The sequence below is a fragment of the Gymnodraco acuticeps genome, unplaced genomic scaffold (assembly GCF_902827175.1).
Source record: "Gymnodraco acuticeps unplaced genomic scaffold, fGymAcu1.1, whole genome shotgun sequence".
Lineage (NCBI taxonomy): Eukaryota > Metazoa > Chordata > Actinopteri > Perciformes > Bathydraconidae > Gymnodraco > Gymnodraco acuticeps.
The window spans coordinates 782,958-848,684 of NW_022990021.1; the positions used below are offsets into that span (position 1 = coordinate 782,958).

The 65,727-nt window shown below is 40.8% G+C and overlaps 3 protein-coding genes across 3 annotated transcripts; 1 reads left to right on the plus strand and 2 right to left on the minus strand.

Moving 5' to 3' along the window:
- Nucleotides 1-1,910: 1,910 nt before the first annotated feature.
- sox17 (SRY-box transcription factor 17) lies at nucleotides 1,911-3,970 on the plus strand. Its single transcript, XM_034213941.1, has 2 exons — nucleotides 1,911-2,405; nucleotides 2,753-3,970. The coding sequence occupies exons 1-2, from the start codon at nucleotides 2,105-2,107 to the stop codon at nucleotides 3,625-3,627; spliced, it is 1,176 nt and encodes a 391-aa protein (XP_034069832.1). The 5' UTR covers nucleotides 1,911-2,104; the 3' UTR covers nucleotides 3,628-3,970.
- Nucleotides 3,971-27,335: 23,365 nt separating this feature from the next.
- LOC117544730 (pneumococcal serine-rich repeat protein-like) lies at nucleotides 27,336-40,967 on the minus strand. The gene is made up of 10 exons (XM_034214088.1): nucleotides 40,855-40,967; nucleotides 32,717-40,250; nucleotides 32,542-32,626; nucleotides 31,928-32,006; nucleotides 31,734-31,842; nucleotides 31,445-31,576; nucleotides 30,075-30,164; nucleotides 29,748-29,891; nucleotides 28,818-29,002; nucleotides 27,336-28,726 (listed from the first exon to the last, which is right to left on the minus strand). The coding sequence occupies exons 2-10, from the start codon at nucleotides 40,247-40,249 to the stop codon at nucleotides 28,558-28,560; spliced, it is 8,526 nt and encodes a 2,841-aa protein (XP_034069979.1). The 5' UTR covers nucleotide 40,250; nucleotides 40,855-40,967; the 3' UTR covers nucleotides 27,336-28,557.
- Nucleotides 40,968-41,758: 791 nt separating this feature from the next.
- vps41 (VPS41 subunit of HOPS complex) lies at nucleotides 41,759-59,508 on the minus strand. The gene is made up of 28 exons (XM_034214189.1): nucleotides 59,311-59,508; nucleotides 58,929-58,967; nucleotides 53,306-53,413; nucleotides 51,865-51,942; nucleotides 50,569-50,643; nucleotides 49,596-49,658; nucleotides 49,443-49,508; nucleotides 47,859-47,978; nucleotides 47,634-47,780; nucleotides 47,482-47,548; nucleotides 46,929-47,026; nucleotides 46,716-46,845; nucleotides 46,462-46,577; nucleotides 46,242-46,360; nucleotides 45,641-45,722; nucleotides 45,456-45,548; nucleotides 45,239-45,366; nucleotides 44,742-44,886; nucleotides 44,591-44,632; nucleotides 44,456-44,506; nucleotides 44,235-44,372; nucleotides 44,096-44,150; nucleotides 43,870-44,010; nucleotides 43,642-43,778; nucleotides 42,585-42,684; nucleotides 42,446-42,490; nucleotides 42,279-42,358; nucleotides 41,759-42,095 (listed from the first exon to the last, which is right to left on the minus strand). The coding sequence occupies exons 1-28, from the start codon at nucleotides 59,326-59,328 to the stop codon at nucleotides 42,015-42,017; spliced, it is 2,562 nt and encodes an 853-aa protein (XP_034070080.1). The 5' UTR covers nucleotides 59,329-59,508; the 3' UTR covers nucleotides 41,759-42,014.
- Between the last annotated feature and the right edge of the window lie 6,219 nt (nucleotides 59,509-65,727).

Genomic DNA, 65,727 nt, shown 5'->3' on the forward strand with positions numbered 1-65,727 from the left:
CTGAACCTCACCTTGTAGAGGAAATGTGGCTACGACTCCAGACTTTATGACTTCTCCCATCAAAAGCCAGGATTTCTCCCTCCCACACAGCGAGAGGGAGAGAGAGGTGGCCCGGGCACACTCATACCCACGCCCATGTCAACACACACGCATGTAAACACACACACATACAGTCTCTCTTTCTCCACTCTCTGAGGATCGGAGGGGGAAAAACCTTATCAGGTCATCAGTGGTAAAATAGACGATGACAGTATTATAGTCCAGATCCTGGACCTCCATCCAAAACACCCTCCCACCAACCCCCAGAGGGTCACCCAGCATGCTCTGGAGTCCCCGCTGGTGTCTGCATAGGGCCACAAAAAGGTTGCATAAGCATCTCTCATATTTCTGTCAACCCCTTTAGAGGTGTCACAGGGACCATTACCCACAACGAGATGGGAACGGGCCGAGGAAAGATGGCAGGTTGAGGTCTGCTGGCTCTGATAAGAACCTGCATCAGACTGTGGGTGATGTTTGGGTTTCTGGCCACAAACAGGGCTTCATTCTCTGCCACATAAACATACACGTCTATTTGAGTTGCAACAGGTTGCTTTAACCTTTCCCTCTCATGTCACCGCATGCAACACCAAGAAAACACATTCTAACACGTTTCTGTTGCTTGATCATATCTTTCATAGAGATAACCAAGTTTATATTCTAACTAATGGCGGATTTTACCTACAAATATTGCATGAAATATGAAAAGTCCAAAAGGTTCATCCTAAACTCAAATTGAAATGTCACCTTATGTAGGTTCAGTAAAACATATTTGTTGAGACCAAATGCATTTTTGTAAAGTTAAATACCCTTATTTTAAACTTTTTAACTCAGAAAAAGTTAATAAAGTATAGCCTATACAATAAAGTTAAGTAAGTAAAATAATTTGATTGAAACATACTAGTTTAGATATTTTAGGTGAAATGCACCTTCACGATTTATGTGAGCTGCATAATAGCTGACCACATAAAACGAATTTATGATTGTTTTAAAGGTTTAATCATCACATGGCACTATTCCAACCATGTCCCTGTATTCTCATATTCCTAAAGAGAAAGATTTGTGGGCTTTTTTTCCAGACTGTCTGTTTTCTTCATACATGTGATACTGAAAGGTAATTTAAATCAGTCAACTTAATCAGTCAGCTGTTTGTTTTGTTCATTAGCATCCCAGACTGACGTCTAGTCGGGGAAATACCGTGTATCCAAACTGACAAATGAACGTCACACTCGGAGACGAAAGAGCATCAGTATCGCATCCGTTTTTTCGTCAGAGGCCTCATCACTTAACTATGTAATGGGTGTTTATTTAAGCTTTCTCTCCTCTTATTGATTTGACTCTTAGGTTGTCTTAATCCTCTATTGCCGTCTTTTATCTGCGCCTCTCATTAGACTGAAATCAAAGAACGTCTCCATCGAGTTGCGAATGAGGGGGCCATTAAGTCCACGCGTAAATCAGATATGCAAGATTTTAACACAGTCACCCCACAATACACATACTGACGACCAAGTGGGTTGTTGTCTGAATATTAGTGTCAGTCACGGGGGAGAATTGAAAATGGACCAAATAAAACGTTATTGTGGATTTTATCAGTCACACCTGTTTTTGCTCATGGAGTAAAATCTTGCACTTTTCTTTTTTTTTTAACTATGCACTAAAGCATAGTAATATATAGTTTCGTGCTATAAAAATCATATTAATCGAATTACTTGTATTTCTGGTTTTGCATTTGTTTCAAATCTCACTGCGTCTCTCCTTAAAGGGTCTCTGCGCCTCAGACAAGGGTCGGAGGCGGGCTACTCCAACTTTTTTACACCTTTGTAGTGGGCACTCCCACCCCATGGTGATTGGCTGCCTGTGAGTTTATAGCGCAGCAGCCTTCACATCCAGCGCAGAGAACTCGGTACAGTTCAGTCCATGCGACTCCTGGAAGTGCTTGATGGATGGGACTAATTACTTTCCAACTCAAACGCAAAACAAAAACCCTTGTATAGTTTTTCTGTAGGTTGTTTTCAGTTGTAGTGTGTTGCTGCCCGGTGGCTCTCCAAATCCTCCCATCTGGACAGAGATGAGTAGTCCCGATGCGGGTTACGCCAGCGACGATCAGACCCAGGCAAGGTGTACGATGTCAGTCATGATGCCTGGAATGGGACACTGCCAGTGGGCCGACCCCCACAGTCCTCTCGGGGACACCAAAGTGAAAAGTGAGCCGTGCGCATCCAGCTCCGGGAGCCAGAACCGCGGCGGCAAGACTGAACCGCGGATCCGACGGCCCATGAACGCGTTTATGGTGTGGGCGAAGGATGAGCGCAAGAGACTGGCGCAGCAAAACCCGGACCTGCACAACGCGGAGCTGAGCAAAATGCTGGGTAAGTCACTTTTATTCCATCAATCTCGTGATATGTGCCAGATATCTTCAAGTTGAGTGTTATTATTCCTATTTGCTTTTGTAATTTAGGATTCGTTATTTGAGTTTTATGTCAACTTTTATGGATATTCCACTCAAACAACAATTATTTCTCAATGAGTGCAGTGGTTGTTATGGCAGCAGGTGATGTCCCCATGTTATTAAAAGGGACTGAGTTAAGCTCCACATTTAACCTAAAAAACCTGTCCCTGCCCCCTGAAATGGCAACAAGCTATTTTAGTGTGCATGGCCAGACTGTACAGTATCTGCTGACATATCATTGATGTGCACTCTCCTCTTGACCTGCAGGGAAATCATGGAAAGCCCTTCCTGTGACAGAGAAGCAGCCCTTTGTGGAGGAGGCTGAGCGGCTGAGGGTCCAGCACATGCAGGACCACCCCAACTACAAGTACCGGCCCCGGCGGCGGAAGCAGGTGAAGAGGATTAAGAGGCTGGACTCTGGCTTTCTTGTCCACGGCGTGTCCGATCATCAGGGCCCGTCCATGTCCGGGGACGGCAGGCTGTGCGTGGAGAGTCTGGGCCTGGGCTACCACGAGCACGGCTTCCAGCTTCCCCCGCAGCAGCTCAGCCACTACCGAGATGCTCAGGGTCTTGGGGGCCCCTCTTATGAGAGCTACAGCCTCCCTACGCCTGACACCTCTCCTCTGGACGCTGTGGAGTCAGACCTCATGTTCTTCCCTTCACATTCACAAGAGGACTGCCACATGATGCCTGCGTACGCTTACCACTCCCAGGCGGCAGAGTACCAGTCCCAGGACCCTCACTCTAACCACCATGGCAACCCTAGACACCCCTCCACAGCTCCAGAGCAGCCCCCTTCCTACATGGGATGCCCTAACCCTTTGGCCATGTACTACACCCAGCAATGCAGTTCCAGCCAGGCCAAGCGGCACCCCGGTGGGGCAGGGCAACTCTCCCCCCCTCCTGACTCCCACCCTCACTCAGCAGACAGCGTGGAGCAGATGCAGCACTCCGAGCTGCTGGCCGAGGTGGACCGCAGCGAGTTCGAGCAGTATTTGAGCTCCTCTTCGGCACGCGGGGACATGCCAGGCTTGCCGTACGGGACACACGAGGCCGGCATGCAGGGACCTGAAAGCCTCATATCATCGGTGCTGTCAGACGCCAGCACAGCTGTGTATTACTGTAGCTACAACAACTCTTAACCTCCTGCTGCAAGGACACTCGACCTGACCTCAAATCTCTGTAGCTAAATTTGAACAAATATGTATTTTATTCTACTTGTCACTACTAGCCTGTCCTTCTAGGCCCCCTGACTGATGATTTTTTTAAAATGCCACTTTGGAGAAAGCTGTTGTACTGTATCTGTGTAAGAATAAGCCATAGACCATTTCAAACACTGAACTTTTTTTCTTCCTTTTGCAGGGATATTAATTAATTTTGTGATAATAAGTATTGTACAGTCAATATTTTAAAGTTTATGTATATACTGAAGGTGTTTTTTATACTTTTTTTTGCACTTTTGACAAATAAATTTCGCAAATAGAATCATCCTCTCTTGTATTTATTATTTGAATTGTTTCTACTTTTTGGAAAACATTCAATGACACTTTCTTTCATATGTTTTCATAATTAATTTAGTTTATTTTATGTAGTTTACTTTCTAAATCAAAATCAGCTCAAAGGAAACGATTGGATTTTATATTGAAATTAAAGAACAAATACATTTTCCAGATGTGTTTCCACTCACCACAGTGTTGCAGTTCATTCAGTGTTACCTCTGTTGATTTTTCCCACTTCCACATGGAGCATACATTGGCTCCCGGCAGCACCAGTTGCTCACCTGGAAGCGGGGCATCGGAGGGCTGCAACCCGGCTTCCTGGCCCGGTCAGAGTGGAGGTAATCTCAGGGTCCGTGTTACACATGGCGCCTTGTTTTCGCAGCATGGGAGAGCAGCTTATGCTCCGGACATCCTGTCTGAGAATGATTTAGTCTCTTCTGATTAATGGAAGCGGTCATTAAAATTCACTGTGTTGTACTACACCTCTTTTAACAATGGTGACACTTCATGTGGTGTATTTTCACAGCAACATGACACATAATTAAATCGAGCTATGGCATAGCAATGACATCAGGTCGTTATTTCAGTGCGTATACTAAATGATATAATCATCCACTAACTACAGTCTTTTTATTTGTCATACATCAAATGTATCAAGTGAAAATCTTTAAGAGATCAGATCAAACCTTGACAATAATTCATGGTATTTATAGCTGAGGAAGAGTCCCGTTTTATAAATAGTTTTTCCCTATTCTAAAAGGAAGAAGTTCTTCTCTCAGGGGTCATTCACCCTGACCTCTCGATCAATTTTTAGCACTACAGAGGAAACGTGTTCCAGAGGTGTATATATTCACGCGCTTTGTTCGAGTTTGAAATATTCGCTTATGTAGGCGAATAAGTGGTTCCACCTCAAGGTAAATATCTCTGGCTCTTCTTGTTGAATCTAAATAAATACATATTTATGTCCAAACAGCTAGCGTTTTCTGACTTCCACATACCTTTCTGAGAGTTTTCACCCTTAACACGAGTGAGCTGTTGTTACGTATTTACTTCCCTCGCACACAAACTAGTATCCCTTCAGGCCGTGCTGAGCAATCCGCTGTAATTGGTGTGAATGTGTTTAAATTCAGTCTGCAGTTGAGTGGCAGGTTTATCCTCCCTGTTGTTACGGCTAATGGGTGCATAACAACAGGCTCAGGCCACGATCCCTGAGGCATCAGCAGAGTGGGTGGGGGTCACCTGTGCATACTTAGGGAGAGGCAGACCCCCCATGTTAGCCATGATATTATCTCCCCACGCTAACTGATCAGGGCTAATTGACGAGGAAGAGCTCACTGTTTAAGAAACAGGAAGGTGTTCTTTTAAGTATGTTGGGAATTTTAACATGAGAAGTTTACTGCTGTGGGAGGTAAATTATTAAAAGTACATTTTGTTTCTCTCTTTGAATGGAAGTTGAGTATATAGACACTAAAATTCAGCCAGAGATTTAAGTGCTTAAGGTTTAATTTGACATAAAAACTAAAAATATGTTAAATTAAATGCAGTATGGTTACTCTTATGACAAGAAGGAAATATTAAGATACTAGGTAACGTTAATTTCAAATTACGCAAGCACCACATGCTCAAAATAAATACTAAAATCACAATTTATAAAACACACAAACATCGTATCAACACATACGTGTTTGAAGTTATTTCCACACTGATGAGGAAAATAACAATTCAAATGTGACTGTGATATTTTTATTATTTACATTTGCATTATTTAAGCCGTAGCACTGGGATGTTTCCAAGTAAAAGCAAAGAGTTCAGTCAGACTAGAGACAACAGTGTAATACTCATGAAATTTGGCCTCCCATGGTGTTCCTATTGCTGCCGTATTGTGTGTGTGTGTGTCCCGGGGCCTGGCTGCCAGCAGTCTGCAGAGAGACACCCAGAGATTACAGCAGGACGGCCGGCTACATTAACACTGCAGCACTTAATCAAGGCACTGCCCTAATCTCATCTCAGGTAGCTCACACACACACACACACACACACACACACACACACACACACACACACACACACACACACACACACACACACACACACACACACACACACACACACACACACACACCACACACACACACACACACACACACACACACACACACACACACACACACACACACCACACACACACACACACACACACACACACACACACACACACACACACACACACACACACACACACACACACACACACACACACACACACACCACACACACACACACACACACACACACACACACACACACACACACACACACACACACACACACACACACACACACACACACAGCCTCCAATAAACCACCAATATCAGCTGTATTTGACCAATTTAGAGGCAAGCAAAGTGCCCTCAGAGGGCTTATAAGTATGTATACAGTCATGCTAGCTGTGGTTTTATGTGCTGTTTATCCTAAATAAACACTGATTGTACATCTTCTTTATTCACTTCTTTATTAACTGGACCCAGGTGCAAACAATTATCACTAATTGGTTTCTGTGTCTCCAAATATTAAGCCATTTCAAAAGAATGATTTTTAATTTGGATGCAGTTGAGAAGTGGGTTGTGCTGACTTAGGCAATAACAACAAAAGTGCAGGAAACATTAATCAAATAAATGTTTTTCTCCAGAACTCATTAATAAAATAAATTACTTAACATCTTCTAAAGCATGTATTGATGGCTGACTAGCATGTATAGCTGTATGTATTCTACAATCCTCCCATTAATGGATAGTAACTTATCTAAGGATAAGGCCATTCGTTAAAATCCTTAAAAGAAAGTGGTGCCGTGTTCTCTTAGGAATGCCAAATCTTTTTTTTCTACTTTTTCTTTTTATGATTGCGAGTGTAAAATCAAAAAGGAATTTAAAGTCATCTCATCGGGCTTTGGGAATCTGAACGGTTTATTTGTAACTATATTTTATAGACAATATTAATGATTGAACATTTGTAAAAAAAGTTAATCATTAGTGAATATAGTGGTTCGTTAATGTCAACCGGGAAAAACAGGCAATGTTAGCAAATAAGTCAATAGAACAAGTCTGATAATTCATTCATTCTATGCTGAAAGGTCAACAAAGCTTGACTCAAGTTTCTATTACAACAATGCTCATAATACAACCACAAAATCTGCATCTGTGTTTGGAGCGTGTTTGGTTTCACCATAAATGTCACCCAGTAATGACCAAATAAAAATTGCTCTGTGCAAACTGATCGAGGTGAAGCTTCCTTTGTCCAGTGTCAGAGACAGACACAGGGACACGGGCTGCGAGGGCACAAACTGATTAAGTCATTGATAGTAGATTGCAAATACAGCATGTGAGACAGCTGCAGGAGAGGGTGTGTCTCTTTTCTAAAGCAGGGCTGGTTGCTCATAATCCCAGGCATATGCTGTCCCGCTCTGGCCTGATGGCTTTTATGGTCTCTGCCAGTCACACCATGGTCCAGTTGTGTTCCCACTATATATAGTGGATCCAGTCAATCTCAACTGTGAACTGTCTGTGACTCAATAGTTTATTTTTCTTTTGATTCCAGCCCTGCTTCTGTCACACATTAGGTTATACATAGATGTGTCAGGAGGTGATATATTCAACAGGTACCACCACTTTTTATGGCAAATCCCAGTTGATGTGTTAAATTGACAGGGATTATTCACAAATGGTTTTATTTTGAAGGCATGACTGCTTGGCTCGGTTACTTGAGGTGAAACATTTCTAATTGCATTTTAAATTGAAAAAAAAGTTGTTTATTAATGACTATAGCATCATATATTTAACTTAACTTTGAAGCTACTAAAGGGAGCAAAATAAATAGGTGAAAGGAAATCATTGAACCTCCATTTAATAAATGAGAAGAAACGTGTAAAAGTAGATGCCGATGATAAAAAGGTCACAAATGAGTAGTATAAAAACAAAGAGAGGAGTGATTATAAAAGGGTTTCCTGGTGCCAGTACATTTTTCAAGCTGGCAGGCACATTTGTTCAGTCAGGAATTGACAGCGAGCTGAATCGACTCCATGCCTCTCCTGATCAGCTCAGAGCTCTCCATTCTTTTGTTTGAATCCCCTTGTGGCATTCAGGACAATTTTTAGCTCGTGTCAAGGCGAGTAGTGAGTATAAGATGACTACATCAGCAGTCGGTTTCCTCTCCACTGTGTTTTTCTCTGGGAGGCTGAAAGGTGTTGGCAGAAAGCAGCCCCACTTTGCTCACTAAGTCTTGTGTCCTCTTTGTACAGGATTCCCTGTTGGCTTTGGTCCTTCCCTTCTGAGTAAACGTGTAGCCAAAGGAAAGTGAGCAATGTTGTTTAGCACCAAAGAACACTGTGTACTCTGACTAACTAGACATCCTAAATGACTAACTTAAGTTTGTCACAGCAGTTTTATAAATTGGGGCGGGGGGGAGGGGGGGGGGGGGGAAGCAAACACTTTCAGTGTAAAGATCGTTTTGACTTTAACATAAAATCACAAAATACAAAAATATATTTAAACCATCTCTAAAGCACCACTGAGACCGTCTGAAAAGTAGTTAAGAAGAACAGTTGGAAAAATGTTTGAAATGGATATAACGGACATGCAAAACTGAAATTGCTCAAGTAGCATGAGGGAAACTGGTGAAATAACTAAAAGTAGCATGATAGAAACAGTTGAAATAAATAAACTCTTTGAATAGGTTGAGCTAAAAACAATTTTTTAAATAGATTCTAATACATGATGAATTAGCTAGCTTAAAAACAGATACAAAGTTGAAATAGTTAGCCTAAACTTAAGTATAAAACAGATGAATTAGCTAGCTAAAGTAATGGATAAACACATGGAATTATTAGCTAATGGATATTAGAAATTCAATGATTGAAGACTTGGATTAAGGCAGTGGTTCTCAAACTTTTTCTGTCAGGCCCCCTCTTAGGAGAAAAAGAAAAAAAGTCGGGCCCCCCCAACACAAGTCAGGCTCAGTGGCGGCGCCAGAGATTTATTTTGGGGGTGCTGTGGGGTAGCTTGACGTTTCATAGAGGGTGCTCAAACATTTAGGGTTTCCCATTAATGTCCCGGGCGCTACAGCGGAATTTTCTACTGCAACACTCCACACGCATATACACAACGTACCCGCAACTGTTACAATGAAGGCTCGATAATCAGCTCACGGCATATAGGTGTAAGCAGGGGTCAAGTGCTATTTTTATAGGTGGTGTGTGGACCTCACATAGGGGGGTTCGGGGGCAAGCTCCCCCGGGAAGATTTATTTTTAAATATTGAAGTTAAATGCATCAATCTGGTGCACTTTGAGAGCAAAATGAAGAGATCTATGGATTTTTGAATCAATAATTTTTCAAATTATGATTTATTTATTTTTAAAATCTTTTTTATAAAAATTTTTCCTCCTGGTCTCTCGCGCCCCCCCTGGCATCCCTCTGCGCCTCTCAGGGGGGGAGCGCCCCCCACTTTGAGAACCACTGGATTAAGGTGACAAAGCTAGCAAAAAACTAAATGTAGGCTAATGGGTAGCCTATACTTGAATGAGCTACTCAGCTAAAGAAGCCTAATAGATAAGTGGTTGAACAAATGAATAATTAAATAGTAAGCCTACTGGCTAAAATAATTAATAAACAGCTGAAATATAGTTAGCTAAAATAAATAGATAAATGGTTCAACTATGTTGGTGTGAATAGCTCACACCAACTAACTAGCATGTTAGACAAAAAAGTTTGCAAACAACTGATTTATTTGATAAAGGTTAGGCCCTAGATGACAAAAATAATTAAATTAATGACATTTAATTTGAAGCTCAGCTGATGTGCAGTTCACAAGATAAATATGGACCATTGTCTCTTTATGTCTTTTTTATTTTTGTGGATCTTTGAATCCACAGTGCACCTGTTTTCACTTCCTCGTTCCGATGACTTCTGTTTGCTCCATCCATGAAAGATTGGCTGGGAACATCCTCTGTCCGAGAGGAAACCATGCTCTGTGAAATTCACACCATTTTGAATCACCGGTTGGACTTCCTAAAAAATAAAAATACATAAAAATATGGTCTAAATTAAGGGAGGAGAGGGCAAAGTGTCATGACCCGGGTCAACTACCCTTTGTTGTCTCTTTGTGTGTGTGTGTGCGTGCGTGCGTGTGTGTGAAGCATGGGTTTTGTGTGTGAGCAGCTGATACATTGTTTTCCTCATTAAATGAACTTGACAACTATATTTGCTGTTTTTCAAACTAGTTAATGAAGTTGACCTATTCACCACATTTGCTTGAATTGTTTGCTATTATTTGAATTGAAATTGAATGGTTTTTTTTATATTTTGTTGTTCAGAGTTCTTTCCACCTTTTGTTCAAGATACCATGTTTGATACTGGATCATGGAAGATTTCTAAGACTTATTTGTAGATATGTATTTAATGTACTGTATTTTTGACAAACTTTTGTATTATATGTCTTCTTAATTTAAACTAAAAACTAAAAAAACATAACATTTTAAATTAACCAGATTTACCTGACAGTTTTATGATTATTGATGTGTTTCGGACTCAAAATATGTTTTAACACCCTCTGTTTAAAGCCGGGACAAATGTCTAGACAATGTTTGGTATTTTTCTTTTTTAATAACACAATCAGTCTGAAAGCTGTCTCTTACACAGGAAGTGTATTTGTGCTCATGTTGTTGGATTATGAGCTTCAAACAAATATCAAACAGGTTACCACTGAAATAGCAAACAGTCTACTTCCAGTTCCCCAAAAGCTGACGGTGTGTTCCTCCCACTGCAGCTCCTGTCGCCTCTCTGAAGACCAGTTTGTCCCGTCAGGTCTGTACAACCTGTAACACTCACAAAACATTTTCATTTCTAAAAATGAAATTCTAACGTAATGTCCTTAATTTCAAAGTTGCTGGAATGGTTGTGTTTCCCAGATACAAACCATTGGTTGTGATGTCAGTTGTTACCACCAGGGGTCAGTTGTGCACAGGACTACAGGAAGCTCACTGTGAAGTTCAATCTTTGGGTCTGTAAAAAAAGTCATATTTGAAAAAGTTATGGATTATGTGGTAACTTTAAGAAATACAATAACATTATTTATCTGTTTAAATTGAGATGAAAAGTGTTTTTATCTCTTTACACAATCAATGAAATTACATTTTGTTTTTGTTTGGCAGGTGCAATACATTTAGCAGTTATATTGAATTAAGTATTGAATTATTAGCGTGTAATAGCAAGGTCATTCATGATTTTACATTTTAATTTATTAATTAAATATAGGATTATAATCCGTCACATTTATAATAACTCTGATTCATCAACTACCAAGTTTGAGCAACAGACTTTCTTTCTTGCATTATTACATAACCTCTCCTCATGTAAAACGATGGTTCTTTTCTGGAATGCATTATTGAACTCTGGGAATTTCACATGGCAACCCTTTCACAGTAAAGCCCCTGATTACTTTTGGTTAACCTTCATTTGGGTAGCTATGTGCTGCTTCAGTGTGAGGGAAGGTGAGGCCATGTGATCCTGCTGTGAGGCTGTATGGATCCAGGTGAGGTGATTTGGCTCAGTAATCCCTAACGGAACTCCTGCTGTTGTCAGGCACAGTGGGGTATTTCAAGACATGTCATGAAAACGTTTTGTTTTGGTCCGCTGTAAGTCCTCTCAACCATGTGACAACTATCATAATTACATAATGGGTCATAATATCTCATAATAAAATGTCATAACTGGAAATAATGTAATCAAGTAATCAAATAAGGAACTTTTCAGCACAAAACATAATTCTAATTTAAATATCAATAATTCTTTAGAAAAAAATTACAAGAATAATAATATTTCTAACGCTTCAGATGAATAAGACCTTTTTAAAAACAGCCTAACAAAATAGTCAGGCTTACTTCATAATAAGGGACTATTTTTTCTCTCTTTTGCTTTATAAACTGGGACGTTGAACCCATTACTGATTAAATTACTGTGCAGTAAAAATGATATATTTTCCTATTACATAGTAATTTCTTATTTTTGTTTTTCCTGCAGATATCCTCTCCAGAGTTACTACTTTATTCATGTTATATTCAGAGGGGTGTGTGCATGTGTGTGTTCAGTATCAGGGGGGCATGTGTACTCGGGCTGCTTATAAATTATTATCTGATGACAATTACGGCTTGATCTGCGGTGAGGACGGTAGATAATATTTCTAACTGTTTGAAGCCTGCATTGATTGGGTTTTATACAACTCTTCTTTCTTCAGTCTTACAAAGGGGCTAGTTGATGGAATTGTAGACCCAAGTCCTCTTACAATGTTGTTATTTGACATCATTTAATTTAATTTTAAGGGGCTACAGGCAGATCTTCCTCAGCTGTGACACATATTGTGAATTAGACAGCTCATGTGAAGACAGACAAAATAACTACTAACTTCTTTTTTAGGGAAAGTATAAACAGAGAATTTCCTTAAAACAACTATGACGGGTACTTCCACCCCTGCAGAATTCCCTTCCATTATATCCATACAATAGACTGTATCTCCATTAAAATTGATGAAGGCTCTAACCTGTGTGTGAACCCTGGTCTTTAACAGCCCACAGAGACAAGTCAAACTCACATTCACTACATCCTCTTGTTGTCGGTTTGAGCAGGAGTCAAGGCTAGCTCAATATCTCTTTATCTTGGCTCTGTGTAACGCAGCCAGTATATGAAGAAGAAGACAGAGGGGAAAAAGGACTACGTGCACATTCCTTGTATAAATGCCCACGGGTAAATGTGTGTATATGAATGTTCATTGTAGGCACTCAGTACGGCATGTGTGTAGCGTCTGGAAAGTCAATTTGTGTGCTGGTCAGGATGCCAGTGTCTCACACAGGGAGGCCGTCTGTCTCGCCCTCTCCACTGCACTCATGACTGACCCTTAATCAGAGGAAGGTTGTCTGATGGGAGCACAGACGGATAAATCACTCCTCACCCCGGGCTGCTATCTGGGACGCGCGTAGCCAGGTTGTCCCGTCAGCGGACTGGCCCTCCGCCCGGGGCCCTCCAAAGCTAACAGCCATGCGGTATGGAGCCCTTTGGTGAGGAGGAGGAGGACCCTGCCTGCCACGGCCCTCTGGAGAATAATAGGCCACATTCTGTGCATATTAGTATTTATATTGCTGCTGAGAGGCTTTGCTGTGTAGGCATATACTTTTCTAATCTGCCAATGTGTTTCTTCTTTCTTTCCTTTATGTCGTTTTTTTTCTGTACACAGTGTATTGCTCATGTAGCTTCTCTTGAGAATGTTCTGTGTTTTGTGTTTCTTTTTCTTTAAACTATGTAACAAAAAATGGCAAGATAAAAAGGAGGTACACAGACACTACTCTGGTTGAATAAGGGTAAAAAAACAAACAAAGAAAAACGAAAAAATATATTAACTTACATGTTAGTAACTTAAAGTTGCAATAGCAAAATCTAAAAACCCTCATTTAAGCTTCACATAAAGCATGTGTGAAATTCACTTAAAGTACTTCAGTAAAATATATTCAAAGTATTGAAAAGTAAAATTAGGAATTATGAAAATGTTGGCCTCATTTACTAATTTAAATGGTAATAACAGTTAAGAGCGAACTGTCTAATTGCTTAGAAAATAATGTTCTATAACATTCAAATGATTGAATTAACTTATTTAATTAAAATAAGGGCTAATACATCTTAAAAAACATACAACCTTACAGCCTTGTTGTTTATAAAAAAGGTATACAAAATCAGAATTAAAAAAGTGCAATAAATGTAGCTCTGTGTTTATTGTATCAATCTATCTGTGTTTATCTTTCCAAGATTGCCAAGGGATTGTATGTTTTATGTTTTAAAAAAAGTATGAAGTACCCCCAAAAGGCACTACAAAATGTAGTGCCTTGTCGGCAACATATTTTTTCATGTTTGCAATTGAACAATTAAAGCTGATGCTGATAAGAGAAGAAAAGATAATATGAAAACAATCACCAAGCCTCTGATTGTAATTGTTAAGAATTATGGCAAGTTTGAGCGCAGCCTAATGAAATAATTGTCATATCAGTGAATGAGTGGGAGTGCGGAGTGATTTACTGCACAGAGGAGCGTGCTTATCTCTCCCTCTGTCCCATGCAGGAAACACTGGGATGTCACCAGGCAGATTAAAAGCTTGGCACAGCTGATACGGAGCGCTCAAAATGGATGGGGTGGGGACCTCCTGACTGCTGTGTGAAGGAGTTTTGGAGGGGAGGGGACAGGCGGTGGTGTGACCTTACAGTTTGAGTCCTGTTTGGCAAGGATTCATTCAAAATCTGGGAATTCCAGTGGAAGTTAATGTCACATGAATGGAAATTGGAATAGTAAGCATACCTTTCCCTCAACGTCTGCCAACTTTTTATTAGACTGCCCTCAAAGGGGAAATGGAATCCATCAAACTTATTGTGTGTGTTTAAAAATTCAGAAAGAATAGGAATTTTGATGCCTGTAAAAGAGATAATATTTGCAGGTTCAGCTGCCTGGCTTTTAATTAAAGTGAATGTTTAAAATGGCTGTTGTTCACAGTGCAGCTGTATCACTTCTAATTGAAGTCCTGACAGCTGAAATGCTTGGAATCTTAAGCAGTTAAATGGCTTCAAAAACTAGCTCAACCTTTAATTTCAGACAAGAGGCTAAACGTAGCACATCATCAAAGCAAACTGCTGTATTTTCTTTTTACTACCCATATTTCTGCTCGTAACAGAAGCACTCTTTGCCTCTCAAATTGAAGCAATATATGTAGAGAGGTGTTTGATGGGAACACACGCAGACAGATCTGGAGTAGCAGCTGCATAGAGGACGCTGGGCCAAATATAGAAAGGGGACAAGGGCCAAAACATATCACACATTTTTTCCCATTAACAGCATAGGTTTGAATCTAACTTGGCGCCAATTAGTTGCAGTATAGGCGCATGGACTTAAAAATAGAACATGTGGCAAGGGTGGCAATGCACCCGGAACGTAGAGACATATCTCTGTCATGGCGGCGTGTGATTTCACGTGTAATCATGTGAAGGAAAAATATCAGTATTCATATCACCAGCTGGTTCGTTATAACACCGTGACGTGAAAGGTTATGTGACAAATGGAGCTTCAGACATGCGTTGCTATTACCTGCCCTGCTGCTTTGAGAGCCAGGCTTCAGCCCAAACTATTTTCGGACTGATTCGAGTATGTTTGGCAGGATCTGTGCTGCTGTATCAGTGCGACCAGACTTTTTCACCCGCTTGGTTTCAACATTTGCTTGTCTCTTATCTCTGTGGGCTGGAATGAGGGGCATGCAGGCTTCAGGCTTACCTGTTTACTCTGAGGGCTTCCTCCATTGACACCCCCCCCCCCCCCCAGCTTCCTTTGACGGATTTTTCACATTTTTGTGCTCGTTGTTGTTTTGGGAACAGGTCATGGTCTAGGCACATAGGAGCCTCCTGTGGCATTCCAGAATCCCTGTCTGGTCGGGCTCAGCAGGAATTATTTCCTACAGCACATATTGTCTCTTTCGTACGCACCTGGGGTATTTTTACAACTGTTAACTAAAGTGTCACCACTTTGTCCTTTTATACTGCGCTGAAACACGATCACTTTTATATATTCCTTTGATTCCTTCACTTCAGCCCCAGGTTTATTGTGGAATGAAGTCATCCCTTGTCAGCTAATCCCTTTCCCTACAGAAATAGATTCAGTTCAGTGCAGTTTTGGTGTCTGTTATGCAACTCCTAATAGTTCATGGTTAAGCATATACATGAGCGGATAATGCCCTCAGTAATACACTTCAACCTAATCTACTGGACCCCACTACGCTGCTTAACGTAATTGTATTTCTAGAACTATTTTTTTACATGTGTATTTCTGTATGGACTATAAAAGCTGCCACATGTGTTTGCTAATAAGGGAATGTATTTTTAAATGTGTTATTTCAAACTAACACGCCTTGTACAGATCACACGGGGTCAAAGACAAAAACAATTCCATGATATATCTTCATGATTGATACTGTGTTAAGAGGTAACAAGGTGCATGATTACCCCTTTTATTGGAAAGAAATGCTCTTCCCTTTATGGTCCTGCGAATGGAGAGCTCTTTAATCCTTATTATCTAAAGAAGCCCTCAATGGGATTACTACCCTGCACGAATATTACAACCGGACACCATTTTACCATCTGCTGCCACTGGTGGAGAAAACCCTGTTCTACAAGGACAACAACACTACAATAGGATTTGTTATACTGTATAACTGATATAACTTCATTTAGTTTCACTTGAATTTCTTTTATCTAATTATAAAAGGAACATTACGATATTTTTGTTTTCTTATTGTTTTGTTTGAGCAAAATTAACAATATATTCCCAGGGGAGAGTCTTTATAAAGTTGTGTTTCAGGCCTGTTTAACATATGAAACATAGAATGCATACTTCTCAGGTCCTGACACCACCTCTATTTCCTGCTATGATAGCTCTACATGCACCTGTGTCACACACCTTTCTGAAGAGGATTTACAAGCAATGCACTTGCAGGGGGGGATTAACTTTGCACAAAGATTAAGCAAATTACCCAGGATGGTGTCTCCAGAAATAAACTGTTGCTGTGCAGTTAGCTTAACAGCAGTCAGCATGTAGAACACGGAAAAGCTTTTCATGGATTCTTTCAAAACGGTTAGGAATTTTACAATGCCGGAGTAGGTGAGTGTACTTTTGAATCTATGATTTTTTGGGGTATTTATTTGCTTGTTTACTGCCTCCAGTTAATCTGTATTATGTGTAACCCTTGCAGCAGTAATCTCATGAGCGTAGATCGCAACAAAATAATGTTTCCAATTGATTTTGTCTCCAACAATTTTTCCAATATTGTAATATTGTCCTTCCTGCTTATAAAAAAGAATATTATATCATTCTAGAAAATACAGCATAACTTTTACTGCTCAAACTAAAAATACTAAATAATACATCTGAATGGCCTTTTATTAACTTGTTTACAGTTTGAATTGATATTTGTATATATGCACTTTCTATATTAAAAGTAAAACACTAACATGTGGTTTAAAGAAGAAGCTAGTACAATAATTAGTCTAACGTGTATCGCGTGTTAAAATGCTACGACCCGGGTAATCAAATAATTAAAGATGGCGTTCACGTGGCATGATTCCCAGAATTGGGGTCATTTACCTAATGGCAACTGTGAAGTAAACAACATATGCTAGCAGGAAGTTTCACTTGTTTACGCACATCATTAAAGTTGTGGTGTTATGTTATGTGGGTGCGTGACCGAGGGTCAATCATTTTTTTCATAGATTTCCTGAACTCTTCTGTTATTGGCTGTTGTGATTATTTGTTGTGCATCACTGGAAACTGAACAAAAATAGATATAAAGATATTTGTTTACTCTTTACCACATTACTTAACGTGCAGGAGCAACTTGATAAACCTTTTGCAGTACCTAACTATAGATTCTTGGCAAAAAGCTTTTCTATAAAATCAAATAATTTCCTACAATGAGAAGTGAAAGAAACAGATTCCTTACCTCTATTTCGCTCCCCTTCTAGCTGATCAGCCATTATGAGTGAGATGGGGTTTCCGAGGGTCCCCCCTGAACAGTCATCGGGGAGTGGGCACTCCTTTGGCACCCCACGCCAAGCGAGAGTCATCGACCCCATCCTATCGAAGAGGGTCTGCTTCTACAAAAGTGGAGACCCTCAGTTCAATGGCCTGCGCATGGTCATCAACAACCGCACCTTTAAAACGTTTGACGCTCTTCTGGACAGTCTCTCTAAAAAGGTTCCCCTGCCGTTTGGGGTGAGGAACATCACCACTCCTCGGGGGGTTCATGCAGTCCATACTTTGGATGAACTTGAGGATGGAAAATCCTACATCTGCTCCGATAACCGTAAGGTCAAACCGATCAACCTTGCATTGGCCAGGAAGAAGCCGCCGCCATGGTACAACGCGAGGCCTGTTAGTTCCCGCCGCCGGACCGTCCAGCGGGCCAGGTCTTTCCCCGGGAAGAACCTCCACAAGCACGAGCAAGTGTTTATGCGCACCCCAAAGAAGCTACTGGTTTTTCGCAATGGTGACCCCACTGTTAAACACACAGTGGTGCTTCACAAGAGGACTACACTATCCTTTGAGTCCATCCTGGATTATATTTCAGAGCTGGTCCAGTACCAAGTGGCAAAATTGCACACAGCTGATGGAAGACGAGTGAGTGACTCCTATATGTCCATACAATTCATTTCCAAGGAGAAAATAGCACTATGACAACTTACTAGAAGTACATATAAATATACACATAACATATTTGATTTCCCTTTTATAACAGGCACAGTACCCTCCTCTTGAGAAACCACAACCATATTATTACAAAACTGTTTTTTATCTTAAGGCCTGATTTGAACGGATATGTAAGCAGATATCTTTGTAGCATTTAAATTGAGACATTACAATGCTAATATATACGTTTTATGTTTCGGTGAGTTCATTGCTGCTCCATAGAGAACTGGCTTGAACCTGTTGAACCTGTTATAGCTGTCACAAGGAGAGAAAGTGTTAATCTTCTTTAGCAACTCACCCTAATACGTACTGAAGCATTCTGGGATACTGCACTGTAAGGCTTAAGGTCATGGATGTCATGTCAATTCAGAGCAGGGTGGTATTGCAAGGTGCCATTTGAACAAGCACTACATTTAATTAAGATTTGTCACACATACAATTAGCAATTAAGTCACCCTTTATCAGATCATTCAAGTTTTTCATTCTAGTGCTACAAAAATGTTTTCTTTCTGCAGGTGGATGGTCTTCCAGGCTTGATATTGTGCTCTGGGACTGTAGTGGCTGTAGGCAGGGAGCCATTCAGGCATGCAAACTACAATGAACAGAAATCACAAGGTCCAACAATGCTGCCTACCAAAAGAGTGGGTCCAAGAAGACTAAGGGCTTTAAAACGTAAGTTTAGAATTTTTTTTATTTTCTAAGCAATTGTTTTACTTAGGTTTTTAGAATATTTATTCCATTGATGCAAACATACAGTGTGTCTGCAGTAATCTACTTGCTCTCATTGGATGAAGCCTGAAAGTGCTGAGGCCATGACATTATGTGTAGCACTGTGGATTACTTACATACACTGTCAACTCGGCTATTGCTCTTCATCAGCTGTGAACTGTTGTACTCACTTTTAAATGTTTCTTTTTTTTCTTCTCTTTCTTCTCCTTCATGCTTATTGGCTTCCTCTCCAACTGCCTACCAATCCTCTTCAATCATTGCCCTACATCTTTGGATATTTCACAACATGAACCTTTTTTGTACACATATCGTTTATTTGAATCAAAAGGTAAAAATAAGTCCCTATCACACACTTCAAAATCAAGAAATTTCTCCTCCTCATCCGAGAAGTACATCGTGAATCGGATTCATAACTCCATTGCAGGAAGTTCATACGACCTACCCAGTCACTCATTGGAGTTGGAGTCAAGTCGTATGCTGGAATCAGTACCAGAAACACCTGAAGGGCATGAAAGCGTCCTGCCCTCAGAGGACGACATTGAAAAGTCCTTTCGTGTGAACCAAGATGGTAGCATGACAGTGGAGATGAAAGTGCGCCTGACAATCAAGGAAGAGGAAACCATCCATTGGACGACCACTCTGTCACGCTCAGCTGTAGCCAATCAGCTTAATGAGACCTGTTTGCCCGAGCTTGATGCAGAGCGGGAGATCAGCTCAGCAAAATCAAACTCACAGGAATTACAAAGCACTGCTGCCTCCACCGATACCATCAACAAGGACAGACCTCATGATAACAATGACGATAATCCTCCATCGCTGTGCAATGGAGCTTTCAGTGAGAGTGGCATAGAAGAGGACGATACCAAAGTACACAGGGAGGTGGTGTCCCCTAGGAGTACTTCTACACCAGAGAGGAAGCAAATGAGAAAAAAGCAAGCATCTCTGGAGAGTATACAATTATTGACGTTAGAGGGGATTCAGGAAGATATGGTCGGTTCCTACTCCTACAGAGAGCAGATGGAAAATGGGGCCATGACAGAGCAGTACTGCATGGTCAAACAGAGTAGCAGTAGACCAGTGCCCAAACCTAGAAGAATTAGCTCTTTCGATGGCAACAGCAGAAATGTGTCCACCTTCAAATCAGCAGGTCTGATGTCTGAAATCCTGCAGATTGAATCCAACGAAGAGTATGTATATGAACAGCAGACCTACCAGGAAAGTTTATTTGCAAACCATAGTTCACAGGGAACTGCTTCTGGGGTTCCTCTTTGCAGGCTAGCTACTTCAGATACTGGACAGCTCTCTTCCAATAATGAGTTTGAACTCCAGCTCTGGGGGACATCATCAGCTTCTGAGTCAATAAGCATGTTGAGAAATGAGAGTCAGTCCGTCAATTCTGATTTAACTTCGCCTTCACTCAAGACTGGTGCAACTCAAGCAAGAAATGCTCAACAACGTTTCAAAAAGCCCACGAAAAGCAAGAAGCCCCAACAACGAGAGGCCAATAAAGATAAGAGGGTATCCACAAAACCAAAAGTCATGAAGAAACGTGTTTATAGGCTTATGTCACCAGGGAAAAGACAAAAAAAGAATTCTACAGGAGCAACCGATAAAAGTAATACAGCTAAAACATTTTCTAGTGCTGGATTCCTTAAGAGAATATATGGGAAAAGATCAAAAACACCTAAAAGCATGATAAAGCTCAAAAAGGGACCAAAACAAGATGGAGAAGGGGGTTGTACAAGAAATAGCTCACAACAATCGGAGAACACAATTAAATGTATTCGAGAAGACCAAAACATACCATCTTCATTGAAAAATACTTCTTTGGAGACAGCTGATTTGGAAAAAAGCCACACAAGTGTTTTTACAAATGAAGTCAGCCAAACTAGGGGAATACTGACACGACAGACATCAATGCATCAGGAGAAAAAGAACAAAAACGAGTCATATGATGTCAGCAAACACACATTATTGCCTGCTTTTAACTCATCCAGTTCTATTACTAATGAATATGTGGAAAACTGGCTGGAGAAAGCCCATCTTAACCCCACGGCCTATCCAGAAGAGGACAGTAAAAGCATAGAAGCAGTAACCCCTATACAAACACAAAACAGCAGGGATGAGGAGTTTCAGAATGGGAATGGCTTGACGATTGTGGCGGAGGAGGTTAAGTGTTTGGAAGAAAAAATACAATCATGTCCAACAGTCAAAAATGACATACTGCCTGTGAATGGGTTAAGAGGTTCTGTCAAACAAAGGATCCAGTCTTTTGAAATTAAATCATCGAGCCCATCAATTGAGAAATCCACACAAAATGTCCGTAGTCATACCACCACAAACACAGACAACTGCAACAGTTTAGCTGAGGTTAATAGAGAACTAACAATTCCGCTTTGGAATCATATCTGTTCTGAAAAAAATCCACCAACTAATGAAACATCCAGGGAAATGCCATCAGTGAGCAAACTGGAAAATAAATCAAGTCCAATCCGAATCCCACCTATAAAAGAATCACCTTACAATAGTCTTTCAATGGAGCTACCACCCCCACCAGCTGAAGATACAGAGCTATCAAACACTGAATATTGTGGGATGGATGCATCCTCATTGCCCAGCAGCCCATTCAGGCTCTCATCAGAGAGCAGTCAAATGTCAGAAAATCTAACATTATCCACCAGTCCTACATCTGACAAGACCATATCACCAACCAACCACATCATGGAAATGACAACATCAATTCAGACTGACATTCCTTCAACGGAGAGGAATGCACCATTAACAAGAGCTCCATCCATTAAAAGGGCCCCTTTGGTCAGTAATGTATCTCTTGACAGAAAAATGTCTATCAGAAAGGCTGGTCTAGATAAATATACTTTATGCAGTAATACCACTTCAGAAACAAACACACAATCTTCTCCTGTCCACACAGTGTGCAATGATGTACTGCCAAATGGTATCCTTTTAACAGGGACAGCACAAACAAGGGAATCACCATTAGAAGAGACACACATTTCAAACAACATCTTAAATTGTGAAAGTAGTCAGTCATGGTATACCACTATAACTCCTACTAGTTCAAAATCTGAAGAAAGGATGTCATCGGCCAGTATTTCATCATGTGACACTCCAACACCAAGTGATTTTCCATTGGAAGAGACAATAAAGGAGAAAACCAATTATTTTACCAAAAAAGAGGCATCATCACCAAGCACCTTGGTGAAAAACCGTGTGAAAATTCCATCTCCAGCAAGCAGTCCATCTCTAGAGAGAAACTGCCAAAACAAGAAGTCTCCAAAATTGACATCATTGCAACGCCACAATCCAGATAAAACGATGTCACCAAATATTGGAATGCGAAGACATGGATCACCAAAAGCTAGCCCCTCCACTATCAGAAAGCTTTATACACCTAAATCACAAAAGAGAATGTCTCCATATTCTCAGTCTTTGGACGTTGCGTCACCATCTGTCAGACACAAGTCAAGTGAGAACGTGCTTTCAAGAAATCTCTCCTCAGACAGTGCATCAGAGCCAACAGATAATACACTAAAGCAAACAACACACCACAGAAACCATCTTTCAACAGTAAAATTAACATCTGAAATGGACAAAACACTAACTTGTGACAAACGTAAGCCTTTGGCAGCTGATCAGATAGATGACAATAAGGGGACAAATGACATTACAACATCAGATGAAGAGAAATCCATAACACAAATAATGTCCCCACCATTACACATGGCAAATCAGCCAAACATGAAACCTGTGCTTGAAAAGATTTGCTACTCAATAAAGTCCATTAGACAGATTACACAGAACAACCATCGATCATGTCTGGAAAAGTCCAACAGCCTGCCTGACTTCTCTTCTCATGTAGCCTCAACATTTGGCTCATCCACTAAAGCTCTCCTTGCTTTCTTGTCCGTCATGACCCTAAAGGAAGGCATGGCTAACCTTGATATGGTCGAGCTGAATGCAAACAGCGTAAGCTGTGCAGAAGCTTTAAAAATGATTGATTCTCTCAGAGAAATTGCCAGCATTGAGGACTCCAATGAGTTACAAGTTAGTTTGTCCAATTTACAGCAGTCTGCCTCGAAGCAGCTACTTCAAAGTTGGCAGGGCTTTCAGGAACTCAAATGCAAGAGCCGCAGCGAAACACCGATTTATTCAGAAGACGAACATGCCACCCAGGCTGGTCCAGAAAAAGACTGTGGCATTGATGAAAATGTAATTGATGAGATTGTGGATATTCTTGGCATACCTGATAAGCTCAAGGAGGAATTGGACTCTCTTTCAATAATTGTCAAAAGGGACAATGAAGAAGAGATAGAAGTGGAACCGAAAGACAACATTAAGGCCAAGATATCCCAATTCTCCACAGGCGATGGTGTTGATGTAAGGACTGTTGCTGAAGATGAGAAAGTTAAGGTTGATGTGGGCTCCATTATTAGAAAATTCACAGACATTACCCAGCCAAAACAGTCCAACACAGTCAGGATAACTAAAGAAACCAAAGAAAATGCTAGCCAATATGGGCAGGATGGTGCGGCCAAATGTCCACCAACTGAACCCAATGATAAAGAGATACCAAATGAAAGGCAGCCATCAGTGCTTGTTAAAGATAATTGGGAGCAAGACCACAAGGAAGACAAATCAAACCAAGAAAGGGATCAAACTAATAAAGTAGTCAGCGACCAGCAGAGTTTTGAAGAAGATAGTTGTACATTCGAGCTGGAGGGGCAAGACAAGGTTAATCAGATGAGGATGTACAGTGAAGAGAGTATCCCTGAGAATGAGCTTAGTCATTATGACGAGTCAGGTTCAGATGAGGAAGGGCAGAGCATGTCAAGTGCCATTAAAGATTTAGAGGCGACTGTGAGCTGTGAGCAGAGTGCACCGAGCTCAGAGTCAGCTGAGCAACATAGTTCAGAAGAGGAACAAGAAGTTGAATGTGAGGAGATACTAAATGAAAACTTGAACCCTGAGAGTCATTCTGAGGAGGAAGAGGAGGAGGTGGTGAAGCAACCAAGCCCGGATTACAATGTGGAAGTAAGAGGGGAAGAAATTATTTCCAGTCCAGATAGCCAACACAAGTCCATATCAGAGGAAGAGGAATCGGAGATCGGATGTCAAGCAGGCTCTACAGGACCGAATGTCAGTTTTGATGAAAGCACATGTAACTCAGATGTTGATGATCCATGTTCAGAGGAAGAGGAGCAAGAGGTGGAATGTAAGAAACTACAGGTTATCATTGAGGAAAATGTGTCTGGCAATGAGGCTGAGGAGGAAGAATACCTTGATGATCTTCCAGTTCAGAAGGAGATAAAGGATTTGATTGAAGAGACAGAGGAGGACGAGGTCAGCTCAGACGATGAGGACCAACACGATACACACATATGTGATGAGATTAGTCTAAGAAACTTGATAGAAAATCAGGATTCATATGCCAATAGCAGTTTGATTAATTCTCACACTTTAACAAAGAGTTATGGATTCAATGCAGGTGAAGATAGTGGGAATGACCACAGCAGCTGTGAAGAACATATAGAAGTAGATCAACCAAAGGTCGATGATGGACAGATCAACTGCTTAAATAAATCATTATTAAGCTTCGATGTAAAAGAAGAAAAAGACGCCAATATGGACAGATATAAGGAAGCTCCTGAATTGACAACAACGTTTAAAGTAACAAGTGAAAAGGCCGTGGACAAACTCAAGCATCAATTTGAAGAATTCATATCCCAATCTGTCACAGAGAGAATAATTATTTTGGAAAAGAAAGTTGCTGATGAACAGAAGACAACAGAGAGTTCTGCCATCAAACGTTCCTCACAAAGACATGGCCATCTCGAGTCAGATATGGAGAACTCCCCCTCTGAATCACCTACATCTCAAACAACTCCCATCAACCGATCACCTCCTCAGTCGTCGTTATCGTTCAGCTACGATTCCTGTGGCGTTATAACATCAGAGCCTGAAAGCAACAAGGTACGATTAATAAGGGAAATGTTCCTGGCAAAAAATGCCACAGATGTCCAGCACGGACGTTTCCCAAGCCTGAAAACATCAGATCTGTCCGACATAAGAGCGGAGACCTCAGCTAGTGCCGGGTACCAGTCTCTGACTTCAAGTGACCTGTCCAGCGGCGAAGATGATTCAGCACGGAAATCTATCACTAAAGGCTTTGTGAGAAGAACTATCGAAAGGCTTTATGGCCAAAAAGAAGCAAAACCAGATGAGGAGGTGATTGAAAGGCCCCCATCTGCAACAAAAGAGAAAACGAAAGAACATCCGAGCATTTTCTCGCCTTTCCACATAGCCAAAGCCATGTCTGAGTTGTCTTATTTCAATTCATCTTCTGCTGTGGACACCTTGAGTGAAGCAGCACGTTGCATTACTTTTCATGCACAGGTCAGGCCAGAAGACGCTATTGATCATGAACAATGGCTGTTTAAAGAAAACACGCTGATGAGAAAGTCGATTTCAGACCCGGTTGGAATAAACACAAACTTTACAAAGTCTCTTCAAGGCCAAGGAATGTGTGAGGATACAGAGGAGAAAACCTCACATTCCCGTATCAACACACAGTCTGAAGTGGAGGACAACAAGTCGACATTTACAAGAAAGTGCACCTACTTTTCTCTCCCCCATGCTAGTGACTCAGAACCATGTCAAGAAGACCTGAGCATAGTTAGCAAGAACAGCGCTCATGTTGACGGTATCATAGAGACAAGGGACAGTTTGGAAGACACCAAGATGTGGGCGGAGAGGAACGGCACGCTGCCCGGTGTTGGCGTTACTGACTTTAAGAAGAAGGGTAACAAAGTGCATCCACTGGTAGAGCCTTCACCTGATGCTGAGGTAGTTGTGTTGCAGCCTGGGAAAGGACAGGGAGTCATGAGCAGAAGGGTCGAGGATCCTGATATGTTGGACGTACTTTACAATTTTTGTGGTCAGAATTGTCCTTTCTTGTAAGGACGTCTTAGATTTTTATCAAAACTTGTTCAAAAATAAGTTGTTGAGCTACAGCATGATATATTGTCTTTGGTGCCTACATTTTGATGATGCCATAGCCTTGGCAAAATACACTATCATGTCAACTAATTTGAGCCAAATGCTGAATGTGTTACAAGCCAACGTATTAACCCTTTATTTACCATCTCAGCTAAGAGTTGTGCTCATTATTATGTCAAAATAGCTTTTTTGTTACATGGTGATTGTGTATTTGCCACACTCTGGAGCAGCTCTTTTCTTATTATAGGTTGCATGTCAACAGATCAAGTCCCGAGAGCATTAGTGTAATCTTGTTTTAAAACTCTTAAAGCAGATCAAGTCCCTGCTGATGTCCTCCTGAGTCAATGCGTCACTTTGTTGTTGCAGCTCAGGTATGGGATGAAGTTCAGGTCAACATTTTGCTAAATAAAGTAACTGTATATATACACATGTGTGCAAACTGTAGAGATTGTCAGTTAATATCCTGATTTTTTGTATATTGGCTGTCTAAAGTGTAAATAAGACATTTTCATAGACATTTTCACTTTACCAAACATTTATAATTAGAATACATGGTTTTTTGTTTCAATGTGGCAGCTGTGACAATTGTGTCTCTTAAATTGATGTGAGAATAAAAGTGTGAATTTACAAATGTTGGGTATTCTTTTTTACTGTGAGATAAAACAAAATTCAGACTAAATCCAGTTCAATCTCCATGGACTCTAGATTTAAGATAATGTGCATTCAGTCCCGAGGTGGTCCTAGTGTCAGCGAAAGTCAACAGGCCATGGTGACCACTGTGTTTGAGATACCTTAGGAAGCTCAGCTTGGTTGTTTTTCTCCTGCTGATCAGCATCCGATCTCCGTGGAGGAGCTGTTTTCTCACTCTGCGGCTGAGGAAGTATCCGTGTTGTTCTAAGGTTGTTTTGTTTCTCAGAAGTTGCCATCGAGCTGATCCGTGTTGTGACAGGAGTGTCGAGGAATGCACTAAGAGGGGAGTGTTTACATCTGCAACTACAAAGAGAATACATGACAGCAAGACAATTCCCACAATTGACACCTATCAAACATTAATACAAATTAAAGCCATTTATAGGTGTGATCCATAAATACGTTTCACATTCGAGAGATGATCATTTTAAATCAAAAATAATCCGGTGTCTTTTAACATGCAACAACAATGTCCACTAGATGGCATTAGTGACTAATACTACAATGTGGACTGAAGAGGGTCAGAAGCTTGCTAGCAGTACCTAGTGGAAATGGAAGAGCACATAATTACCTGTTTTTCAAAGAGAACTGAGTAAGAGAAATAGTTTTATATCGTTTATTATTTAAATAAATATTTACATACAGCTTCGTATAAATCAAATATCTTTTTCTCCACGACACATTTTTCTAAAAGCAATTGCTTTAACAAGTAGGAAAAATAAAAGAAGGGATGGAGTACAATGATACTGTAAATCTGTGTAGAGAGGAAGAGATACAACCCCTCATGTTGATCACTGAGCAAATGTTCCTGTTGGTAATCATAAAGGCTGAACCTTAACACATCCATTATTAATGTTGTTATAGTATGCATAACTCTACATGATCATTTGATATACATTTCATTCGATTTCACTTAGGTAAAAGGAGAATGATACTCTACATTAACGCAATAAAAAGCCATAACGTATGGCTAGGAAAAAAACTAATTTGAAGTGACACATTATTCATTCAGGCACAAAGAAAGCAATAGACAGCTTCGGTGAAACTAAAGGACATCACTCATACAGTTTTAGGCTCCAATGCCCTGCTAAACGGTGTACAGTATATGGCTCAGCTGGGAAAACTAAACGGGCAAGGTGATCTAAGGAAATTAGAGAACACAATTAATGCCCTGGCTACAGCTTCAACCCACATCTCTTTAGGATGATCAGTTTGAAATGTTATAATAAAAACATAACAGTGAAATCAGTGGGACTGATGTGGAAAAAATACATATTTAACCGGCCAGTAACATGATCGCTGCTGCTTAAAAGCCAATCTGAGACGACGGCAGCATCACTTTGAGCTGTGAAGAGATGGACATGATAATCCTTTGAAGTACACTACATGATGCAATTAAAAATCATTTCAACTTAATATGGACAAAACTCTAAAATAACATTTAAAATGCACCTGTTTGACCTCGCAGGAATTCAAAGGAAAACATCAATGAAAGGCTCTTTGTTTTCTATTGCTGTCAGGTCATGCATGTAAACTCTATCCTTCTAATAAAACCAATTGTTTACTTAAAAGTGTATGAAGAAAATACTCTCATTTTTCAAAATACCATTCGGGGAGGGATTAAAGGGCGAGTTAATAAAAATGATTAACAACACCTTGTTGTTTTCATCCTGAGATTTAAACCAATGTGTGTCCTCTTCACGGAGTTATTTACAGTTTGTTTTTTACATTTTGCAAATCTGGATCAGACGGTTTAGCGATGATGCGTCCCGTTGCTCGGTGGGCGTCTCGGTTCAATCCATTGTTACCTTTTCCTGGAGACTGTCATACTGCGTCAGTTTTTGGCTGGGATGAGCGCGTTCCACTCACAAAGTTATAAACCAAAAACTGAGAAGTGGAAAAATAATGTGTGGCGAAGAGCTTCCCGTCGGGTGTGGGGTCGGAGAAAGCGATCTCGTCTTTGCTCAGGTACGAACCGTAATCAAAGTTGTTCCTGTGGAGGAAAGAACAAAATGGATGTCATTATGTCGGTTATTTTGAGGCTTTATCATATCAACTATAGGTGGTTTTGAAGATGTTCTGACCTGAGGCACTCCAGCATGCGGGAGGCGATGCCCTTGCGCCTCATCATGTTCACCACCCAGATGCGGCTGATACCACAGATTGCTGGCTCCGGTGTCGTGGAGCAGCACCACGCTCTCTGGCGCTCAAACATTACCTTTTCTCCCTCTGTGCCCTCCGGTCCTGGCTCCTCGATCACCCTGTATCCCTGCGATCATATAAAGGCTCAGTACAGTTTTACATGAGGGTCTAGAAGAGAGGTCTAAGGCATATCTATTAAGAATTGTATTGACAGTAGCCCTGAAGTGCATCGCTATTAAATGGTTGAAACCAGAACCTCCCACCTATAACTGCTGGATTCAGAGAGTTTGGGATATCCACCACATGGAGCAAATAACATATTTATTATGCCTACAGAAAAATACATTTATCAAGCGATGGGCCCCTGTAATGCATCTACTAATACAGTAAGAATGTTAACACTCTTGTATTTCACTTGTATTCTCTCTCCATCATTACTATTTTTGTTTATTTACAAAACATTTCTTTTTAATATGGCTTTTCAAATTGAAATGTTCTAATTTTCGAACTGTTAAACATGGTTTTCTTTCTTTTAATTAATTATTTTGTGTGTTTTGTATTTCTTTGTTTGATCCTGTAAAGCACTCTGAATTGCATTACTGTATGAATTGTGCTATACAAATAAATTGCCTTGCTATTATTTGTTATTTATTTTTCTAAGCTAGGCCATCTTTATTACATTTTGTTTTGCCCTGGAGTGGTACTGAAAATGTGACTGAAAGATATTTTGTACTGCATTATTGTCTGAAACAAAAATAAATAAGGTTAAAAAATAAATAAAATAAAGGCTCAGTATACTTCAAACTCATGCAGTCCGTTCATCCTTAACATGTTTCTGTAATAAACGAGTGTCAAAGATTGTAGTCTCTTACCTCTTGTATGTGCTCCGCTATAAGGCATCCACACACTTTCCTATCATGGGAGATGAAGAGGAAGGTCTTGGTCACAGAGGGACACTTGGTCTCCACCTGCTGGAAGCCCAGGTCATTGTCCACCATCTCCCTGATCTCCTCCACCTGAGAAAACCAAACAGCTAGTGGAAATGAAGATAACAAATGCTGGTGTGGTGTTTTTCTCAAAGTTTTCCATTTGAATAACATCATATGTGTGATTTCATAGCTTGTAATTGCGTCAGTAATGCCCATCATTGTTAAAGAATTCTATGATGACAAAGGTTAATCCCCATTCACACACTGTACCTTCTTCAGAGCATATTTGGGATCGTCAGGCAGGACCAGGATGATCTTGCCATCAGGATACTCTGCCAGGATCCTCTCTTTCTTCCATCCCTGAAAAAGAGAAGGGAAAAATTGATGAATTTACAAGATAAACTCTTAAGCATAATGTTATTGTCCACATGAGGCTTTCTACTTCATTTACTAAATACAGTAACTACCTATGTGGCACAAATAATGCAAATATGCTTGCCTATTATTGATAGTAATGTAGCTGTTCTTTCTTCAAATTTACTTCAGATTATTTGACTATTGTTTTATGATTTCCCTTACAGGTTATTATTATGTTTTATTACATGGCTTAGTTGAATACTCGATTCTGATTGGTCAATTCAGAACACGTGACACGTTGTTAATCCAGTAGTACAGACCGCTGTCAAAGACTTATTGACCGTTGTTAAGGACGCTCACATCTGCACAAAGTCCGTTTGATTGAACTGTATACAGTTTGGCCGAAAAGCAAACTGCATGCAAGAAAACAGCGGAGAAGTAACAGGGCAGAAACCCTCCTTTTTACGCAACGGGCCAGCCATAGACATGAAATGGCAAAACATATTCAGTTTCTTAGTTACTTTGGCATTAAGGAAGGGATATCTAGATACTTCCCAAGGTTTGACATCATGAATTGTGCTACTTTGAAAGCAAGCAACGATGTTTTCAAATCTGTAATCAAAAAGCTCCTCAAAAAACGCTATCGAAGCAGCTCCTGCCGTTGCTAAGGAGGATCAAGAAAGAGAAAGTAAAAGAGGGTAAAAGACGAGCGCTGGACGTCAGATAAATCACCAGAAGAAGGCAGAGAGGAAGTAAACACTAACAGGAACACGGTATGGACTCTGCAGTGTTTAAGGACTTGTTAGTGGATCAGAAACCGTGAACGGAGTTGGACAGAGCTGCCGTAAAGTTGTTGTCGCAGTTCCAGCCGCTGGTGCGCCGTGTCGGGTGTTCTTTTCCCCATAATGACCGCCTTGCTGCACATTATCCCTTACTTACTTGCTCCATCATTTCATAGCTACATACTCTTGCATGCTGCTGTTAGGACACTGTACAATTTAAAGTAATCTAAATAAATTGATGGAAACTTAAAGTGTATTGAACATTAGGAATATCAGCTATAAGTATACTTGGTGGCACCTGTTTGAATCCCAAAAGTGAGCAAGAGTAAAGTTGTATTCACTTAGCGTGCGATCACATAAGATTACCCTCTAACTGTTGGTTATTTATTTGGCAAATAAACTACTCTACACATGCTTGGTGTAATGCACTTATGTCAATACTGTGAGAGAGTAGGCAAGACAAATAATAAAGACATTTCATTTAAAGAATCCTCCTCTCACCACATATTTAACAGCGCTGATGAACTGGTTGTGGAAGAGTAGATGCTGAGATTCATCTTCAGGGTTGGCAGCAGAGTAGAGCATCCCACACACGCTGCAGGCCACCGCTCCAAAATGCTTCTGTCCTGCATCCTGCGAGACACGAAAAACAACAGATCACTAGTACTCATGTAAATGCGTCCTCAAAATATTCCCTTGAATAAGCCCCTAAGGCCTCAACCTTCAATTTCTGATATCCTTTAAAGTTGTCTTCCTATGAAATGAACAATAATAACAGACATATGCTCACAATGATGGTCTGGGTGCTGTCTTTGTCAGCCTCCTTTAGCTTCTTGACTTCTTTTTGCAGGCAGGCGTCAGAGAGAGGAGTCCTGCCATCCCTCGTCTCCGCTGCTCCCCTGTTCACAAACACACATTACATTATTTCAGATTTCTGTTGCTACGAGAGAAAACATGTCAATTTACTCGAGAGGATCTTCTTACTCTTGAGGTTTCCCCGATGTCTTCTCTTCTGTCTTGACTGTTTGTGCCTTATTCTCAGGAGATGGATCCACACCAGTCACTGTCAGAAAAGGTACGATTATTTCAGCGGTGTGATTTTGTATATCAAGAAAATAAAATCTATTATTTTAGCTTTATGTTGTCATGCGATAAGTAACAACTGTGACAACAATGTGAAGTCTTCTTGATAATTCACATCATAATAGGATGTTTAAGATTTCGTGAAATTAAATGAAATACTTAAGAGAACAAATAAGAGTAATTGTTTACTGGAAGATATTTTGTGGACAAGGTCTGAAATGTAAAAGTTCCTAAAGCTTAGAATTAGTAAGAACAAGTTAGAATTAATATTCTTAACTGCCACTTACAATGACATTTAAGACCAATTAAACAGAACTGATTTGACCAATTATTATTAGATTTAAAAAAAACAATAACGATCATAAAATCCTTTTGAAAAAAACTTTTGAAAGACTAATTTTACCATTTAAAGCCTTATTTTTTTTAATTAAAGAATGTGATGCATTATTAGACTTGGTATGTATTCTCTGGGACAGATGTTTAGAAGAAAATACTAGCTACAAATAAATGCATACCTTTAGGCTTTTCTTCACACTTCTGTGCATCAGGCACTTTAGAGCCATCTTTAGTGGGAATGGAAGAGGTGGGATTAGCTGTACCCTAAATAACAAAAAAAGAAAGGGATGAGTATCATAGTTTTTCAAAAATGCTGTTTGTGACACATTATGGCATAATTCATTTGTGAGTTACCTTGCATTTGCCATCTTCTGCTGACGGCTTCTGTGTGGTTTTCTGGGACGTTGAACCAACGATGGTCTTAGGAACAGCTGGCTTTGTCTCAGATGTTGTTGAACCTGCAGACTGAGAAGCTGCTGTCTGCCTGAGCTGAGCTGCACCCCCACTACCAGCAGGCTTCAACTGAGGCGAGGCAGCGGGCCTGGGCTGACCTGGAGCTGAAACAGCCTTTGACTGGGGTGATGTCATGAGAGGAGGCTTTAACTGAGCTTTAACTAAAGGATGTTTTAAAGAAGCTGTGGTAGTAGCTGTGGCAGTAGCCGTGGCAGTAGCCGTGGCAGTAGCTGTGGCAGTAGCCGTGGCAGTAGCTGTGGCAGTAGCCGTGGCAGTAGCTGTGGTCTTTAACTGGGGTGTCGTTGCAACTGCAGGCTTTAACTGTGGATTTGTGGAACCGGCTGGCCTCAACTGACCTGGGATCTGTCCAGCTCTGAGTCTTGCCTGGTTTGCAAGATGTAACGACTGAAGAGTGGGTCTAGATTGCGCTGCAGGGTTGGACTGGACACCCGGCCGTGTCGGCTGTGTCGGCCTTGACTGAAAACCGGGCTTTTTTGTTGGTAACGGGTCGTCATCTAGTTCAAAATCATCAAAGGAATACTTTGGCCTAGGCCTGTATGGCTTGTACTCAACGGGCTTCTGTTTTTGAGCTTTAACTCCATTAGGCATGGGTGGGGGTACTGCTGGGAGGGTCCTCTTTGCTGCTGATCGGGTCACTTTAGGGGTGGGCCCCGGAGAAGGGGTTTCTTTAGGAGTCAGAGCCTTAGTTTGCCTTATAGATTTACGAATTCCAGCGTTAGGAGTCACAGTTTTGGAGGCTTCAGCTTCAGGTTCAGGGGGTTCAGTTTTGGGTGTTTCTATTTTAGTGGGTTCAATCTTACTGGGTTCAGCTTTGGGAGGGTCAGCTTTAGGGACTTCTGCCTTGGGTGTTGCAGGCTTGCTATTGGAGGCGGGGCTTGGGAGAGGTGATACGGATGGAGCGGCTGCAGGTGGAGGAGGAGCTGTGGTCACAGGAGGAACTGAGAATGGGAAGGATGCAGACATGGGTGCTTGCCAATCCATGTCTGAAAACATCTGATTTGCTTGGTCCGACTTAAGCTTCTTCACACGTGCCCAAGACATTTTCTCTCTCTGCAGTTCAACCTGTCTTAGCCTCTGATATCTAGTTAGCTTCTTCTTCTCATGGGCTTTCAGTGGCACTGAAATCTGCGTGACAAAGAAACGCCTCTTTGGAGCTTCTGGAGTGGGCTTCGCGGCGGGCTCTGCAGCAGGCTTTACCTCAGTTGGGGGCTGAGCTTTAGGGGCCTCCTCAGCAGGGGCCACTGAAGCAGAACTCTCCTCTGGTCCCGCAGGAGTTGCGACAACAGCAGTGTCTGCCTCTTGCTTGTTAACAGGTGGACTTTCCTTCTTGCTCGTTTCACTCTTGGATGCGGCTTCTGATGCTGCTGCTAGCTTTTCATCTTCTATCCTCTTTAACAGCATGCTGTCCGTAGCAATGTCCTCTGCAATTTCGTGACACAAAGCTAAGAGGTTCAGCTGCTGTCTGTTTGCAGTTCTCTTCGAGGCCGCAGCCTTTTGCTCAGCCAGAGCTGCCAGACGGGCTTTGGTTCTGGCCTGTGTGTTCATTTCTTGTTTCTTGGGTTTTTCTGCCCCCTGTCCCTTTTTATCATCTTTAGTCTTTTCATTTAGCTTCAAGCTGGTCCCACATGTATCATCTTTAGCTTTTTCCTCAGACTTTTTAGGAGGGTCTGCCTCAGGTGTTTGCTGGAGTTTTTTTATTATTATGATGTCACTATCTTCATCACTCTCTTCCTCTGCTACTACAATCTCACGTCCGATCTCTATATCCTGTAGAATCTGCACTTCTTGTAAATCCAAATCAGCATCGGCGTTTGTTATTATCAGTGCATTGCAGTCTTCATTTGTGACTTGAGCATGGCAGTTTGCCATATCAATCTCTGAGGTATTAACATCCATCAAGTCAGAGGTCGGGTGACTGCTGTGGTCGGAATTTTGAAGAACTTCAACACTTTGGTCTGTCATCTCCTGGTCTACAACCTCACTTGAATTGGTCACTTTGATCTCATCAGCTGTGTGACATTGGTGCACTTCTGCCTGCAGGAAGTCGGCTTGTTGGGAACCATTTAAAATCCTTTCATTCTCCATATCGCCTTCCAAATGACCGTCTGCATTCACCTGCTCTGAAAGAGAGTCCGACAAACCTGATTCAGCCGCTGCTTGAGTGACAATGTCGTAGTGAAATGCACCCGTTTGCATTGGTTCTAAGATAAAAAACTCCTCCGATGTACTATCTGGTATTTCCACTTTAGTGGTGGCTGTAGTTGTCGTCACTGTGACGTCTGCAACCTCCTGCACCTGTTCAGAAACCTCTGTGGCACTGGCACAATCTGCATACCCATTCCTTTCTCTTTGTAGTGTAGCGTCTTCCGACTGGCCATCTGGCATGCTGATGTCATCGCTGGAGCTGATCACTGCGACTTGTTTCACATTCATGTTACTCTCCTCCAAATGTGCAGGAACACAACTCTCTGACACTCTGACGGTTTGTGCTTCCACTTCAACATCTTGGCTGTCTGGGACACACATTTGTTCCTGGAGGTCTTCCTCTTTTTCCAGTTGTTGGCTACAACTGTTGTCTCTACTAGTTGATACATCTCCTTCCATCTCCCGAGTGTTCTGAATGTCCAGTAAAGACGCACCGTCGTGGTTCTCTGATGCTGTGGAAATCTCCCTGTCATCATTACTCTCTGGACTACTAATGGGCTCATACACCATCTGGTTTTCATGAATCTCAACATCTGCCTGATTAACCGTATTAATTGGCTCGTCTGATGCCGGAATTACAATATCAGCGTCATCCGGTTGCCCACAAACAAACACTATTACTTCATTGCTTCCAGTTCCTTCTCCTTCAATATCGCTGACCCTTTCTGTTGATAAACCTACAACATCCATATTCCCTTGGATATTCTCACTCGTCTGTATCTGCATGTTGGCATTATCCTCACTTTCAGGCCAAGGAGGAGGTTGGTTAGTTTCACTCGATAAGGCTATAGTGGGTTCATCGACTTCCACCGTCCTCTGGTTTTGCTCCTCCATGGGCGGTGCTGCATCACAAATATCCTCCGGTGTTTTAGTAGTTTCCATATTTATTTGAACGTCTGTAACATCCATACATTTAGCATTAACCCCATTTGCTTTTTCACAACTTGCAGTCACTAGATCATTTTGAGCTTCGGAGTGGAGTTCTGGGCTCCCCTTGCTTTGCATTTCGTCTGTAAGGGGTTGATTATACATTTCCGGCGCTGCTGTCGGTCGCACATCCATTTCTATATGATTATCAGTGGCATCCACACATACTGTGATAACTGTATCCTTGTTTTCTTCACTTGTTGTGTTTGCCACAATACAATCTTTAGGATCGCTGACCTGTGTTGTGAGTTCTTCCACCTTATGACTTCTCTGATTCTGTGTTTCTGCTTTAGTTGTGGGATCAGAAGTCTCCTCTCGTGTTGTTGTGCTCTGCAAATCAATTTCTCTTTGATTCTCTGTTGCACTGACACACACTGCGGTAACCTTGTTTTCATTTCCATTCCTCTCAGGAGTCTGAAGACCTTTTTGAGAGCTGTCTGTTTCAGGTTCAAAGACTGCCTGGCACACCTGGGCTTGTGTTTCTGCTATGTTAGAAATCTCCATTGATGTTGCTGCAGTCTTGATATTTACTTCATTTTGACTTTGTATTTCCAGTGCATGTGCTTTGTCAGTTATCTCCTCAGATGATGTAGTCTGCATGTCCACTTCTATTATGCTTTCAACTACAGGAGCTGGATTTTCCATATGTTCAGCCTTTTGATCCTCATGCAGTTCAGCAGACATGTCTGTGGTGGGTTCAATGACTTCCTGGCTTTGCATATCCACTGTAGGAGTAGGTGCAATGTTAGACGTCTCTTCTGATGCTGTCGTCGTCTGCATATCCACTGTAGGAGTAGGTGCAATGTTAGACGTCTCTTCTGATGCGGTTGTCGTCTGCATATCCACTGTAGGTGTAGGTGCAATGTTAGACGTCTCTTCTGATGCGGTTGTCGTCTGCATATCCACTGTAGGTGCAATGTTAGACGTCTCTTGTGATGCTGTCGTCGCCTGCATATCCACTGTAGGAGTAGGTGCAATGTTAGACGTCTCTTGTGATGCTGTCGTCGTCTGCATATCCACTGTAGGAGTAGGTGCAATGTTAGACGTCTCTTGTGATGCTGTCGTCGTCTGCATATCCACTGTAGGTGCAATGTTAGACGTCTCTTGTGATGCTGTCGTCGTCTGCATATCCACTGTAGGAGTAGGTGCAATGTTAGACGTCTCTTCTGATGCGGTTGTCGTCTGCATATCCACTGTAGGTGTAGGTGCAATGTTAGACGTCTCTTCTGATGCGGTTGTCGTCTGCATATCCACTGTAGGAGTAGGTGCAATGTTAGACGTCTCTTCTGATGCGGTTGTCCTCTGCATATCCACTGTAGGTGCAATGTTAGACGTCTCTTGTGATGCTGTCGTCGTCTGCATATCCACTGTAGGAGTAGGTGCAATGTTAGACGTCTCTTCTGATGCGGTTGTCGTCTGCATATCCACTGTAGGTGCAATGTTAGACGTCTCTTGTGATGCGGTTGTCGTCTGCATATCCACTGTAGGTGTAGGTGCAATGTTAGACGTCTCTTGTGATGCGGTTGTCGTCTGCATATCCACTGTAGGAGTAGGTGCAATGTTAGACGTCTCTTCTGATGCGGTTGTCGTCTGCATATCCACTGTAGGTGCAATGTTAGACGTCTCTTGTGATGCGGTTGTCGTCTGCATATCCACTGTAGGTGCAATGTTAGACGTCTCTTGTGATGCGGTTGTCGTCTGCATATCCACTGTAGGTGTAGGTGCAATGTTAGACGTCTCTTCTGATGCGGTTGTCGTCTGCATATCCACTGTAGGTGTAGGTGCAATGTTAGACGTCTCTTGTGATGCTGTCGTCGTCTGCATATCCACTGTAGGAGTAGGTGCAATGTTAGACGTCTCTTGTGATGCTGTCGTCGTCTGCATATCCACTGTAGGTGTAGGTGCAATGTTAGACGTCTCTTGTGATGCTGTCGTCGTCTGCATATCCACTGTAGGAGTAGGTGCAATGTTAGACGTCTCTTCTGATGCTGTCGTCGTCTGCATATCCACTGTAGGAGTAGGTGCAATGTTAGACGTCTCTTCTGATGCTGTCGTCGTCTGCATATCCACTGTAGGAGTAGGTGCAATGTTAGACGTCTCTTGTGATGCTGTTGTCGTCTGCATATCCACTGTAGGAGTAGGTGCAATGTTAGACGTCTCTTGTGATGCGGTTGTCGTCTGCATATCCACATCTATTCTATTCAGATTCTCAGCAGCAACTACAGCTTCAGCATCAACCCTGCCTTCAGCTTTCTGGCAATTTGCAAATGGATGTTTCTGTGTTTTATCAGACATTTCTGCGATGGGTTCGTCGTCTCTTGGCCTCTCCTGGATTTGTACTTCCACTGAAGATGCAGGATTAAGAATCTGTGATGGCGTTGTAGTCTGTCTCTCAGGTCCACTAGTGTGTTCAAAGTCCTGGTTGTCGTCATTTTCCATTATTTTAGAATTTGAAACACAATCCTTATTCAATTCTGTAGATATGTCTGCAGTGTGTTCACTTACTTCCTGCCTCTTCTGGAGTTGTATTTCCATTGTGGTGGCTTCATTGGAAATGTCCTCAAAGTGGTTCTCTTGTTCTATCCTTGTCTCTGCAACGTCTTCGACTACAGCTGGTATTTGCATGGTATTGTCATTACCTATGTGGTTCCCCCCGTTTAGTGTATCCTCCTTAGGTGCTGATTTATTCCTGTCCTCTGTCATTTTGGTCTCCAGGTCCGTGTCAATATGCCCCTTCAAGTCTGTGACACACTCAGAGAGCACCTTGTTTTGATTTTGCTCAGGAACAGCCTCACAATTTGATGTCAGTATTTCTGTACAGCTGTCAGTCGTCTTTTCCATCACTTGCATTTCAGCAAAGGACGCAGAAACAGCAACAGTCTGAGTCGACAGGAACTCGACTCCTTTCCTATCACTTTCCTTGCGTTTTTCCTCCGACTTTCGTACTAGTTTGTCCACATCCTCACACGAGTTGGTAATTGCATCTGGCACTTCATGGCTCACTTGATGAATGATGTTAGATTCCTCTTTGAAAGTAACTTGAATTTTGACACTGAGGTCTGTTTGAGTGTCTGGATTGCCAGTGGGCAGTGTTAATTTCTTATTAGTCTGACTCTCAGGATTAACACCTCCTTCCACGTTTGTTTCATTTGATAACGCTTTATCTGCTACATCAATATGGTCTGCGGAGACATTGGCTTCCTGCCCTTCATCCTCACTTTTACATTTTACATCCAATGTCTCCTTAGAAACAGACTCTGTGGTGTCCTTAGTTTCAGTGATGTTAACTGTAGGACTTATAGGAAATGAGTTCATGCTCTCCTCTAACTGTATTTCCACTTCACAGCCTGGATTTGCCTCTCCAGTACTATACAATGTTTCCACTGCAGGTGCAACTGTTTCATTATCTACACACTTTTGGTTATTGAGGTCTTTCTTTTCATTCCCTTCTGCCTCAGATGTGATGCAAGGCGACCCTTCAGCTGTTGCAGTGACAGAGTCTAAGCTCTCTATACATGATGTGGGGGTTTTATTATCATTGAGCTTTTGGCCTTCTACATTTTTCAATTCCTCATGTTTGATTTGACCATCTGGGCACTCAAATTCAATGCTAGCCTTTGCACTTCTGCTTGCAGCAACTAAAGTGTATTTTGACTCTGCTTGTGTTGCATTAACTGACATTACTTGTACCTGTAGTTCAGTGACAGAGTGTGCGGATTCTTTTCTCTCATCCATATCAAGCTCTCCCATACTTGAATCTGAAAATCTACCATAATTGTGGTCCATCTGAACGGGGCCTTCAGGTGCAGACGGTGACCCTTGGCCTGTCTCCTGTGGGTCAGACGTTGGCTCTTCAGCTTTGCGCTTCGCTTTGACTCGATTAGAATATTTTCTGATGCAGCGTGCCTTGTCGCCATCATGCCTCTCTCTAAAAGGGTCAGTCTTACTACTATCACTACTTAATTCATCCTCAGACTCAGTGGAGGCTGTTCGCTTCAGGGAAGCATTGGAGTTAGCTTTCTGTGAGGGAGCTTCTCCGCAGGAGGCACTTGTGGCATTTAGGAGCTTGGATTCTTTGAGAGGGGGTTCAGAAATGGTTTTGTTGGAATCCTTTGCAGGGAAACTCTGTATTGATGACTTGGCTGGTTTATTCCGTGAGTCTGCTGCTGTATTATTTGTAGCTGGTGCAGTTGTGGATTGCATGTCATCCTCATCCTGATCCAACTTCCTTATCTTGCGCTGAGAATCATCAGGAGATGACCCTCTCTTTGGGGCATGCATTCTGTCAAAATACGTGACAAAAATATAGGTATTACAAAAAGGCAGGAAAACAGCACAAATTGAACAAACTCTTTAATTAGAATTGTATTAAATAAGCTATAAGTAACACTTTCAGGCACCCTCTTTTAATTTGTAGCTAGACATCTGATGAAGTTAATTGATTATATGCTTTCAAACGGTGATCTGTGTAAAGTAAATTCAACAGAAATAACTATAATATAAACAGGAACTATATTATGTTGTAAATGCATTAACTGTTACCTGGTATTTATGATCATAAAAAAGGCTAACGGGAAATAAACAGTGATACATCGCAGTTAAACTAGGTGGTTAGCGAGTCACCCAATGTACGATTTACAATTACTAACTTGGTTGCCATCTACATATAATCTTACCGATAGCCTGACAGAGAATGTTGTCCCCAAAAGTTGTGCTAACAGTCCGACATGCAGTTAGCTATTGCTAGTAAGTGTGCTAGCTGCCTGGAAGTGATGGAAGCTAATGCTAGCAACTCGCAACAAATGAACGATACGAGACTCGGTTACTAAGTCAGTAAAAACAGCAGGCGGACACAGAGAGGAGATAATAGAGAGAGTATATCTTACTTTACTTATGTGTGCGAAAAGATAAAGCCAAGACATCCGTCAATGAAACTCTCTTCGCTGTTTTCTTTTTCAACAACAGCTGTTTTTTTTTTTTTCTGTGAATAAAAATTAACTGTACTTCCGGAGAGGAACAGCGGAAGTGACGTAGCAGCCCTCCAGGAAAGATTGAGAGTGAAGTTTTGTAAATTTGGGCTTTAATTAATTAATTTATTAAAGATAGAAATTGCACATTAATGAACATTGGTGTCATGCTAATATAACGTATTTTAACACAGTGTTAAAAGTTAATAATGTGCAGTATAATTGCACAATAATTACAAGGAAAAGGAATATCACATGCCAACATACAACAGCTTTTATAGACACCTACAACCATATTGTTCAACTTCTAGATAACTAATTATTATATGTCAGCAGTGGTTTTAATGTAACTTTAACTTACTTTTATGATACATGTTTATGTTACATTCTACTTTGACTCCACTACAGTTCAGAAACCGTACCATTGACTCCACTACATGTATTTGTTGTAGCGTCTATTAACATGAAAGAATCCTAACCAATATATGTAATATATATAATATAGGTTATATGTCACATATATGTTAAGAACTAATAGTGCATCTGTATATTTTACAAGCTGAACAGAGTACCAACACATTTTGGCATCTCGCTGCCTCCCAACAGGTTTGTATGTGTACATCTTTTTAAGCTGTCAAATCTGAATGGAAGCAGTAAAATCAGATTTGGAAGGGGACGCTGAAAATAACTTTCTTATGATTGTGTTCAAGTCAGTTGTGGCTGTAGGGGTAGCAGAGAGGTGATTGTTATTTCATAATAATTCCTCTGTAAACTGTTATCTTTGTCTTCTAATTCCCATGAAATCAATAAAATAAAGATAAAACAGTGTTTTTATGTGATTTTATTATTTTTCAGAGCAAATCACATTAGTGGTAAGCAGAATAATGAAAACACTTTATAGTTGTTAGATGCAAATATACAGACACAATCCAATATACATGTTTTGCATGTTTACAAGTGTACAGTATAGTGAGGGAGGGCACGTCATTAATTCATGCACCAACAGTAGAGGTAAAGCAACAGGCGGAGGGTAAAAGCATAAATAATAATAATAACATGAGGGAGTGCAAATTCCCTGTTTACTGTTTAATCTCTAGGATTCCATGTCCTGGCCTGCGCTTCTTCGCACTGCAGATGTTACAAAACTGCACCCCAGGAATCTAAAAAGGGAAAGAGGGAAGTTAAGAAGTCTCAATATATCACAGCAAAGTCATATGTGAGATTCTCAGAGTAGATCAAATAATACCAGGGTAAAAGATAATGATGTAAAAGTTAACACCTAAAGAAAAAGGAATATGATGTGTTGTGTAAAGAGAGACACAGATTGAGGTGAAGTTACTCACGGATCCTGAGGATGGCAAACATTCCTTGTGAAACATGTGTCTGCAGTGAAACACCACCACACTGAAGGGCTTGGCCATGTCTGAAACAAAGATGCAACTAGCATGAATATCTTTCAAATGCAATACAAATACAATGAAATACTTGGACAACTCGATGGTAAACCCACCTGATGGTAGTATTGCAGCATGGCAGGATTCACAAATGTTCTCCTCTGAAAAGAAAAAGCAAAACTAATATGAGTACAGTTTAAAAAAGGACATCATCTCTGCTGTTTCTGCATAAACACAGAGAAAAATGCCACCCACCGTCGACCCGGACTCCTCTCGTCTGTGTTCGGTGCATCTTCTGGAGCAGAGAGAGGGAGTCGGCCACCAAGATCTTCTTACATCCTTCCCTCAGAAGAATCTTAGAAATGGGAAAACAAACGCTGGTTAAGAAGAAAACAGCACTAATTAACACTTAATATAAATCAATTCTCAAAATGTCTTTCTGTTGAAATCACCCTTATTGCTAGAGGGATACATTATTTCTAACTGGAACTACTGAAGTTAGTTACATTACAATATCCCTCAACATAGCGTCATGCTTATTTAATCCCTTATAAAAGTGTATACATGTAGTAAAAACAATATTCTGTGTACCAAAATGTCTTAATAACAATAATAATAATAATAATTTCAATTTATATAGCGCCTTTCACGAAACCCAAGGACGCTTTACAATGGGAAGTAACAAAACAAAAAGTAATAATAATCATACAGATACACAGGCTGAAGAAAACAAAACAGGAACAGGTTGCTGAGTACTGTATATTAGTTGAGGCCAAAGGCCTGAGTGAACAGATGGTGTTTGAGGTGTTTTTTGAAGGTGTCCAGAGTGTCTGCATTCCTGATTGCAGAGGGGAGAGAATTCCAGAGGGTGGGGGCTGCGACACTGAAGGCTCTGTTGCCAAATGTTTTCAGCTTGGAGCGCTGGATGGAGAGCAGTCCTTTGTCAGAGGACCGCAGGTGACGAGAGGGGGTGTAGGGCTGAAGGAGGTCTTCACTTAGATTGATCCTCCAGGGTGGCATATAAGCAATCTTAAAAGTCTTTTAAGTATTAATGTGACCATAAACTGACTATGTTGGTGCCTGTTATGTCACATTTAAGCAATTATTGAGTTTTAATTAATTAATTTCACTACTACATGTGCATTAAATAATGTGTCTTTGAAATCTGTCTTTATCTATTCATCATTTTTAATGTATTATTTCAACTGGATATAAAAAGCTATACTAGAAGTATGACCAGTGTTAATGGCTGTATTACTAATTTAATTTCAAGGGGGAACAAAGTATATTATGTAACAGAAACAAGTCTAACCTGTAGATTGTAGTCGTGGAGGATTTTTACGAGTGAATCCCTGAGGTTTGGAATCTCCATGCCCTCCTTTATGCGATGGATGAGCAGGATGGGATCCACATGAGTACCAATGTTGTTAAGGAGGCCAGTGATGAACGCTGGGGAGAGACAGAAGACATGAAAGAGTGAAAATGACAAAGAATTACGGAATGAAAACAAATGTTCGGTGGGGATGAGACTGTATCATACGTGGTTTGTCTATAGAGTAAGAGATGAGATCCTCCCAGAGCTCAGCGTCGTCCTGCTCCTTGGCAAACTCTATGGCTTTATCCACATCCTCCAGCTCCTCCATGATCATCTGCAGAGCCCGTCTGCAGTTCCCCATCCTGCCTGCGAGCCAACATGCTAGGTTAGCTTCCTTTTAATCATTTCAAAGACACTTAAAGTGAGAAAACAGACATTAACTAAGACTTACTGAGCAGGAAGACAGTCTCCTCTACAAAGTTCCTCTGCTGACAAATCTCGAGAGCCTGACAAAAAAGACAACAAAGATGAATGTCTTGTAGCTTTTGGAAACTTGAATTGAGCATATGGATGACATGTACGACTTGTACCTTTTCAAGAGGACAGTGCGTGCTATCTCTCAGGAATGGTAAAAGATTAGGTCGGTCATATTCAGCGTACAGGCCGATCTGTCTCTCGTGGTATTTTTGGCCTTTGTGGTGGTCCCGCTTGAACAGTTTATGGAGGTACTGTGGGGAAAAGAACAGTCAAATCACTTCTGAATTACATTGTGAGAGTTAATAGGATTTTATTTAAAGAGTTCTCCACTCACCACATGCAGAAGCTCTGGCCTGTCTGCCAGTTCTTCCACCACCCTGTCTGTCTAGAAGCAGAGAGAAGAGAAACAGGATCAGTGTGTCGCACATTTTCATCACGAGTAAGAAAAGACAGAGACATGTACACTTACCGATAACTTGTCTTCATTGTCGAGAAGCATGTCAACTGCTTTCTGGAAATACAATTATAGAGAATGTATTACTCAAACATCGAATTTATGATTTAACAAAAGGTAAACAATGCCAATAAAATGGCAAAATGCACGTGTTTTCAGGCTGTACCTCTTTGTCAAAGTCCATGAGGAGCACGATCTTGTCCTCGATGGAGGAGAACAGGTTGTGTTTGTGGATCAGCTGGTAAACGTCTTTGTGCCTCAGCCTCAGGTAAATTTCTAAGGCTCTGTCGTACCGCTGGTCGTACGTGTACCTGCAAAAGCATGAAAGAACAACAGAATTCTTAATCAAATTTGACTTTTTTTGTATCCGTCAGCATTCATTTAAGCATTACTCTGTGAATCAAACAGATGAATATAGACACATATTGTGCAACACAGCCTTTAAATACACAAACATTGATTCAAAAACCCAGACTAGATCTTACAGTTTTAGGAAAAAAACAGATAATCGACACTAATTTCCTTATAAATGTGTATGAAATGATGCACCCAATATCAACCTTTTTACTTTGTTGTAATATTAGAAACTGACAACTTTTGTTTGAATGTATACTTCAATAATGATTCAGTTGGTTGAGTTATGCATGTGGTAAGATCGCTCACAGTTCAGCCAGCGTGGTGAGAAGGGTTCTGTTGGTGGGGTCTCGCTTCAGGTGATCGGAGACCGTCTGAACGATGGCCATGTTGTTATAAAGCTCTCCAGGCCACTCCCGGGTCAGGGTGGCAAACCCCTTTTTGGAAAGCACAGGAAGTGACGATTAACAGGTGGATTAACACTGAATGTGTAACAGCATGGCAATAGTATTATGGGACAAAGTACCTCGTAGTCCGTTTTGAGAAATTCGTGCAGGATCATTTCATAGATGGCTGGTCTGAGACGCAGGTCCCCTCGGGGTAAATACTGGCTGATGGCCTGAAATCGGAGAGAAGTGATTGATATGAGATTGATACTATTAGAACGTCGCAACTTATAGAGGTTGCATCACAATTTATGGAAATTCCTACCTTCAACTGCCCGATGGTCTTGAACCTGTATACTTCATTTTCCCATAAGTCCATGTTTTTTCCAAGAACCTTCTGACACTTCCTGAATAGAAGAAGAACATTAATCATTCAGATCTAACTAGACGACTATACATAGATGAATAAGGAATGTTGTACATCACACAACAATACTATATCGTCTTTGCGGTCAAAAGTTTAAAAAATAAATAAATTAAAGATCAATTTAGTGGTTCAACTTCTGACTAAAGTTAGTAAGTGAACCTTGAGTTAGGATTATTTTCTCAATCTGTTTTTGTTGAATTTGTGTTGCACATGTATTACAGTAATTACAAATAAAAAGACATTTTCTATTCAGTAACCGAGGTGAAAAGACATTTGGATTATGTTAAGGTTGCATGGTTTCCTACTCTAATATAAGGTAACTGCACAAGTGATATCTTTTGTTGAACCATTACAATATAACGTTTCTGTAATATACATGAAGACCCAAGAAATGTAAAAAAAGACACACTTTATTGTTTTCAAATATATCCCACACACACATTCACTCACAGTACTGCTTGTCACTGGATAAACTTCCCTGTGCAGAGGTTAAACGTACCTCGCAGCGCTGTCATAGTCTCCTTTCTCCACCAGGTGATTTATGTAGGCCATCCCGATCTTCTGAACGTCGTGCCTCTTGATGTTTTTGAAGCTGATCTCTGCAGCCATCAGTGCCTCCTGTCACAGTGAAACCACAGCAGCAGGACTCACAGTTAAACTCCATAATTGCAGACAGTAACCTTTGGGCAGCAACATTCATAGAATTCATCAACACAAGCCTCATATTTCTTCTTTTCAAGCAGCCAATCGATATGGTCATCCTGGTCCCGCTCCTTGGCTACGACGATGTCTTTGGGACTGATGATGTAGAAGAGCGACTCTCCCTCGGAATGCTCTGTTAATATAAAGAAATACATTTATGCCTCTGAGTATTGGGCATTACGGCTGACATTTGATGGCGGGTGCTTAATGAAATCACAGCGCAGGAAAAGGTCGCGTGACATTTCTCTGAGGGCTGTTTTTATGGTCTCACCGAGGCGGTAGTCTCTGCACTCGTTCTCTTGGAAGTTGCGCACGGTCAGTGCGTCTGAAGAGATCTCCTCGCAGGTCTCAGGGAGGGGCTGGATGATGTCGAGACGAGGGCGCGCACGGAACTCCTCATCCTGCACAAAGAATGGGTAAACACTTTTATACCTTATGTTACCCGTATAAATATATACTGTATATGTAAGAGAGGGATATTTACCATTTGATCAGAGTTCTCCTTCACAAAGTACAGGGTGACCAGCTGATCCGCCAGCGGGGCCAGGCCACTGATGAAGAACTCCGTCTCAAACGCAGACACTGTTTGAAAACCAAACAAAAGAGGGGTCAAAGACACTATGGTATATGATAGTTGATAGTTGAAGCTATCTATATATTTTTTTTGCCTGCACCACTAAAGTTTGCTACCATTTAGACATTAACACAAAATCTGAATGTCTAGTGTTTCTTTATATTCACTTGTGTATGATATTTTATTACAATGTCCTTTGTATCCCTTATAACAGGCAGACGAAGTGTCAGGAATCGAGATTATTCACACTTTTATTGTATATCTCTTTGATTTTGTTGAAATAGTTGGTTTCTTGTTATTTTATCTATTTGTTTTTAACTGCGGTTGTGTTAAAAGTTTATCTCATCTATTCTTTTGTTGTATTTCATTTTAATACTGTATTTGCCTGTATTGACGATAATTGTTCTATAAATAAAGTGCATAATCAGATGTTTTATTATAATGTTACAGTATATTGTTTTACCTATTTCCACATAGCGGCTAGGCAGATCTCTCATTTCCGTAGCATTCCGCTCTTTTACAACACAAATCTGACGAGAAAAGAGAGAATTACAGAACGTTTTAAACAGTGACATATCTAGTGACTTTCATGAATCAAATGGCAAAGTCCCAAACCTTAATGGAAGTACCCCAGCCAACAATAAGAGTGCTGTTGTTCTTCCAGCACAGGCTGCAGGGGTACATGTCGGGCCTCAGGCTGACATTATCCCGCAGCACGTTAGTGATCCGCTGTTTGGTTCCAATATCATAGATTTTCACTCCCTAAAAGAAATAAGAAAATGTAACATTATACACATGAAATATTGCACTTCTATTGGAGGCATGGGACTGATCACTCACCACATTGTTGGCCCAGGCAATGAGGTTAGCTCTCCACTGGATGTTGGTGATTGAGCCCTCGCCCTCATGCAGAACGGACATCTTCCAGCGATTCAACCAGTTTCTTTCATACAGAAGCAGCTTCCAGAGAGAAAACAGGAACACATTCAATAGTGTCCAAGTATTAACTGTGCAGTTGTGCAGCCAGGCCTACAGAGGGCAGTAGATGAACAGCCAATAGATGTGTCTAAGAAGAGAGTTAAACAGCTTCATAGATGCAACGTAAACTGTAGGCAACTTTCTTTTTCACACAGCAAATCATAAACCAGATAAACCAGATTTTGGTCTTTATATGAAGATCTTAATTCCACTTCAGAGCATTTAGGCACAGGGACAATGAAGAACAATTGCTCCTTTGACTTATTATAAGTGCATTAGCTTCACAGTCTGTGGTGGAAGAAGTCATTTTACAGTCTAATACGGTTATATGCAAGTAGAATATGACATGAAAGCTATAAAGAAAAAGGGGGAAACTTGATGCATTAACAATCATGATTTCATCCATCCTTATTCCTCTCCTCGTAACAGATTCTTTAATGTGTTGCGGTGTGATGTGGCAAGTATAGAAACAACTATAATGTGGAGTGTTGTTTTTAACCACAATGCAATGTGGTATCAAGCAGTACTATTTCCTCAATTGCAGTTTAAAATGTGTGCCTGCTATTGTGCGAAGCCTGTCATTCACATTCCCTGCATTGTTACCGTCCTTACTATAAACTCATAAAAACATGTGCATAATATTACCAAGGATGCAGGGAGAAGGTTGTGTAGGCCTCTTTAATTCAGCGGTTGGGTGATGTTAATAAACAGTTTGCTCTACAAAGAGATGATATGACAAAAGAACTGTGGAGACAAAATTGAATTTCCCTTGACAGGATGTGGCTCCCGTTGAGGCTTATTGATTTTCATCACAGGCACATTGTGGAGGCCTTCGCAACTTAGAACTGAGAGGAATCAGCGGCAATTGAAAGAAAATGGCAAAGTAACACTAACAATGGGGTTTAAAAAGAAAAAAAGAAAGTTGTTTTCTCTCACCCCTGTTCTATAAATGTCAGTATACTATATTTATGGATGTTTTTTGCGATGACGCTACTACAACACGGTAGTTGTGTGTACATGTAATACTTGGTGGTGTTACTTAAAAAATGAAACTACTAATCTAATGTGTAAGATAGTTTTCACCTGCGATAAATCTTCCAGAGGACTTTAAGGAAAGAGATCACTGCATGTGCCCGGAAATCTAAGACTATGTACCCTCTGGATAATGACATCTACTTGCCGTGCTTGTGAAGCATTGCCTTTCACACGCTGTTGAGCGAACAGCACTTTGTGAAAATGGGCAGCTCTCCGGAGAGCACTCCAGCGAAGAGACAGAAAAACGAAGGGCCTTTCACACCAAACAAAGACCTGTGCCTCGCCGTGAGCCGCGCCAAAGTGAGAAGGTTTGCGGACCCCGGACACAATCAGGAAGAATTATTGTGGCAGGAAATGGGCCAAAACTGAACATAATGGCAGCACGAGTGAAAAAGCACTACTCAAACCTACCTTGTTTCCCCCGGTGACAAACTGTTTGTAGTTTGATCTGGTGAACTGAGGGTGTAATGCCACTACCTGAAAAACAGTACGCGAGTCACATATGTGTCAACAAATGTGTTTTTTACATGGAACAAATGCATCAAAGTTTTGATATCAACTTACTTTGATGGGACAGTCAAAGTTCTCATGGAAGCCCTCTCTTGTATAGAGACCAAACACCTGAACCTGAAACAAAGATGAGACGGCAGAATGGCAGGCAAAAGGTGAATAACTCAACATTTCAGCTTTAATTGCTGCCTCTGACACTATCAGAGGCCAGCGGGTGGAATTGTAGTCCGAAAAAAGGCCTTGATTGGCTCCCTTCTTCTCCGCTGGGTCACCAATTAGTGGACAAGTTGATTCTTCGGACCCCGCAGGGTTTGGAAACTCAACCACAGCCTCCACAACAAACCCTAATGTACCTTTAAAGTACATGACACCCAGTTTCTCTTCATCCGAGGGCCCCAAAAAAGTAGAAAAGGTAGAGGAATAATACAAAACTGATGCAATCTCCTTTTCCGAGGCGCACCAGCGATTAAGGATTAAGTTAGATTTTCCAAGGATTAACATCCAACTGAATTGGTGGAGGGCAAACAATTGCTGTAGATTTTAATTGTCAGCTCTACTTTTTTTTGTGCGACAAGATCTTGTTTTTGCCACCAGGGTGCTGGGAGTAAGGGGGAGGGTGATATCAGAGAGCATATCTTGACTGCGGAATCTATGAAGGATGGTGGTAATGATGAGAAGAGACAAGATAACAGCAAGGTGGAGAACATGGAGCGGGTATCCATTGACTGCTGACTGACAGCTCGACGGATACAAGCGTTACCCTTAACTATTCAAAATAAATGCGAGTTTTTAGAAATTCACGCATCGTGAGGAAAAATGTGTGTAGATATGGAGAAGATAAAACTTCAGGTTAATGCTCCTGCCTTTCTGAAAAAAAAATCACAAGTTCCACATCATTAGCATAAAGTTGAACACTGATAGGGTGAGTTTTAGAAGAATCTGAGGATGAATTATGAAAGATAAGAGATATTTTTTCAATTCAGGCCCAAGGATCAGTAACCAGCGGTGATGAGCGGAGAGATCTCACCTTTCCATCCTCGGAGCAGATGCCCACATGCTCTCCACTTTCATCCAGACTGATCTGGTTGATCTTCACTGAACTCTGCGGAGACACAATATCATGGCATCTTGGGTGAATATCTTTGAGGCTGGCCAAATGTTGCTGGCTGACATTTTACTCCATTAAGTGAAATGCCAGAAAAAGCAAAAATAATTTGAGTATAAAATGGATGCACAGTCCTGTATGTGTCAAAGCAAAGAGCGTGGCATTAACACTGCAAGGTTAGAGGGTCCCAATTCACTGCTGATGCTTTTAAAGTTTACACATCCATGACTCTTTAGATAAAAGGATCAACCACATGGCATACATTATAGCAAATGCTACTTGAAACCCACCACTAAAGGGTTAAATGTGCATCTCTGTTGATAAAAGGAGGAAAAGTTTTTCTTATCGTATATTTGACTATTTCTCCAGTGCTCTAGGATCATCTGGGTATTTGGTACGCATGTTAAATCCTTTTCACAGAATTTTGGCCGTGACAAATCCATCACACAGAACCCAGCTGTGTCTCTTCTGTTCAGTGAAATAGCTTCCTTGTTTTTTTTTCAGGCAATGACTGATAACTGGCAGTAAGTTCCTCAGGTGAGTAGCACTCGAATCAATGTGCTCAGCAGGGCAACTGCAGTTAGAAGCACAAGTGCTGGTACATTAACGTAAAATGGCCCCTTTGTGCAGACCAAATCAGCCTTGAGTGCGGATTTTCTTTTTTGTTGGCAAATTAAATTATAGGTCAGAAGTCATTCCCTCCAGAAGTGAGGAGAAATGTATGGGGAGAGTCAGAAGTTAAATCAGATACTCAAGATTATTGCTGGTTAAATCCAGCACATAAAAATGTCTGTCATTCATTAGGGATCTAATATCAAAGTAAAATGAAATGTGCTTCTGCTGTGCTTTAGAGAATTCCGCAATTTAGGAAATATACTACATTGGTTTCATATTAGATAGATACAACTCTCACATCAGTCTGATAAATATTAGGCTACAGCCAGCAGTTTGTTAGCTTAGCTTAACAGCTATGCTAACATTTGTTGATAAGCATAAACACAGAGTAAAGCTGAGGCTGATGGGAATTTGTTCTGCAGGTTGACATCAATGTTGTAGCACTAGAGAAAAAGTCAGAATATCACAAGCCGTGTGCATTATTTAGTGTTAAAACTATAAAAAAGATATCATATAATAACTAATTTAAGCACAATTGTTTCCGCATTGCTGAAAAGTTAATCATGTTTGCCAGTTGAGCTAAAAAGATTTGATCATACTCACAATTTCAAATTTCTGTGTCACATTTCCCTGAATGTCCAGCAGGAAGACCTTTCCAAAATGGGTACCTAGGGCAAGAAACTGACAAAAGATACATGTAAATTAAACCAGAAGACACATGGAACAAATTCAACACTTTGGAAAAAATACTGTAATGATGAAGGCGGTGGAAAGGGATAAAAAAAAAATTGAAAAAAACTCCTGGAGCTGGAGCGACATAAGCAGAGTGGGGATTGGGTGGGCTTGGAGGCAAAACTGTGAAATTGCAGGGGTTGGAAAAGCCCTATTTATTAAAGCATACAGTGTGAAATGGCATTTTTTCCCTTCAAATTAAAATGCTTAAGCATAATAAATGCACTGTACATCTGACTTCTTCCCATGCTCCCCATGCAACCCAATCCCCTCCCTGCCCAGTAAGAAGCTATTATTTCTGCCGTGCAGCAACTGGTTTCTTTGCTTTGTGCTTCAGTGTGTATGTGTGTGTACATGAGTCCACTGGGACAAAAAAATTATAGAAACTGGGGGCTTTTGGCATTAGATTAAGTGTGTGTTCTTCCACCCCAGCCCCTGCTCCATGCCCTCCTCCTAATCCCCCTCCCTTCCAGAGGAGCATGTGGATGTGCGGCAAGCCCACCATGCTTCAGTGCAGTCTATAATGAAATGCTTATATTTACAGGCACAGCTGAGCATGTCAGACAGAGCCCCTGCAATCTCCCCAAATAAAATAACCAAAAATAAATAAATAAAGAGTTCAAGCTTGTGAGGCGCTGGAGCGACTTTTAAAAAAGGGATTTATCGGAATGGAATTGTTCAAATGAAATTCCGATTCAGACACTTAAAATATGAGGCAACATAAGGCAATATGTGCCGTCGTCGGTGGCTTTAAGGTTGTGGGAGTTACGAGGGCGGGGGGGGGGGGGGGATCAGGTGTGACAGGGCAGGGGGGGGGGGATCAGGTGTGACCACACAGGTAGCTGGATGGTGGAAAGAAAAGAAATCCCAGGGAAAAAAGACAAGTCAGATCAAATCTAGAATTTCAGCAGAGCAATGTCTCTCACTGTGGCACGGTTGCTATTTTGAGGTTTAAATAAAAAACAGGGACCAAATCCTCAAAGTGAAAAATCAATGAAAATCAATAGCGGTTAATAAAACATCAGGTGAGGAGACATAACTGGGTATGACTTTTTGCTCTGCTGTGGCGTGCGTGTGTGCTGCCGGTGCCACAACGATTAAGCATCCTGCGAAGAGTGGCACTAAAAATATCTACGTCAGACCAACAGAGGAGAGGAGCGAAAAATATGTAAGAGTGGGAATAACAATGGCGACTTGAGAGGAAAAGCAGGGGGAAGGTGAGAAGAGAATGGGCTGTGCTGTGTACATAAACAATGTGAAATCTGGACTTGAGAGGTAAATGCCCTTGTGGCCGGTGGATTAGAACCTCTACCTTGTCATGGACGGTCATACAGCTGGCTGCGTCCTTCTGCAGAATTTCTGTCACCCCATTGGAGAGCCTCTCGTACTTCAGCTTGGGCTCCTCCTCGCTGTCCTCCTCCTGGTGGGGAAAGTAAGATGAGCTCTGGGTAAAACAGCACAGTGTTTGATTGATTGATTGATTGAAAAGTTTATTAACAGCTTGTATATTGGGTACAGTACAGTACAGCTCAAAACATACAATTGTTAAGGGGATGCAGACCAGAGAAAGACTTTCGTCTTGTTTACATCAGGGTCCCCCATTTCCAATTCATCATATCATTTAAGACATATAAGACATATTTGACATACAGATTGCTTATTTACAATTTACATTTTAGATTTCGTTCTAATACATCCTAACCGGACATTTAAGACATACCAAGTCTACAGATATACAGTTAGTAACAGAGTCTAAAATGCGAGTATATACATAGATGGGGGGGGGGGGGGAAGCTGTCTATTGAACGACAGGTTGAGATTTGTACCATTACCGGGGCCAGTTTTGCAATGCTCTCCCCTGAAGGTGCTCTTTAAGAGAGGTTTTGAAGGTAAGTATAGTTTTACTTTCCTTTACAGTTGTGGGAAGAGCGTTCCACCTTGATGTGGCATAATTGCGAAACGTGTATTCCCCCTTTTTTTGTGCCAAATCTGGGTTTCACATGATTTGTGGAGCTCCCTCTGGTGTTATGATCATGGTATTCCTTGACCTTTGGGAAGAATGTTGACATGTACATGGGTACCATAGAGGTGTAGTGGATCTTGTAGACCAGGCCCATTGCAAGTAGCTGTACTCTGTCGTCTACTCTAAGCCATCCTAGGTTGTCAAAGTGGGCAGAGGTGAGGTGGGTTCTAGATGAAAGGTCAAGCAGTAGTCTGACCAGTTTATTTTGCGATGACCAGTTTATTTTGCCTCCAACAAACACTGTAGTTGACAATGTTCTTCGACAAAAGCCATTGCCAAAAAACCTAGAAACTAAAATATAACAAATTGTCCGCCACAAGTCATAACAATTCTGTATTCAAATCTAAACTGTTCTGAAACAAGTGAGAATAAGTTCAACAAAGGGGTGGAAACCACAAGTCTTCATCTTCAAATCAATTATTTGTGTCCATCAGACAAAGTATAAAACTATAAAACGTAACAACTCAAAGCACCTATTGTAAGGTACATTTGACATGACTTGAAATATTGTTTGTTTTTACATTTTGCCTAGAAGTATACATTTGGCAATATAATTCATACCGATACACTTCCAACTTATCACAATGCAATAAAGAAATAGCCTCGTCAAACACATCATCCTTTATTCCTACATAATGATATTGTTTTGCTGATTATATTGGGTTGAAATTAGCCAGTTTTTGCAAACACAAAAATTAGACCGCATTTGTCTTTATTTAACTTTAACAAGAAAAACCATCCCCTCCATTTAGGGCTGAAACTTGTTTATTAATCTTTTAATTTTGTTCTTGATCAAACGCTTTGTGCATAAAATATCAGAGAATAATAATGCTACTGTGCTTATAGTTGCTCATCAAATCCTCACAGTTGAGAATTTGAACCATGGAACATGCATTTTAAAATGACTGAAATAATAAACCTGCTCTACATTCTTATATAGTAAGCAATACCTACATGGATTCTGGCCTTTTTTAAGAAGTTCATACGTCTTGCATGTGTGTTTCAGGAGATATATGCACAAAGACACACTTGCATTACCTTGCCTTGCGTGAAATGCAGGATAACCCCATTTGTCATGAGACCATTCATCCCTAGTGACACACATGAATTTAGTCATTTCATAAAGCAAACATTAAGGTATTCTACTGTGTTACACTTTCCAGCCGGTCACAACCTGAATATTACCCATAATTCAGTTTATAACCAATGCTGCACAGTGTGTGGCTGCCCAGAGGGTGCATCAACTCAAAACATTGTCTGCCATTATGTGCTACTGGGTTGGAGGTGGGGGCCGAGAGCGTGGAAAAAATGTTATTTTCAAAAACAATCCTTTCCCACTCAACAACGCCAGGCTATTTCCTGTGTATTCTGGTTGTGAGATTTCTGATGCGGGGGCATTTGTCACGGCTTTCAAAGGTGTATCAAACAACAAAGGCAAACTTCATCCTCAGAGAAATCCAACCAATCTTCAAACTTCTGCCATCTCCTGTAAGTTGCCTTTTGTTTCGTCAACTGGTAAAGGGTTGGAACCATTTTTGCCATATTACATGCCGGTTGAAAGTTCAGATTAAATAGGCTGAACCAAAATGTCTTTCTACAATAAGGATACAATACTGCTTTCAAATACACAATGAAGACTCCATAAGTCATATACCTTCAGCATGAGAAAAGAAACAATCTTTAAAATAGTATCATCTCCCCATGTTTGTCTGTCTGAATATTAGGCAAAATCTAAATAAATGAGTAAAGACACTTGAAAAATGCAGGTAAAATAGTGGGAATCTTACACTATGCCCTTAACAGTGACCTGCTATGATCTCAAACACAGATCTAGGGAAATATGTTTGATAGTGCTGTTCTGGAGGCTTTTGTCGTCTTAAAATCTACCTAAGACACCTACATTTGCCTACCACATTTTGTGCATTTTAGGAATATATAGACATTTTGTGAGTAAAATTCAGTCGACTACAGACCATTGTAGCCATATGTTTTGCCTTTTGGAAGTTGAGATACAACAAGCTGTACCATCATTGGGTCCATATAAACATTTTTAAAATACACAAGGACCAAACAAGATGTACATTAAGGCAGAACAGGAGGACATACTTTCCGAAATATTAGGAAATAAATACACTTACAATATATAAGTTTCAAAAATATTGAAAATAAAAGTATACTACACACCTTTCATAGCAAAGTTACACATTGTGTTTAATACAACAGATAACACATGAAAAACACATAATACAACTCTGATTAGGTAGGTACATTCTTCCTGATTCTCCAAACTCTCCAGTATACATTTGCAAAGTACACCTCATTATTTTTGTTTCACTGCTTAAGTTAGGGACACAATGAGCAATAATTCACTATAGTATTTGTATGTGTCATCTGCTGCTAAGGGTTTGATCCACTGTACTCCGTCCAAAGAGACAATGAATGCTATTTCCTTGACAATGTGAGGCATCAAAACAACCAGGCTGATTGGTGTACATGTTCAAACAATTCAGACAATTCTGGCTAAATTACAAAGGTGGTCAGGAGTTGTCATTTCCTTTTAAGAACAAATTGTTATCTTGCTAATTTTGCTCTGTAATTAGCATTATATTGAGCATACAAGCCCTGCTTTGAATCCAAGTACAGCAGCATCAGACAACAGCAAGCTTCATTATTTTTGAAGTATTTTAGTAAGCAATCAGCTGTGGAGGAGAGCCAGAACTCCACAGTCCTTAATACTTACAGTGGGGCAAAAAAGTATTTAGTCAGCCACCAATAGTTCTCCCACTTAAAAATATGAGAGAGGCCTGTAATTTCCATCCTAGGTACACTTCAACTATGAGAGACAAAATGGGGGGAAAGAATCCAGGAAATCACATTGTAGGATTTTTAATGAATTAATTGGTAAATCCCTCGGTAAAATAAGTATTTGGTCACCTACAAACAAACAAGATTTCTGGCTCTCACAGACCTGTAACTTCTTCTTTAAGAGCCTCCTCTGTCCTCCACTTGTTAACTGTATTAATGGCACCTGTTTGAACGCGTTATCAGTATAAAAGACACCTGTCCACAACCTCAAACAGTCACACTACAAACTCCACTATGGCCAAGACCAAAGAGCTGTCAAAGGACACCAGAAACAAAATTGTAGACCTGCACCAGGCTGGGAAGACTGAATCTGCAATAGGTAAGCAGCTTGGTGTGAAGAAATCAATTGTGGGAGCAATTATTAGAAAATGGAAGACATACAAGACCACTGATAATCTCCCTCGATCTGGGGCTCCACGCAAGATCTCACCCCGTGGGGTCAAAATGATCACAAGAACGGTGAGCAAAAATCCCAGAACCACACGGGGGGACCTAGTCAATGACCTGCAGAGAGCTGGGACCAAAGTAACAAAGGCTACCATCAGTAACACACTACGCCGCCAGGGACTCAAATCCTGCAGTGCCAGACGTGTCCCCCTGCTTAAGCCAGTACATGTCCAGGCCCGTCTGAAGTTTGCTAGAGAGCATTTAGATGATCCAGAAGAGGATTGGGAGAATGTCATATGGTCAGATGAAACCAAAATAGAACTTTTTGGTAAAAACTCAACTAGACGTGTTTGGAGGAGAAAGAATGCTGAGTTGCATCCAAAGAACACCATACCTACTGTGAAACATGGGGGAGGAAACATCATGCTTTGGGGCTGTTTTTCTGCAAAGGGACCAGGACGACTGATCCGTGTAAAGGAAAGAATAAATGGGGCCATGTATCGTGAGATTTTGATTTTGATTTTTCCATCAGCAAGGGCATTGAAGATGAAACGTGGCTGGGTCTTTCAGCATGACAATGATCCCAAACACACCGCCCGGGCAACGAAGGAGTGGCTTCGTAAGAAGCATTTCAAGGTCCTGGAGTGGCCTAGCCAGTCTCCAGATCTCAACCCCATAGAAAATCTTTGGAGGGAGTTGAAAGTCTGTGTTGCCCAGCGACAGCCCCAAAACATCACTGCTCTAGAGGAGATCTGCATGGAGGAATGGGCCAAAATACCAGCAACAGTGTGTGAAAACCTTGTGAAGACTTACAGAAAACGTTTGACCTGTGTCATTGCCAACAAAGGGTATATAACAAAGTATTGAGATTAACTTTTATTATTGACCAAATACTTATTTTCCACCATAGTTTGCAAATAAATTCTTTAAAAATCAGACAGTGATTTTCTTCTTTTTTTTCCCTCTCATTCTGTCTCTCATAGTTGAGGTGTACCTAGGATGAAAATTACAGGCCTCTCATCTTTTTAAGTGGGAGAACTTGCACAATTGGTGGCTGACTAAATACTTTTTTGCCCCACTGTAGTTGGACAGCACTAAACTCAGGTGCTCTTTCCATTTCCTTTTACTCTCTCAACTGTTGTCTTCTGCAAGCCCTTGCTTGATGTTTCATTCAATTCTCTGCTTCCTATAAAACCACTCCCCTTCCTGCTAGGCTGATGTATAAAGCTATATTTTATTTAGCCTACTTGTGATTTTCAGAAGCACAAGTGTACTGTAACATGCCAAAGCTCAGTCATAATATTGATGGAACTGGAGGGCTATATGTAATTCATGAGTGTTTGACACCTCTCAAAACCTGACAATGATCCGTACGGGATCAAGCTGGGTTGATAAAGGCTGGCTATGTATTGCAGTCCTTTCAGCAGGCAGCAAGCTTTAGTTGAGTTCAAAAATCACCCATGCTTGACAGAACTATGCACACCCCTGTCATTGACGATATGTTGCTCTTGATGCATTTCTACATTGACATACTGGTGCAACTGCATGACATTTTTAGGGTTGTTTTTGTTGCCCTCTTACCACTAATATTATATTGAATCCCTCTCACTCTTTCTTTTTTTTGTAAGAAAAGGAAATGGTTGAAAGTGATGTTTCTTACCTCAGACTCATCTGTGAATTCCTCACTTTGTTTCCTGCCCTGGATGAAGAAACATTACCATTGTGTTATTATATTAAAGCAGCAAATCATACAGTAAAAGTCTAATTTGATTTGAGAGTACATTAGAATACAACTGAACTCAAAACGAAATTAAGCAGCGCATTACAGCCATATATTAATTAGAAAAGGCAACATATCAAATCAATGTAACGCTATCAAACCACAAATGTACCCTTTTTACAACATAGAAACGGCCGGAAAACGAGCTAAATAAAAGCAAAGTGTAGCTGAAATGTGTCTCCGATCACAATTCGTGTTTATGTTCATGCATACACGTATAAAACATCAACATTAGCAAGCTAGCGTTAGCATGATGGCTTACCTGCTCCACTTCCGCCATCGTTATGAGCTATATATCCGAACAGAATATTAATAAAGTCTCAATACGTTGTCAGAGAATACATGTTAAGTCCACAAAACCTCAATTAGGTTAGCTTCATGTCAAACATATCCACTATAGCCTACAACAAAGTGATGTTTGTTGTGGAAGCCTGCTCCCTCTGTCACAAGGAAAATCACATGACAGACACAAAGCCGTGAAGCATTATGGGTATTGAAGTTGTTCTGTTAGACGTCAATCGTCGATAGCAGAGGAGGTGAGTGACACTAATTAACGACAGGTGTGTCTTTTAATGTGTTTTTAACGTGTTATATGTATTTGCCATAAGCATTCCTTCCCTTTTAACAAAGTTATTGCCTTTGTTTTTATCATTTTTATTTTTGGTTGAGCAGTTAACTAAGCTAGCACAATTCTGGAAACGTGTCCGTTAGCTTATTGTCTGTGGGATAAGTTTAAGGTCTTAAACTTTCAAAGTATTAAACTGCGCCTGCAACTGGTAGGTTATTAACCACACGTCATATCTTTATAGAGGTTTTATTACAGCTATTTCAACTATTTTATGGTGCCAAATTCAATAAATGACTGCTAGCCCTCCAAACTTTTCCAACGATAATACAACATTTTGAAGTAGCTATTTTTGTAGTAAAGTTAGTTTCATTAGGTTTTTTCATTATGGTACTACTTTTTCTTTTGCAAATATCTCATTAAAATACTATTTCCACATTCAACAACGCCATGGGTAATATTATGCATATTAAGTATGTGTAATTGTACTGTTAATGGTTTCGTACATAAGAGGAGTTTAAATTCAGGACTTACATTTGTAATGGAGTATGTTTACACAGTGTATTGCATAGTATACATGTATTGCTGTAAAATGTGAGGAATGTGTACATGTACTGACACATATTCCAAAAAATAACTTTAAACTGTTGTTGTACCTCACAGATGGTATTATTGTTATTATATATTTGTTTGTTGTATTGAAACATGCATCATGTTTTTTAATGTACAAACTGATTATGTTTTTTGGTATGAGTACAAGTAGATGAATGAAGTTGTATAAAATGCAACTTATACATCACATTATACAGTAAAGTACTTGAATAGGTACACTGGAATGGGACTGCAGATGTTCCTTATGTCGCTGTTATCGAGGAAATAAACTCTGCATTCTAATATTTGTATGCTTATAATGTCAGAATGAGAGTTGTAGATGTAGAAGGCTGTGATCATGCATGTTCCAAAGACAGTCAATTAGCTTATTAGTTTTGTATATTTTCCAGACATTCCTGGACTTGATGGCCAAATGAGTCCCTCAGATATGAGTCGCCTCCCCTGGTCCTTCTTCAGCCTGCTGACAGCTGCTTGTCAGAGTCCAGATGAATGCCAAAGGTATGATTTTCCTCTTCTTTATTGAGATTGTCTCACACCCCCATCTCGCCTCATCCATCCTCAGGAGAACCCTAATGCACTGATACCAAGGGGGAATCATTTTTTTTTCTTTACAATCTACTTAGCAATGATTTATTGATTGCGGCTTCCACCCTCGCAGAGAATTACCGATCCTTTTTGGGAAATCAGATTTTCACACCTTTCATGAGTGTGTATGTGGCGCAGGTCTCCAGAGACAGTGTGAGGGGAAACTGACTTTGAGAAGCAGCGGTGTGTGAATCTCTGCGGTGTCACTCCTCTGCCGCCACTGCCATGCCCCATGAATGGCCCTATGATTCTCTGCTGCTCTCTATAGTGCTGCATTATTTATCCGCTGATAAATACACTGTCCGAGCTTGATTTCAATATGATTTTATTCCCTTTCAAACCTTTATAAACATTATTCGCCATAAGCATGCAGGTGAAATCCCTTGATGTTTAAGCATTTCATAGATTTTTTATTTTTTTTTTAAACAACCCTTGCCCTCATAGGAGGAGTTGGATTAGTGTGCTGAAAGCTTTGATGCTCCAGAATGTCAGCGCCGTGGATCGATTTAGCAAAACACACACACACACACACACCTGACCAATCAGAGCCGTCTATCTGTTGTGGCCCTGCTGGGCACCGTGGTTTACAAGCTTCAAAGAGCTCCTTTTAATACACTGCTTTGATAGCCCTCAGCCTTCACTGACCCACCAACCATCCACTGGGGAGCATTTTAGCTTTAGTGGAGGAGAGAGGAATAACTGCTCATCATATTAATGGGTGTGAAAAAATCACCTCAAATCTACCTAAACTCCTGGCGTGCTAGTCCAAAAAGTGTATGCATAGATAGTATATTAGTTCAGGTAAAATAATGTAAACCTGCTGTATTTTTGCATCATTAATATATATTTACATGCATTAGGGGCTTCAGGGAAACTACGTAAAGATTCACTTAACATAATGGAGGGGAACAGTTTGGTTAATAACCCTAAGGGGGAGACAAATCATCATCTAACACACCACATTAGACATGTCAGTGTTTGGATATTTGCCTAACACAGCAGAGTGAACCAGCTGCACAGTGATTCAAAATGGGTGAATCAGGAATATATTTGACATGTGGCTATTATGAGAACACAAACAATGAAATGTTCGGTGTTTAGTTCTTGAACAACATTTTGTATTACTATAACTTCAGTAGAATTATCTTTAAAACAGCAACATGTTTGTCATCTTTAATTCAACATGATGGTCTAATAAAATCACATTTTGTGCAAAACTGTTTGAAAGACATTATCAAAGATCATTAAGCCATCATTTCTTTAAATTCAAATTCCTGGATCAACAATAACAGCGCGACTGAAAAGACGCCACATTCACTTATTTTACTGCAGTAATAATTCGGACAATAATTTTGGCAGTATTCGCGTCCTTTCACTACTCGGGTCATAATAATTGCATTACAAGCTTCCAGCTCAAAACTAATCAGCTAATGACATGTATTTGCTTTTTAGTCAATTTCGACACTTCGAGCATTGATAATGAGTTTAAAATAAAGCTGGAATAGATGGATTGCAGCCAATGCACGATTTGTGTGGTGCTTAGTAAACATGACAATCAAGAGAAACACGTGATGTGAAAACATGGATGTTAATTAGAACATGTGATGTCTGAAAGGGAAGTCTCTCACATCATGGGGTGACATTTGGGTTAGTTTGAAGCCTCACTTTAAAAATCTAAATGCTTTATCAAGTCACAGATGTGTTGAGCACTTTCCCAGCATGCTCTAGGCATGCAGAAAAATGGACGGGTCAACAGGGCATTAAGGAGTAGAAAACTCATAATCTTTGGCCCAATTCCATACTTCCTACTAATTCTGAGCAGGATAAGAATAGGTAGTGTGTCACTGGACATAAAAGAAAATGAAGTATACTATGAATGTCACTATCTATGCATACTGGAGCTGCAAAAATAGTACACTAATTAGACTGTTTGACCTGAGGATATTGGCAAACAACAAAGATTGTTGTGAGAGAGTTCTGGTTTATAGTGCTGCAACTAGCAATCATTTTCATCCTCATTAAACTGCCTATTACTTTTTCAATTAATCGATTAATCATTTTGTCAGAAAATAGTGAAAAATGACCTCATTCAACAGCACAAGATGATGTACTGCTGATTTTATTGCTCATCAGTTAATTGAATATCTTTAGGTTTTGTATGAGAAAGTAAAGAATCGGATAATATCATTTTTAAAAGCTTTAAAAGACATTTTTTGGAAGATGAATGATAACTGGTAAAGCTTTACTCATATGCACCCGTACTGTCCTCAGCTACCTCTGTGGCCTTGCTGTTATCTCCAACCTATTACTACAACACCGGCAGACTTCTATTTGTCCATTTAATATGAAACTTTAATTCAATTCTTCAACAGTTTAAATGATGTGCTTCAGTCAGTGTACTGCAACATTTTCTTTTAGTACAAAACAGAGAAATATATAAAATGTTTTGTCACTGCTAACTTAGTATGTATTAACAGCTTAAAATATCTGTTTGGGCATGTTGAACACTGTTATGTAACAGTATGAGAGATAAAACGATATTAAGCTGAGGTTTTTTTTCTTTTTCTTGAATAACCAGAGGAGCCTGGAGTGTTGGAGTGGAGTGTGATGGTCTCCGGCTGATACCCCTCACACAGTGTCCCTCACACTGGGACATCACTGGTAAGACCACTAGCTATTAGCATGGGTATCTGATGACGCTCGGGACTCTCTGCTAGCCACTGATTATTCGGCTGCTGCGGGAAGCAGAGGGGGGATCGAGTGCTTTTTCGTGTTCCTGCAACCTGTTCCTGAGCTGTGGCCAGACTGAGTGAACAGAGAAGAAATGAGACAAACCTCTCTCATGTCTGCTCCCGCCAACTCCCAAACACACACACACACACACTTGAAAAAACTCACATTATTGCTTTAATCAGAGGTCTGAGGGTTACTTTAAAAAATGAAGCTAATCCGTTACACATCCACTGCTTAGAATCAGTAATGCAATTTATTATGGTAATTTCTAATGTCCCTTTTTATTACGGATTTTTACAATAAGATTACAGTTATCCCATTACGCATAACTACATTACTACCTGCGCTTGAATTGAGAAACACACCCATTCCAGAGGCATGATTGCAAATAGGCAAAGCAAACTGTTTTGAAATGAGGTAATTAACTGCTGCGTACGATGCTGAGAGCTGTGTTGCCCCCTTATCCTCGAGCCTCAGAGGCCAGGGGAAGATTAGAGCTCTGATCTCATTCCCAGCACTTGTTTGGAGTCTGTCAGGAAGAGAAATGCCAGCATTAGAGAGGTACCACCACACTCCTGATATGATGAAATAAGGAGAAAAGGGGAAAGGGAAAAAGATGGAGGGATGGACAGAAAGGACCCTGCCCTGCTCTGAAGTGTCAGTAGCTTGTTTATTCTATATTTCATCGTAGCTGCTGGGGCAAAGATTCCCATTTTTCCTTTATTTTTTTTCCTTCACCTCCCTAACACAAACCAATGCTCTCATTTTGTATCGCTCTTGCAAACTCTCATGCCCCAGTGAAAATTACATTGTGAAACGGTAGGAATTTCAGAGCTGCCTGTGCTCTCCCCTGTCCCTCTGAGCTTTCAAACAGTCAACAGACTGTGAAGAATAAATAATAAAAAACTATTGATTATTTTGATGACTGCAAGATTCAATTAGGTATTAATTTTGCCCTCCAGTGGACCTATCAAGCAACTCAAAGGAGAGGAGGAAGGAGGTGGAGGGGGGGGGGGGGGGGGTCGAAAGGCATGCAGAGTGGCCAGGCTCAGACAGAGGGGAAAATGTGTTTACCTCGGCGGGCGGAGAGGTGCATTGATGCGCAGTGTCCCACATTTAAGTGCTCCACAAATGAAGCGCTGATGACTAGTGACATTGTTACCAGGGATATGAGTATTGACCAGCCGCCTCACGTTTTTAACGACAGCTTAAACTATTTCTATTGATTAACATTTTCATAGATTATCATGTGTCATATCAAGGAGGGCTGATTCCCGTGATGAGCACATTAAAAAATCCCCTCTGGGCAGGGACTCATCGACCACCCTGATAGAAGTGGGAGGTGGGGGTGTTGGGAGTGCAGGGGCAATATTAGACCTCTATTTTTCTTACTGTGCCTATATGTGCTGGTCTCATGCTCAAATATATTTAGGTTGGACTTTATTCATAAATAAGGAAGGGGCCGTAGTCCTGCTGTTTTGTGTCCCTCTCAGAGCCTGAGGTGGGGTGAACACTGTCTGAGGAGCTCTCCAGTCTCAGGACACAAGGGGGAAGAGACAGGGGGGGTGTGTTTGTGTGTGTGAGGGAGGGAGGGAGGGGGAGAGAGAGAGAGAGGGGGAGAGAGAGGGAGGGAGGAGGTGACATTTCCAGTGCCTGTCTTTGGAAGAACCTCAGGCTTGAACCTGTGGTGGCTCTTCAGATACACGCAGGTTGAAGGCTGATCCTGGTTCAGTAGAAACATGTACTGCTCTCTGCGCTGTGGAGGCATGTTTTAGCTGCTGGTCCCCTGACGTCAACATTTGGACTTTCTGAAACTCTTTTTTTTACTCTTTTTGTCTGGAGCTTTGTTTAGGTAAGAGCAACAGCTTTTAAGCAACTTTGGATATTTTCAGAAATCATAACAAATTCCTTGTCCGGATGAAACCTTTTAATGGCATTCTTAAAATGCTCTTCTCACAGGTTATTTTTTATTTTTATTTCAAAAGTTCCTATTTGTTCTCTTTGCTGAGTTTATTCTATTCCAATATGTTCAATCAGATTATGCTCTTATCATGACATTTAGACATTTGTTAGTTTCTAAGTGCTGACAAAATAATGAAAATAATTGGGAGGACATTTTTGGGAATATCGTCTCTTGTTAAAATCAGGCCTTAAGTTCATGTTGCCTCACACTCTGCTGCAACA

Bases quoted from the DNA above. Each gene is read 5' to 3' on its own strand.
- sox17 (XM_034213941.1), top strand. From the start codon at position 2,105: ATGAGTAGTCCCGATGCGGGTTACGCCAGCGACGATCAGACCCAGGCA. The intron at 2,406-2,752 runs GTAAGTCACTTT...CTTGACCTGCAG, and splicing joins GGAGCTGAGCAAAATGCTGG to GGAAATCATGGAAAGCCCTT.
- LOC117544730 (XM_034214088.1), bottom strand. From the start codon at position 40,249: ATGCATGCCCCAAAGAGAGGGTCATCTCCTGATGATTCTCAGCGCAAG. The intron at 29,892-30,074 runs GTACAGTGTGTG...TGGTTTTCTCAG, and splicing joins CCAAATATGCTCTGAAGAAG to GTGGAGGAGATCAGGGAGAT. The intron at 28,727-28,817 runs GTCAGAACATCT...TTTCCTCCACAG, and splicing joins CGCATGCTGGAGTGCCTCAG to GAACAACTTTGATTACGGTT.
- vps41 (XM_034214189.1), bottom strand. The intron at 47,781-47,858 runs GTGAGTGATCAG...TATTTCTTTTAG, and splicing joins TTGCCTGGGCCAACAATGTG to GGAGTGAAAATCTATGATAT. The intron at 47,027-47,481 runs GTAAAACAATAT...GTTTTCAAACAG, and splicing joins TAGCCGCTATGTGGAAATAG to TGTCTGCGTTTGAGACGGAG.